Source organism: Protopterus annectens, chromosome 17.part0, assembly GCF_019279795.1.
Source record: "Protopterus annectens isolate FY-2018-M chromosome 17.part0, PAN1.0, whole genome shotgun sequence".
Classification (NCBI taxonomy): domain Eukaryota; kingdom Metazoa; phylum Chordata; order Ceratodontiformes; family Protopteridae; genus Protopterus; species Protopterus annectens.
In genome coordinates, this window is record NC_056751.1 from 336,970,984 (window position 1) to 337,043,072 (window position 72,089).

The window sequence follows — 72,089 nt, forward strand, 5'->3', positions numbered from 1 at the left end:
TACTTTTGAAATTTCAGCAGGAGATATGCATTGTTTTCTTTGATTTGTGTAAACAACTCACAGTGGCTGGCATTGTAAAACAATCCTATTTGTTGCCTAAGACATACAAAACTGTATGATATACTGCAGGCAGACCCACTGTTTCAGGATGGGGGTCACTCACGGAAGCTTTATCTGTGTTTTTGGAGAAATGTTTAATGTCATTGTTGCTGTATATATCTGCATGAATAAAAGATACGACTCAGTTTCTGAAGCTAATGGATGACATTAAGATTAATAATTTGACCTTTGTTTGCACACTTGACATACAATCAATATACATAAGTATTATCTATGATATTGGTACTGAAATGGTATATTTTCTTTTTCAGTTTAGCATTTACCCTGAACCTTCCTCTGAGTTTGTCTCGCAACTTTTAAGACTGGTCTTGGAATATGTTTCGATTTTAATGGGAAATGTTACATCCAGTTAAGAAGGAAAGCAATGGAGGTATAACTTTTGCTCCGTTATACACTGATATATTTATGAGGTATTTTCCAAATACAATAGATTTATAATCAAAGTGGATTTTTTTTCCTATATGGTATTACAGAAGCATTTTTAAATGACCATTTTGTCTTGTAGAAAGAGGACTTGCCATTGCTTAAATCATTCACAGTTTATTTAAAAAACAAAGCCATTTGGTATTAATTTTACTTAAATTTATGATTTATTTATATGTTTGTATGTATTTTTTAATGTCATTATAACTAAACTGATTGATTGTTCTGTTTCTAGAATATATAGCAAACTTCTTTACAGAAATTATTTGCTTTATGCTAAAAAGTTGCCATTCTCCATATTTTTGAACATTCCCAATGCACAATCTTTGAGAATGAGACTTGTTTGCAGTGATAATCTGAATTCTGAAAATGAAGCCTCATTTCTTACTCAGTAATTTATAGCTGGGGGTTAACATGGTAATTTTTCATCAACAAACATTAGGAGGTTGTGCTATTCCTACTTTGGGATCTGAGATTAAAAAGAAGACTCTTTACCATATATATCAATAATATTGTTTCGGGTTTTTGTGGATCAGCTGAATTGTCATACGATTTTTGAATTGATAGAAATGTTTGCTTTATAGTTCTATTTATTACACATTGATAAAGCTTGTTCAGAGCAAAACTGTGGTCTGATTGACTTTGGAATAAACAGTGTGTAGTACTCTTTTGGTGTGCTGCTTGTCTACACAAACACACACACACACACACACACACACACACACACACACACACACACACACACACTCCAAATCCAAGATTGTACAAATTTGGAGAAGAGAAAGTGAGGAAAACATTACATTCACTTTCTTGCTCTTCTCCAGTTCTAATCACCATGACAGGATACCATCAATCATTTAGATTCAATGTTCTTGGCATCAGTCAACTAACCAGTGACAAACACTAGGACTCCCGGACAGTCCATGACAGCACAGAAGGGGTGTATTCCATGTGTGGCTGTGGACATGTTTATAACTATGGGCATTGCAATTGGGCTAAGGGAGGATTTATATGTGGTGGTATTTTGCAGTCTGCTGAGCACAACCTTCCAAAACAGATGGAAACAGAAGTCAAGCCAAGCATACTAAATCTTACTTCTTAGACAAATGTGAAGCTATCTCTTGGAGTCAGAAGACCAGCTGCATATCTCAAAAACAAAAAGACTAAAATGTTTATTTTTTTCTTATAAGGCCTTTGTATAATAAATGTGTAATATTCAGATCTTAAGGCCAAGGAATGTAGTAATAAGTAATGTGGTTATAGAGAATATCCACTTTAAATAGTGTTCCTTCTCTTATGCTCCACAACTGTTCTTTCTCACAATATGTACTACTGAGAACGAGTTTTAGCTGGTCTGATTACCTGTGCAGCTGGTAAAAGTTAGTTGTCCACCTTAAGTCTAAATAGAACTGTACACATGCTGCTGCTGTTTGGAATTAACAATCTTAACTTTTGTTTATTCTTGTAGTATCTCCAGACTCTGTGATTTACTACTTAGAAGGATATCATGCTATGCACATCTGGTTAACCAGTAATAAGAAAAGGTAGTGTCAGCAATGTCAGAATACACTAGCATTTTAGTCAAACAATTGACCTTTTATTATGTATAAAATGGCACCTTTGTAGAAATAATGTCAGCACGTCAGTCATTTCTAATACACTGACATTAGGTTCAAAATACTGTAAACTGTGGGAAACATACATTCTTAACATGGCAAAGCAGTGCAATCATTTCAAAGTTACAATGACTATATTACTTATTCACAGAATTTACAAACTCTACCAGCTATACTGTACTTATCACAGCGGATGTCACATTTATTGAAGTGAGAAGCTGTAACTTAAAAGGTGGAAAAATGTAGCATCAGAATAAAGCTAGCAGAGGGTGAACAGTGGAACTCCTTGGCCCCTTGAAAAAAAAGAAAAAAAAATGAGAATACAGTTTAGTTTGAATGTGAAAAAAATGTTCTGTCCCATTAAAAGAAAAAAGTGCTGACAGGCATAATAAATCAGAGCAACCTTTTAGGAAAGGCCAAACATACTGTTCAAGGGAACAAAAAAAACATTGTCAGAAGCAAAGACATTTGTTTTATTTTTGCTGAAGTGTGTTTGGCATTATCACATAAATATATTTCAGTTCTGATACAGAAATACACAAAGAAGCAGATGATCATGAGCATAGACTACTGTATGTCTCTATCAGCTCAGAGCAGTAGACAACACAAATTATGTTCTTATATGATTGGATAAGTAGCAGGCATTATACAACACAAATTATGTTCTTATATGCTTAGATAAGTAGTAAGCTTAAGGGAACTATACTGCCCAATCAGTGTCTGACATCTTGTACAGCACAAAGTGAGGAGGGGGTGGTTGTGATCTGTTCCCACCTCAATATATTCTGAGGAAATGTGCCTAACTGGTGAAAATGCATTTATTAAGATGATATCCTAATAATTTGTGTTGATCAGGCCTGGAGTTAAAATGTTTTGCATTACTATTACAGATAACACCTGCTACAAAGTCTGCTTTGAAATGAACTGAGCGACTGTGAAGTCCTGCTGCTAAAACCAAAGTAGGCCTTATTTCACTGGCAGGACTTTATATGAGCTCAAAATGTCTTTCTGTGTTGTATCACTGCACATTTCTTCCACACATTTTATTATTTCTAAAGATCCCTTTTCCCTTATTTTACATGTAAGCAATGACAGATTATAGTTCAGTTGTTAGTTCACCTTTAAGATGAGAAATGATAATAGTGTTCTATCTGAACCTTGAAATTGTCACACCAGTAGCCAAAAGGATTTTACAAATGTACTTTCCTCTGTAGTTGAGAACATTTCCCATGAATGAATTACAAGACTCACAGGATTCCACTTAGTCATTTTCATAGTGCTTCTGCCTTTGTGTCCTTATCATATCCGCATGCAAGCTTGGGAGGGAGGTGCCCTGTTTAAACATGCCTCACTTAGCAATATGCCCTGCCCTTGCTGAGAAAACAGTTGCAGTTGTCAATATGGGTCAGCAGCGATCAATCAGGTGGCTATCCCTAGGTTTATATTTAACATCAGGCGAATGCAGTCAGTGTATATTTATTGACTACATTTGCCTGTCCCTAATGAAGTCCCACTCAGTGCAAACAAAGAGATGGGTGAGGATTTGGCAGTTGCAGCTGTTTCATAGTTTTACTTTTATTAACCTTTTTATACTAATGTTAGGTACAGCTAGTTCTGGAAAACAGTTCCCAAGAATGTCATCATTATAAGAATTCAGAATATATCCTTACACTTTTGTGAGACACATATTCATAAATACATTTTGGAATTAAGTAGAGGGTTAATAGAACTCATCTTTGAATGGTGTGTAGAAAATACATTTCAAATGCCATACCTTCCCTTTCTCCCTTCTCTCACTGTGGCACACAACATGTGAGTGATATACAGCAGCAATGCCAAACAGAAAGTCTACATTGACATTTTTCATTTAATTCTCATAAGCTGCTCAGACTGTCTGCCAGAGCACCTTTATACCACATCCAGAACTGCCTTTTATTTTGTAATTTCGCATTAATCTGAGAGGGAAATGCTGGTGTTTTCTGTTCCGCTACAGAGTGGATGTTACAGCATTTATTGAAAATGAAAATGTTACCCTTTCTTTCCCTTTAATGGGTGTCAAACCCAAGGTTTCATCCACTATATTGTGCACTCATTATCTTATGGGCTGCCCTTAATCATGGGACGGGGTCCCTCTCCTCCTATCCCATTGCTTAACAGCCACTCATGTGATAAAAGTTGTACATGCTTTTAAAGTAGAGCAGGGCATGTGATTAAAGTTGTATGTGCTTCTGTAATAGAGCAGGCAAAATATAAAGCTTTCTATATCACTGTAGTTACCAAGGATAAAGGAATGTGACTATCCATCACTGATATATACCCTATGATATTCCACACAGAAGAACGTATTTATCCCCTGTGCCACCTGTATCATTACAGAGTAGTATCCAAACCTCCATCCTTGGAAAATAAACCATACTAACTGGTAATATATAACATTGATTGGTGACTAAAGTTATTCCTGCTGTCTGTCACCACTGAGAGGACTTTTTTTTTCTTTTTTTGCTTCAGATCAATAAAGAAGCACATTCCTTACATACTCTAGAAATGAAGAAAGAGACCTATCCATAAAGCTAGTTTTACTGTATGTAGACAAGGACTATTTGGCAGAACACCATCCGGACAGAATATTAGCACATACTAATGATGGCTCACTTTTATGATCCTTTTATGCCTGGAATCTACCTGACAGTCCACAAAATCTGGAGGAAAAGCTTATTTAATTTATTATGTTTAATAGACAAGTGAAGTCCCACATGGTCCAGGTGGACATGTCAAGGTACATGGGAATAATGCTGTGATATCATTGCATATCTATTTAGTTGAGGGGAGGAGAAGGTTAGACTGCTAAAGTGGATTGTGCCTGTCTACCGGTACACACCACACCAAGGGCCCAGACTTTGTCTCTGTCTTTCACACCATGCTAAGGGCCCAGACATTGTCTCTGTCTTTCTTTACCAATGCCATCCTGATGACCAGCCAGTCAGCTGTCACAAAGACGGGCAGCGGCCATTGCCTCATGATATAAGCTTCAACATATCATATCAGAAGGGTTAATGAGTGAGCAGAAGTGGTAATTAAATCAAGTAGCAAGTCTTAAAGTGAGACAGAAAGCAAAAAACTGCAATAAGGAAGCATATGCTGTAGAACAGTATACACCTGAAGAAAAACAAAATAACTTTAAGTTGCAGGATAACACAGAAGTAAATGTGTTGTGTTGTGTTGCAAAGCTAATGAACAGGGTTTGAATTTCCATCAGCCCTCACTAGGAAGCTTTGTGACGTATTCATGTGATGCCCGTGCCCTGGCCCAGCAGTCAAGGAGCCTCAATCCTCATCACTAACTCCAGTGAGGGACATCTCATATAGGAGTAAAGGATAGCACATACACACAGTAAAGTGCAATTTGCCTTAAGAGCACACAGAGATCACAGTCAGTCTGGGGCTGGTCACTCCCATGCTCTCCAGGTCCCCAATAAGACTCCCCACTGGCACAGCTAAGGGGCCAGATCTCAGCCTAATGGGCAAGCTAAAACCTCCAGCACCCTCTCTGTCCAACCAGTGCTTCGTGTCCCTGCCCAAGTAGCTGACATACACACACACACACACACACACACACACACACACACACACACACACACACACACACACACACACACACACACACTTTGAGAAGAGTTTATACAACCACACAGACACTCCTGGGGAAGGCTGGCACAGGTTCTCCAGCTGTGCGCCTTTTCCCCAGACTATATGGTAGTACCAGCTGCCACCACCCACTAATATTTATCAGCTACTCAAAGGCCCTTAAAAGGGTGTCCAATTATTACTGTGCAATATTATTATCCAATTGGTAGTACAGCCCAGAGCTAAAGCTATTGAAGTGGCTTTGTACAATTTTACCAAAGACATGCAAGTAGTCTAAAGAGCTTAAATTATCTCTACAAAAACAGCCACAGTTGGAAGGGTTTAAAATATTTAATAACAAATAGTCAAAACACAAGACAATACTTTTTACTACACAGTACTAGTCAAGAGTTCAGAGATCACAGAGAAATACTTAAAATAATTCAGTAGTACAGTTCTAACATCACAGAAAACAAAGTCTAATCTTTCTAGTTTCTAGCTATTTCTAAGAGAAAACACAAGTCTAAGATAAACGTACATATAGAGCAAGACAGTGCTGGTGAGTTGGACGGTCAAGACAAAAATGTTTCATGCTCTCTGATTCTCTCTGTTTTTAAAATCACATTCCTGGTACACAATACATCATTCTTCACACTTCCCTGGGTTACCAGGCTAACAGAAACTACATTTACATTCTTCACCTCTTGGCAGAAACCAGAGCAATAAAGGACATTTATGCATGCAAATTCTGGCCATTAACTCTGGCCTTAAAACAATAAGCAGGATGCCTTACTCTAGACTTGCTCACTCTGAGTTTTAACATCAGAGGGTCATACATGCTTTACTTGGTAAGTAGAGTGCACTGTTGTTACATTTTTTCAGTTCCACATGTAAGACAATTTTTACCATTTAAGACAACAAGCCTGTGGTTTACATTAATATTTACAGATGAGAGAATTATCTCCAAAATTCTAAATGGCTAGGTTGGCAGCCTTCACTTATCTTCACCCAATCTTCACATATCTCCCCCCGGAGAACACAAGCTAGTTTTTCAAGTGACCCTTGAGAAATGCTGCTTGAGGGAGTTAGGTATATCTGAGTGTAGGCTGGCAGCCTTCACCTATCTTCATCCAATCTTCACAATTCACATAACTTTATTTATGCTTCTGGTTTAGTACTGAAAAAGGCCTGCTGGTGTCAATGAGTTTATCTTAATGAAAAATAAATAATTTAATTTCTTCTTCATTCCATTTTAACCTCACTGTGAAACAGCAGTAGACATTTCTGAATACTATCAATTATTAATACTGGCAGAGTTCTTCCTGTTTTTTTTTTTCCCGTCAGGTTGAGAGTACAGCTTTACATTGATGCATTTCATTCAAAGTTTAATTGGTTCAGTTGTAGTTGGTTACACCTTTTAATTTCACTATTTAATGGCATGTTTAATATTCTTGAATTCAGTTCTGATAAAGTGTCTGCAATTTAAGGGACAAAAGCACTTAACTGTGAATAAAGGATTTGAGCTTTAAAGTTTGGCTTAATTGTTGAAGCTGTGATATTGCTATCAGAATTGGAATTGATACTCCTCACAGGATCTCATGTTTTTTTTTATTGATGCATTTCTCACTCACTCCAATTCTTTGACATAAAGCCTTTGGATCTCGTCTCGTCAAACATATGTTTGCTTATCAGTTGAAAATCTCTGAAGTATGGAGGAAAGGAAGTGTCTGCTCATCCCAAGGTTCAGCTATGTCATAGTTGGTATCTATAGATGTGAGGGAGTGGCAGTGTAGACCTCCATGTGGGAGGGTACATAGAGGTTTTCCCTGGCCCTTTGTTTTATTTTTCCTTTCATTTCTTTTTTTTTTTTGTAATGTGTAGTTACGGGTAAACAAATTTTGTATCAAATTAATCCAATCCTCTTCATATCTTTCACTACCTTTCTGGATTTATGTCAGCTGTGCATACCATCCATAATTACCCAAAAATCAGGCACCAGGAATTTGCTTTTGGTTGCTCCATGTGACTGTTTCCATTATCCTGCAGTTGTCAATTTCTTTTACTCAACATAGGTTCATAGGATGATGCTAGGCTATTGGCCTGGAGGCCCTTATAAGCCTAGCCCAGAATTTTACCCATGTTCCCTCAAAATCAGCACTTGTTTCCCCTGTCCAGCAGGGACACAGGTGGGATCCCAGGGGTATATTTTCAGTTTCCCATCCAGTCGTCCTGGTTCCTCTTAAAGAGGGCTAGAGAGGTACTCTGCTTGACATGGAGAGGGAGTCTATTCCACAGATGGGGGAGTCTTTGGGACACAAATCTATCCTGCCAACAAGTTCTATTAATGTCACAGGCCAGGATAAGGCCTTTCATGTGGGTTGCGTGGGTGGAGTTTGTCTTACATTGCACGAGCGGAGTTTGTTTCACTGTTTATACTATTCAGCATTTTTTCTCTGCAAATTTAATAACATTGACACCAGCAAATGTCAGGTGCATCATTCTGTACTTTGCTGATCATTTCAGTGGTAAAAACTGAACCTAAATTCTTATCAAACCCACTAAGGAAACTTTTCAGCTACTGACAGATAAAGTATATAACTGCAAAGATGAATTCAATGATTTTGTTTCCATTGAGATAACTATGTGTAACACAACTTTCTGCATACCCAGTACTCAGACACACTCCATCAGATCCCAAACACATGCACCACATGCAACCATATATGACCCACCCCATACACATCAACATACCATAGGCTAGCACACTCACAGCTGCACATAAATACTATTTTTGCCTCTGTATCCTCAGGGATGAGTTATGTCTCCATTCCTTCCATAATATATACAAGGGAATTCTGACCTCTCCAATGTTATGGAAGAAAAGGCATGGCAATTAGCAGGACTTACAGCATATAGCACATATCAAATCAACCATATCACTTATTACACTGTCACGTATACATTTATTCATATCAACAATATACACAGACTCACACTACCCATGTCACCATTTAACACACACTATGGACAACATATTTGCACTTTTGCGCCATCTACACAAATGTTATATGCCTGTGTGCACACATATACAGACTCACTAACATACATAAACAAATCACTCATCTCAAACAGCTTGGATTCAAACTCTTTGCATTCAGCAAGTAACATTTCATCCCACTTGTCCAAAGAAAATCATGCCAACAATGTAAAAGGGCCACATTCCTACCCTGAGCCATGTCCAGGAACTTCTTAGCCCACAACCTATTTTCTGCACTACGAAATAAATAACTGATGCATCAACATAATGCACTCCCTAACTGTCTGTCTAGTTATCTATCTATCTATCTATCTATCTATCTATCTATCTATCTATCTATCTATCTATCTATCAAGCTACCTTTTGTTGAGCTGGCTAGTCCCACTAGGCTAGTAGCCTATTTTCAGGGGAGACCCAAGGTTGTATTTATGCTACTAGTTAAAATTTGGGCAGGACACTGAGGAATTTCCCTACCCTTTTTAAAAGTGCCATGGGATCTTTTATATTCACCTGAGGTACCACCAAATCAAGCTAGCAAAGCTAAACTGAACTACTTCCATTATCTCTCATGTTCTCACTGTGTGTTGACGTTCTGCAAAATGTTATGTTATTTCCTTATTCTTTCACTAATGTTCATTTGACTGAATATACTACATTGTACCTCCTATGTTCCTGGTATAGTAAATGGAATACTGTTGTCTGCACCACTTCATCACTGGAGACATAACACAATTGTGCCGGGCACCTGGCTTCATATGTTCCATAGCTGCACTAAGCTTATGATTGGAATGAATAATATCATACAGCATTATTTATGAAATTAAATGAAATTCATATCTCTTTTTGAACTGTTTTTACGTGGGATGATTAAATCATGATGTTCTTAAGTCATAAGACCCTTGTTTGTAAGTCCCTTATCATAATATGGAAATGCATCACTATCAAGTGATAATCTACCAGGCCTCCACATTCCGATAGTTCAGAAGTAGAGACTATGGGAGTGCATTACTGGCAAGTGGTATTATACAAATCCTCCACATTGGGGTACACTGAGAACAGAGGCTACAATATTTAGATCTGTTTTAGGGAGCACATATTTCTACCAAGAAGGTAAGGGGAGTGCATGCTACTATTTATGATATCCCCTATAAGCGGACAGAAAATAAAAAAGGGTCATAGTCCCTGACAGTTACCAGGTGACTACAAGAATTCCTGGAGTTTATAAGCAGTTTTAAATTAGATATAAGCCAACCTGCTGATATTTCTTTACCAAGATGCATGTAGGATAAGTCAGTCGCCAAGAAAGTGTTTAAATGGCCACCACTATTAAACCATAAACAACATTTGTTGCAATGTTTGGTTCCCACTTTTGCCTTATGTGTTATCTGAGTTTTTCACTAACACTGCACATACTACCCTAAAACCATAAAGGCTACTGTGAGGTGTACACCTCACAGTAATCGTTTGGTATTTAAAAACAGACCTACCGCCATGCTTATGCATAAAGACATGCAGCGCAGCAGTGGGCTGTTTCAGCGGTCATGCTACATGCTAATGAAGCAGTCCAGGGGAGAGACATATGCTAATTAGCCACATGCATTCTCCCAGAACTGTATGTGGTAAGGCACTTATGCAGTGGAGTATTGCTTGGCTGCATAGATTAGCAATTTCCTGGACCCTCAAGTTAGTGAACACGGCCAAAAGACTATGTTTATCCATTACTGGAGAGTTAAGTGCTGGGGAGTTAAGTTGAAAGGTAATGTTGGGTGTGTGTGTGTGTGTGTGTGTGTGTGTGTGTGTGTGTGTGTGTGTGTGTGTGTGTGTGTGTGTGTGTGTGTGTGTGTGTGTGCAAGAGGCTATTGTATTAAGCATGAATGCTATAGTTTTATGTTGATTGATAGAAAATGCTGCCTTCACACCCACATATATGCATTTTTTAAATTTGTTCCTCACTTATTATTTGCTCAGATCTCTATTAAATGTTAGTTATATTTATATTTACTTGAGATATATATATATATATATATATATATATATATATATATATATATATATACACATATTATGTGTATATGTCAGACACTTTACATGGACGTTTTTTAGCTTTGTGACTTTCAAAACTTTTTCTTCTCTTGATTGTTTATTGAACTTCTTACAGTTTTTAATTGGATTACTTTTGTATATTGGAGAAAAATAGGGGAATTGTTTGTGAAGGGCTGATGTCACTGCTTTTACATTATTTAAACCTGCATTTTCTTTGTGGTAACTAAATTCTGAGAAGTTCCTATGTGAACAAAAGTGCTTAACCTAATTCATTTATTTAATGAAGTGTACGTTATACTGCCTGCTTAGAATTTACTTGGTTGCAAATAGAGTTTTCTATCGATTTCCCTTTTACGCTGTTTAGGAAGGTTTATTTTTTGATTCAATACTTTTATGTGCTTGCCTTTAAATTGCAAAATAATTAATCAATAACAGGCAAATATATAAAAGTTTAGAAGCTTTGTCTAAACAGAGTAGGAGTTATTCATTAGAACAAGTAAAAAAATAAATAAACCTGCTAAAACATTTAAAACATCAAAATATCACATGATATAGCACACTATCAGAGCATTAAAACAACAGCAAAACAATCTTTTAAAATTAAATTTGCTTTTGTTAAGGCATACATTTTCAAAAAGCATTTAATACTTATAGACTCACTTAATCTTGGATTCTTATCTGCTTGAAAAAGAATCTGCTTTCTACTCTCTTTTATCTCTAACCTGTTGGTAAAATCACTTTCTCTTAAATCTATGGGCTCATTGTAAATTGACAAAAAGAGAACTTTTAAAAAACACCACAGCTGTCACTATATTTAAATAGAGAATTATTAACATATTTCATTTTAACAGCATATACATGTTTATAAATTCACAGGGTGGCCACGGTGGTGCAGCGGTTAGCGTTGTCGCCTCACAGCAAGAGGTTCTCTGGTTCGACCCTCGGCTGTGATGCCTTCTGTGCGGAGTCTGCATGTCCTCCCTGTGGTCGCGTGGGTTTCCTCCGAGTGCTCCGGTTTCCTCCCACATCCCAAAGACATGCCGTAGGTGGATTGGGCACTCTAAATTGGTCCTAGGTGTGAGTGCGCATGTGTGCCTTCTGTGGAAGGTTGGGCACCGGGCTGGCAACTCGTCATCGTAAAACTGCACTGCCAATCATAAGTGGACATGTGATCCGCTGTGGCGACCCCTAACCGGGAAAAGCCGAAGAAGAAGAAAAAGATACATGTTTATAAATTCACAGCCATAGTTTATTTGTGGTCATTCAGATATAGAAACTTTCACAGCCAGATTACAAGACACTATAAACTATACTCTGGGAATTACCATAATAAGATATTTTACTTCGGATGTACCTATTCATATGTTATAGGTCTAAATATGGATTTAAGGCTATATACTGATATAGATTATAATACCCATATTTACATAAACCATTTTCTTTGTTAGTTAATGGATAACATATCAAGGTTTGTGTTGGTTTGTGCTTTAGTACTGGCTACCAAGAATTACCTTCTAATTATTTTTAAGAATAGCTTTAATGACATAACTATGGATCATATCCAACATTAACATTGTTGTGGCATATTCTCATGTACATAGTGTTTGGAATGCAGTCTTTCAAAACTATTGAAAAATGACTAAACCTTTTAGCCAGAACTTACTCAGCAGAGGTGTTCAATAATTAGAGTCATAGCCCTCATGAATAAATAGGTTTATCAAGGCTAACTCATTCAGGTGGCCATGGTGGTGCAGCGGTTAGCATTCCTGCCTCACAGCAAGAGGTTCTCCAGTTCAATCCTCGGCTGGGGTGCCTTCTGTGTGGAGTCTACATGTCCTCCCTGTGGTCACGTGTTTTTTCTCCGGGTGCTCCGGTTTCCTCCCACATCCCAAAGACATGCTGTAAGTGGATTGGACACTCTAAATTGGCCCTAGGTGTGAGTGTGTGTGCCTTCTGTGGAAGGCTGGGTGCCAGGCTGGTAACTCGACACCATAAAACTCCATTGCCAATCATGAGCAGACAGGTGGCAATCCCTAACTGGGGAAAAGCTGAAAGAAGAAGAAGAAGATCAAGGCTAACTCATTCTCAAACATTTTATCCATAGTTGTTAGTCCACCAGCTCCTCATTTTGCTCCTCAGAAAAGTTTTCATCATGATCTTTTGATGATTACTGCAAAAGTGTATCTAGTTACTTATAAAAGAGGAGTTTCCTATAGAACTTGCATTCAAATAAACTATTTGGCACATTCTTATCAATATGAGTATCCAAAACATGAAAGAAATCACCCAGTTTATAAATTTTATATTTCATAAATTTGGTACTATTGGTGTTAAATCAATAAACTGATTGAATTCTGCCAAATTACATTTCTAAGTAAAAATAAAATAAATTGTCCATATATATTTTCATAATAAACAACCTTAAGATATTACAGTAATATAGGTAGGGACATGGTGTTCTACCAACCCATAATTAAATTGATATAATCCTAAGGTGCCATGGCACACATGGCTACATTTATAATCTAGTGATAATACTTAAGTTAAAAACAAAAACAATGTTCTGTACCAATATTTGTATTAACAGACATATTCAACACAATATTTGTCAAGTCAAAAAACTGTGTCAAAAGGCCTGGCAAACTCTATGTACTTAGGTACGTTTATTGAAAAGAGAATTGATATCCACAGTGATCCTAAAGTTCTCTTCACTATCAGCATAATATATCTATAATTACTGTAAAACTTCAATGAGTCCTTGCTATATGACACTAGTTTTTGCACAGCTGGACTTAAAATACTATCAATGTAAACATAGATGCCCTCAGTAACGTTACCTTGTGCAGAGACTAAGGGTCAAAAATGTGAGTTAATGCTGTCCATATGTACTTCAGGTATACAAAATAAAATCAGTATTTTCAGAGATGCAATATTTAAGTAATTAAATAAATCCATATCAATATAATTGTGAAGTAATAAATCAGTTAACAGATTTTCAGTCTTCCATTAACTTCTGAGTATGTCAAATAAATCCACTTGTTTAAATTGTTTGTTGGATAACTTAGTGTCTAATTCATTGCAACATGCATACTAATTAGTTATAACTAACCAATTTTTCTTATCTGCATTCATGAATTGAACATCTGCCAGACCTTATCTCTACCTGACATGTATTGGCTTGTGCTTGTATGCATAGCTGTTTGGTTGGAGAGACTGTATTTTCTTTTTTAATTCTAAATTTTACTGTTTACTGGAAAAAAAGAAAGATTGCAGGCAGACATACTCTAGCCCTCTCAAGTCATCCAGCTATTTATAAAGTAAGCCACTACTGTGAGAAGCCATTAGCACAAGGTATAATTCATGGACAACATCAGGACACATCTAGCTTCTTAGTGTATCACATAAAACTGATGTAGTGGGTTGCAAAAAATACTTTATGAGCTATTTCTCTTTGTAGAGATTATCTCAGTTGCAAATATTGGTTTGTATATTATCTATATAATTTCTTCATACAATTTAACTTAATTCATTAGTTGTTCTATTGCTGTGAATTCCATAATGATTTAGATATTTTTGTTTCTTTTAAACCACTTACTTTGTTTGTCACTGACAGTGGCTTCATTAAATGAATAGGTCATTAATAATTTGCTGAACCGTTGATATCTTCTGCAAGGTACTAGCTGTTGTGTATATGTATAAAGCTAACACATGATGACATTGGAGATGTATGTTCTTCATGCCAAAGCTGGATGATTTTCTATTACTGATTATAACTCAAGACTTGCTGAGGAGGACTCTGCTTGTACAACTGGCACAGCCTGGAAAACTGTTATTCCATAATTAATGACTGGGTTGATAAATGTTATTCAGCAAACTGCAAATAGAACACATTCAGAAAAGGAAATGCCCTCTGGTAGTCAAAATCACTAAACCCCTATTAAAATGGTACTATACCTGATATGTTTGATTTTCATAATGCAAGTATGCAGCAATCTGATATTTCAAAACATGGAGGAGAAAATAAAAAAAGAAATAAAGAAAGGGACAAAATACTTGTTTGACATGTAATATCCAGATTAGAGGAGATGATAATATTGTTCCAACACAAAACAGTCTAGAAAAAGTGATATCAATATCCCAACACAGAGGACAGAAAAAAGAGCCAAGGGCAGATTAAAAGAATCAAATTTAAATTGATCTTGGAATGATTAGATATCATTACTGTAAAGAAAAATGATGATTGAAATCATGGCTCATGTCATGGAAATCCATGCTTGCAAATGATGTAAGTGATAAAATCAATGAGGTGAATATGACTAATGGTGCAGAAAATTACTTTTTGTAACCACTAAAAGAGTAGACGTTACTTAATTAGAGGTGGGAGATTCTTTAGATGAGGTCAGAAATTATATATTAGTAGTTGGAGATTAAATTCTTAAAGGAACTGATACTCACATTTACAGAGAGGATAGTGAACATCAAATAGCAATATGCAGGCCTGGAGCAAAAATGCAAGATGTGAGTAGGGACTTAGGATGCCTAAATGTAAGGAAGTATGGAGCTGTCTTTATTCATGGTGGAGCAAATTATCTCTTCTTTAAGGACTTACAGATTGTTATTAGGGAACTTACAGTCCTGTTAGATAAATAGATTTGATAAGTGTTTGGACTTATTTTTCAGAAATCATATGAAGAAAAAGATTCAGGTCCATGTGATTTTTTTCTGGGGGAGGGGAGTAAATACCTACAAAAATGTGGCTCATTTTAAAAAAGGTGAAAGGAGGGAATATCCAAGTCTAAGTTAGGGCACACAATTATTTGGACAGGATGGTAGTCTACTTCTCAAGGAAAGGGAAGATAATTTTTGTAGTAGGTATATTACAATAATTGACTAACACAAGACAGGATTATACCAGATCAGAAATTTAACAATTCACAGATAGCAATATTTGATTTACCTTGTTGCATATTAATGCAAGGAGCATGCATTAGTAATATTGATATTAATTGCTAGCATCAGTAATACTTGTTTTAACTGGAACATTTGATCTGGTCACATAACAATGTTATTTTTCTGAAACGTGGTTAAAGAAAAATGAGTGAGAACCATTTCTTTATTTGAATAGATGTATTTATTGTAATGGACATTCTAATAAAAATCAGGTGAAAGTGTTATGCTATGGATTAAAGGTTATTTTGAGACCTGTGATTCTTATATGTCTCATGATAACAGCAATATTGTAGATTTTGTAACCATGACAATAAAGAACATCCCTGGAAAAGATTACAATTGTTGGGCTGTATTCACTGACAAGGTCTAGTGTGGATCTCCTAGAAGAATGTATAATTTTTTTGCATGAAACACAGAAAGGAGAACAATAATAGCTGGGGACTTAAATTTACCAAAGACCAAAGAGAATCATACTAATTCTACAGTGTTATTAAAAAATGATTTACAATGTATATACATGAACAAGAGTTGTTGCAGATTGTATTCAAATGTAATATAAAGCAGCACATACTGGATATTGTCTGTGTTCCTAAAGAGATGATTGCTTCTTCATTTCAGGTTTCATCATCTTTGATATGCAATAATCATGGAGTTGTTAATTTTAAATTTAGATAATGCAGCCAAACAAAAATCATAATCACAGCAGAGAAGATTAATAACAGACTATATGGAAACATAGCAGTAACTGTGTAAAATTAATTAGAGTGACGCATTCAGCACAAAGATGGCAAAACGAATGTGGTAAACTTTGGAAGGGAAATTATCTGACTGAAAAAAAAAAAAAACAAGTTTAACATTATGATCTAGGCACACATGATCAGGAGAATATATTTCCATAGAAATAAGATACTTAATTAAGATGAGTGATCAAAAAACAAAAAAAAATGGAAGCAAGGACAAACTATAACTTTGAAAACTGAAATAAGTAAAATGAACAGACAAATTAAACATGGAGTGAGACAGTACCAGAAAAATATAAGGAAGATTTATTTAACTCATGACATCTGAGTGATGCCTCCAGATGCATCTGCAGTTAACTCCTACTGATACCTCAAGGCATCAAATATTGCTTGTTCATGTTTGCATCAATAAATCCAAAAACATGCTATGTGTAAGGTTTTGACAGATTTAATCTTAAAGTATACTCAATGGCTAACTCAACTGCATTAACATTTTATATCTGTCTACTGCAGGTAAAGAGATATTAACTGTTGTTTTATTACATTAATTTATATAGATATAATTTTCACATTTTTCTAAATATCCAAACAACCAAGTAACACAGATATAACTCATTAGTCTCATATGAAAGCTCTCAGCTAGAGGAATAAAATGCTGCTGACAGTATGTGTATAACTTGAATGGTTGCTGAGATATTGTAAGTTGTTTACAAAATATTACAAACTTAATAGTTCCTATGTTTACTGTAACATATAAAATCCAGTTTAAGACCTAGAACCTAAAGAATACTACTACTGAAGGGATTGCCATTCATACTTCTTTCATAAATCCCATGGTCCCAGAGATATGAACATTTGTTTGAAATGTGAAGACATAATTTGATTCTGTCAAAAGGCTTAGGCTCCGCCCATTGGAAGTTACAGTGCAAACTTCCTGAGCTCCATTGGAGTGAATGAGTTAAGGTTATTAAACACAACAGGAAAATATTTTATATCTATATAAGATACAGTGGGACTATTGTATAAATGAGAATATCATTGTACAATATTTTGGACAATATACACATTTTTTTTCTTTCTTAGTGGTGTGGTTTGGTCAAAATTTTGTTTGTATTTTAAGATGCATATTTGATAGTTTATATATTATTTTGCAACATGTCTAGCTTGTTCTCAGTGCCCTGTATCAAAAGTCTGCAATAACCAGGGCCTCAAGCAGATAAGTCAAAACATCATATGAAAACTATGCCCTGTTTTAATTTCTGATTTATTAGTCTGGGCAGCTAGTTAGGTTCAGTCTCGTAGGCAAAATGTGCACGAGTTTGAATTTGAAATTCCAAGATGCATTCTATCAGTTGGATTGTAGCTTTGTTACAAGGAGAGAACATACAGTATCTCAGGAACATGTTTAGTTCCAAAGCATATAGATTAAAATAATTTTATTTGGGCATGTCATAGTTATGCTCATAAAACATGAAATGACACCACAACAAACAGTATTATGTTGCTTTACTACTGAAACAGAACATTTCATTAAGAGCAAAGTGAAAAAATAGTGCAACATTTTGAAAATTGTACTGCTGCTAACAATATTACAGGAAATGTTAGACTGAAAAATTATAATTTTACATCTAGCAAGTTATACAGAAAATAATGTGTATGACAGCAGAGCAAGTGAATAAAATGAAATGACAGAACAAACAGTTGTTTTGCACAAAAATACTGATGCATTTAAAACAGTTGATCAGATGTACACAGAAACTCTTCAGAAGATATAGCAAATAATGGCAATTGTATAAACAATGACAATTAAGTAAATCTAGTTAATGTGAAACAGCTTATCAACTACTTTCAGAAGAAAGGCATTAAGAGATATGATATTATTTGAGATGCATTGTTAGAGCATGGCAGGAAATTAGAAAAGCAACACAGAAAAAAATAGACTGCCTCTCTGTATAGGGATTATGGAGGCATATACTCACAAGTTTAAATGCATTGTCTAAGAGAAAGCAATACCTATTATTGGAAGTATAACCATTTTTCCATATTGTGCAGAAGCACTCAAAACATGCAAAATCTACATGCCTTCACAACCTCACAATGGATAGTTTGAAGGCTCCAGATCCCATTACATATGTATGCTTTAACAGGCTTTAAGTCTATGTCTGACTTGTTTTCTGAATACCTTGTACCCAAGCAACACTTCCTCTTTTATGACCAAATGTCACACATCTACAGCTCAGGTATTGATGCACAATCAGTGGTGGCAGCCCTATTGTCCCAAGTTCTAGGAGCTTTTGTAGTCAAGGTAAGGGAAGTACTTTAGCAGGGCATATAAAATATTGCATGATAACTATAGGAATCAGTCAGAGGAGGTTAGAAAATATTGGGAAGAGAGACTGGAAAAGAAATTCACAAGGAAACAACAGGAAGATATATGTATGACTACCAAATATTCAAGTCTAGAAGGTTTAGGATTTTTGCTTGAAAGTGTTTGCATAGGTATTTTTATACTTCAAGCAGTTTCCAAAGAATTTTTCCTCAGCTAAATGGCGAATGTTGGGGGCGTGATGGGGACGAAAGAAGTAACTGTTCCCATAGTACTAACACTGCACTTCTAACCTATATAGATACTGTCAATAAAGCTAGAGATAACAGCAAACTAATCTAGTCCTTATTTCTAGACTTGTTTAAAGCCTTTGACACAGTTTGTAATAGCAAACTTCTACTTCAAATGTCCTCACTATTCCTCTCTCAGCCTATCCTTATATGGTTCAAAAGCTACCTTTCCAATAGGTATCAGTCAGTAAAATAGCACTCTATACTCTCCCTATACTTCTCAGTTACCACCATTGTGATGAGACCAAGGCTCATCTTTAACATTTTCACCAACTCCCTCCACACATCCACACAACAGGCCTACCTAATATGGTATACAGATGATTCCCCACTCATATGCACATCTGATAACATGGCAAACTTCCAAACAATTACTCAGGAAGCTTTAACAGCCACTGAAATATTTCTCTGTAACAAAATTTAAAGTCTCCCCTCTCTCTTGATAATAAAACCATTGAAGTCATTCTCATACAAAATATTAGGGATGATGGTGGTTGATTACCTTAAATTTGACCTACATATACAAAATTACATAAAAAAACACATCAAAAACTAGAGATGCTTTATAGAGCTAAAAACTTTCTCACCAACACAACTAAAACTACACATGTCAGTGCTTATCTCCTCCCATCACTTCTTTATGGTGCTCCCATCCTTACTTTCAGGCATCACAAAAATCAAAACTTGTACAATGTTATAACAAAGTTGCATGAAATAACCCTTTCTGAATCCACCACTGTATTGCACTAAAAGCCTAAATGGTTAGAAGGATCCCATCATCTAACATATACACAGCTTCATACCACCTATAAAATTATCCATCATACATCTGCTTGTCCAGCACTAAATAACATTCTCCACAGCTATGGCCCCAGTCAGTTATTATGATCCAATGACCAAAAACTCCTGTCAGTCCACAAACCTATCAAATCTGCTGGACATTGTCTACACTTGTACCATGTTGCTATGTCTGGAGCTCCTTTCCTGTATCCATCAGGGCAATAGCCTCTCTCCCTTCCTTTAAAACCATTTTGAAAGACTTCCTAGCAAAACGCTGTCTCTCTTCTTGCTCAACACCAGGATAAACAATATCCATAAATATAAATAAATAAATTCCTGTTCATACCTTAGACCTTCTTACTTTCCCTTCTTCACTCACTTCCTTATTTCTATCAATTTCTCTTCCCTATCTTTCTTTCTTGTTCTTCTTTCGGCTTTTCCCGGTTAGGGGTTGCCACAGTGGAACTCTGGTCCGCTAATGATTGGCAGTAGATTTTTATGGGGCCGAGGTGCCAGCCTGATGCCCAACCTTCAACGAAGGTACACCCATTCACGCATATGTTTTGAACACCACTCGACCATGGGGAAGACATGCAGACTCCACACAGAAGGCACTCCAGCTGAGAATCGAACGGGAGAACCTCTTGCTGTGAGGTGACAATGCTACTGCTGCACCACCGCGGCTTCCCCTATCTTTCTTTCTAAATATACAGTAAGCCTGCTTTTCTCTCACTTCATATTGCAATTCCTATTTGTACATTACTAAATTACCTTTAATTTCTCTATAAACTGGCTAAAATTTCTGTAAATATTAAATCACTGCCATATAACTTGTATGTATTCTTAACCAATGTTTTCATATTAAGTCTAATTTGCCATAATTATTTAAACTATAGAGATATTTTGTATTACTTTTAAAGGCCGTAAAATTATTGTTCTTAAAATGTTTTGCAATACTTTGCAGCTTTTCTTCCCAGGTCTCTGCTGAGAATGGGGTCCTACCCAGTCGAACTTCCCTGGTAATCAAATGCCAATAAATAAATAAATTGGGAACATATATTTTGGGAGTGCAATGAGATGGCAGACTTTAACAATTCCCTACAGAGTACTCTGTCAAAAATATTGGGTGAGCAAATGGCTTTAACTTAAGAGAGGATTTTTTTTTTCAGCTGGGATGCATTATCTGAATTGCTTATAGGTGTGTCCTAGGCTAATGGCCCTGGAGCCTTTACAAGCCTAGCCCATAGGATTACCTTGGCATCGTGCCACTTGACCTTAGTTCCTAGGGCCTCTGTCGAGTAGAGCCACTGGAGTGATCCCCAGGGTGAATTTTCTACTTCCCATCCACTCATCAAGATTTCTCTTGAAGAGGGCCAGTGAGGTGCTCTGCTTGACATGTATGGAAAGTCTATTCCATAGCATGGGCAGTCTCTGGGTTATGAACCTGTCCCTCCAGCATGTTCTGTTGATTGTGGTAATGAGGGTGAGGTCTCTGGAGCATGTGGTGTGGAGGGATTGGGATTTCTTTAGATGTAGCATTTCTAACAGAGCTGGGTCAGACATGGCTTTGTAAGTCAAGCAGAGATCGCCTCTAAGTAGGTGATATGAGACAGAGAATAGTTAGAGTTTTTTGAGTCTGTCCATATAGGACAAGTGTTTAAGGCCTAGGATCTCTTTGTGAGGTACTTTTGCGGCCACTCCCATTGTTGTAGGTGTCTAGTGAGGTACATGCCAAATGGGGCATTTTACTCAATGATTGGCCTAACGAGGGAAGAGTAGAGGGAGACAATGACCTCTTTCTTCCTGGATGCAAAACCCTTAGTAATGAGATGTGCCACATAGAAGGACTTTCTGACCACAGTGGCAACGTAAGAGAAGTTGCTGTCAACCTGTGTTCCCAGATCTCTTATAACGTCTTCTGTGTTAAGTGGACTACCATCAGTGTGGTAATTCAAGGGAACCGGGTTTTTCCCAAGGGGATGATGACACATTTTTTGGCATTGAGCTTAAGGTCATGGTTCTGACACCAGTCGTTGGTGTCATTAAGGCCTTTCTGTAGGATGTCAACATCACTTGGGGAGTTAATAATAGCTTCCAACTTGCATTCGTCTGCGAACTTTGTCAGCCAGAGTCCCTTCGTGTTGGCCTGGACTTCAGAGGAGTAGATAACAAACAGGAGAGGACCCAGGACTGAACCCTGTGGGACTCCACTCATGACTGGTCGGCAGTCTGACTTGGAGTCAGCTACTTTCACACTGTAGGTTTTATCTGTGAGCCAGTTTGCAACCCACCAAATGATATAGGGGTTGATGCCTAGCTTAGTAAGTTTTTCTATGATTCCTGAGTGGGGAATGGTATCAAAGGCCTTGGCCAGATAAAGGTAGGCTGTATGAACCACCTTGCCTTCACCCACATCTTTGGTGACTGACTCAAAGAAGTTGAGCAGGCATGATCTACCCTTCACAAAACCAAACTGTGTAGGATCCAGAGTTTGGAGATGCCCTATATCCTTGTTTATTAGGTCCATGATGATGTGTTCCATAGCTTTACATATCAGACTCATCAGGCTAATTGGGCGATAATTCCCGGGGTCTGTAGTCGCTCCTTTGTGGAGAGGGATAACTGTAGCAGTGCACCATTTGGTAGGGACAAAGCGTGAGGTGAGGCTGTGATTGAACAGGACTCACAGGTGAGGTGCCAGTTCACTCTGTAGTTCATGTAGAACACAGCCAGGGATATTGTCAGGTCCCATAGAAGCTGTATTCTTGGCCTTGGACAGTGCTGTTTTTAACCTGTGCAGCAGTAAGACTGGGTGCCTGGCAATCTACTGGTATTGTGATTGGTCCTTTGGGGGGGTAAAGTTAGCACTGAATCTGTCAACCAGTATATTGGCAATATCTGTTGGCTCGGTATAGGAGGTACCATTGTGCAGTAGCTCAGAGCAAATCTGGGTATTGCCATGGAGATTCTTTACATAACTATAGAATGCCTTGTGGTTGTCTTTACTATCTGCTGCAATTCTATTTTCATAGCTAGCTTTAGAGGATTTGATGAGGGATCTCAAACTTTTGTTGAGGCTGATAAGGGAGTTTTTCCAGTCTTGGGACTTCACCTTATTCTGCATCAGTTTCCTCCTTCTGTTGTAGAGCTTGTTTATGGCAGGGGACCACCAGATTGGCTTCTTTTTTTTTTTGAGGAGAGCGTCTTAGTTCTATTGGGTATGGCGAGATCCATGCATTTGTGTACGTGTTCGTACAATGCACTGGTGTATGAGTTGGCGGTCATGCAACTATTCTCCATTTGCATGGGTGCCATGAAGTAAGCCAACTCTGTTTTTAGGAACCAAAAGTTAGATTTTGAGAAGTTTTCCATGGTGGTTACCTTTGTGGGGGCGGGAGGGATGAGGATTTCGAAGGTGATTAGTTTGTGGTCGGATCGAATCAGGGAGGAGTTTACTACTGGTGTAGAGCAACGTTCCCCCATGTTAGTAATGACCAGGTCAAGGATGTTGCTACCTCTAGTGGGGGTAAGAATGAGCTGGTACAGAGCACTGGAATTAATGAATTCCAGAAAGCGTTGGGCAAGTGTATTGGTACATGATTACTTTTCCCGGTTAATGGAGGGGTAGTTGAAGTCACCCAGTATGAGAGTGTTAGGTTGGACCCTAATATTCTCCAGGGTACTTAGGAACATGGAGTAAGAGTCTTGGGACATGGTTGGGGACCTATAGCAGGCTACGACCAGAATCACTGCCTTACCCAATGTTAGCTGCACCTGAAGCATCTCAGATGTGTTATGCTGGGCTACCAGTCTGGAGGTGTGCGCATCCTTTATGAATATGGAAACACCACTGCCTTTGGAGCTTCGGTCCACGTTCTGGGGCTGAAAGGTGTGGAATGAGTTATAGCCTGGTAGTGCAGGGGTGCTTTCTGCTGCCTTAAAGCAGGTCTCTGTTACAGCACAAATGTCGATGTTCTCCATTTTAAGGAGTGCTTCAAGTGAGTGCATTTTGAGATTCAGACTTCTAGCACTGAGCAGCATGACTCTTAGATTGCATTTGTTTGTAGTTGTTACAGTGGTAATTTGGTCTTTGGAATACCACCTAAAAAGGCACTATAAGGATGGCAAGAGCCTTGGCCAGTATCCGGAAGTCCAGGGGTGACAGATGCAGGCCATCTCTGGCAAAGCATCAAGGTCTGTCAATCATGTCATCCCAGGCAGACAGATACTGGATCCCCTTAGAATGACACCAGAAGCTTAGCCAATTGTTGAAATCGATAATAATGTGCTTGTACTGTGGTATCATTCTGGGTGATGGTAGGATGCTGCTCAGGGCTAGGGTCATACCCACCTGGGCTACATAATCCAAGAGCTCCTCCATGTCTCTTTTCGTGTAGTCCAGGGAGGTACGTCTCAGGTCATTCACACCCACATGTACAATGACAGAGTCATATTTGTACCTGTTGTTGAGGGACTTGAGTGCATGCATTATGTGGTGGATCTTGGCACCTGACAGGCAGCTGACTGTTACTTTCTCCTTATTCAACCTAGTGAGTGGGACATCAGTGTGCCTCACTATCAAGTCACCTATGACTAGTGTGTTGGGCATGCTGTTTTGCCTTAGGGGCTTTGGTTGAGTAGAACACTGTTTAGGAGAGTTATGTGTCTTGTCATTAGTGTTGTGTTGTGGTGGTCGGGTGAGTTTCTGCCTTGGAGGTCTCTGCTGTTTGTGTAGATTTTTATTGAGAGCCTCTGCAAAGGTGGGTGTGTGGTTTGTGTTTTTATGTGAAGACAGTGCTGATGTGTGTTCTGGAGGGCTATGTGTTCTATGTGGTGTGGTGCAAGTGTTGACCTTCTCCTCTTGACCAGCTATTCTGGTCTTGGCTGGAGAGTGCGTGGCTTCCAATTTGGTTATATAAGTGCATCTCTCACACATCTGAGTGATGGGAGGTAAGAGGATAGGGCTGTCAGTGTACATGACGCAGTTGCTACATTGCCTCACGATGCTCAAGTTCACCAGATTAATAGGAGAAAGCAGAGGGAACTGATCTTTAGACATGCCTGGAGGGGTGGCCATTAATAAGTAGTACTGGAGCTGTTTCCTTGTAGAACATTTTGTGCTGGTAGCACTTGTGTGTGCTACAATAATTGCTACAAGAAGTCTTGTAAAGTGCTAGACTAAATAAGCTAGTAAAAGTGCAGGAGAGAAGAGAACTGCATATCTAAGGGAACATTGAAGAGCAGACTTTGGCACCAATCAGGAGCTTACAAACAGTCCAGGATACAGCAAATCTGTATCTGGACTAGACTAGTTACAGGAAAGGTGGGAAACAAGTGCAGATGTGGACTTTTAATCCAGAAAGTTGAAAGAGATGGAAAAAACTGACATAGTAAGATCTTGTTAAGTTTAATTCTAGCGGCTGCCAAAAAAAGATTCACTAGAAAACAGAAATCAAAGTATAAACCAACTGTATTTAAAGTAGAGAATATTGTAAAAGCGATAAAATAACTGGAAGTGGAATCTTTAGAAAGGAGTAAGAGTAAAAATGGAAATTGTGAGAAAACTACATGCATAGTAATGTTCTGGAGGAGGAGGAGTGAGGTTTAAGGGAAGGCAAGAATTGATCAATTTATGTAATGTTGGATTAATGATAATTGTATAAAAGAATATATGTGATATATAGTATTTATAACTGTGAACACAACATGGTTTGTTTTCTTTTATATAAATGTATGTTTGCATATGTCTTAAATCATAATTCAGTAAAGGTGTTAAAAAAGGATAAGGCAGGTGCTAAAGGCCAGCTAGGACTTGTAGATTATTCCTGGTCCTAATAAATGAGTTATATAATCCAGCACGTGAGCTTGTTCAGACCATGAGTGATGGAGAAATGAGGAATGTCACTGCAGAAAATGTCACAAAGATCTTGGAACTTTCAATAAACTTAACAGTCTCTCCCCTCTGGAGGCTTTTCACCTGGAGATGTCATCACCAGCTTTTCATCACCCAGATTAGGTAAATTGGACCAACCCCGCTTTTAAACCATAATGTTGGAGGTGTTGTCAAGTTGGATTCAAGCTACGTGGAGACATATAATTTGAAATGCACTGAGATTAGGAAATTCAGGAATTAGTTTTTGCAAAGAGTGGGAACATTGTACCCCTTAGAGCAGGAAAACAGAGAGACTTTTGCTGTGTATGGGTGACACATGGGAAGTCAGTACCCCCACTGTTCTCTATATTCTACATCTAGCATAAAAAAAGGCAATCATACACCAATGGAAGGATACATCCCTGCCTGTAATAAGTGAATGTTTGCAAATTTTACTAGGAATATACCTGGCTGAACTCTAGGCTGCTAGGAAGCAAGTCAGTGAGATCTATGTGGAGGAAACATGGAAGGAAAGTGTGACCCTCCTGCACCTAAATACCTCACAAATGTGAGATATCTAATAGTTTAATAAGACCTGTGGCTTACTTAGCAGTTTTAGCAGCCCATCCTTCCAGGTGAGCCAACATCTCAGCTTTGCACTACATATTAGGCACTGCAAAATTCAGGAGTGTGAGTGCAAGTATTAAATCCTATAGAATGTGTTATAGTTGTTCTATACCTTTATAACACAGCTGGATGCATTAGCTAGAGTTTTGTTTAAAAAGTAAGTTGACCTATAAGTGAGAGAAAAGAAAGTTTAACTGCCAGTTTAAAATATTAATTAATATTACTTGGTACTTACAATCAAAGTTACAATACTTACACAATCAAACACTGTGATGACTAAATACACCTTAAAACTGATAAGAATATAAGGATACTCAGTTAGTAATATGAAGAGCTATTAGCTGAAAAACTTGGCAACTATATAGACCAGTGGCATATGCAAGCAGAGCACTTGCAGACAGAGCTCTCAACTGCCCAGATTTTCTCAAAATGTCCAGAATTTTGCCTCATATTTTGGGTCTATTCCTCATAAAATGTGTGGTTTTCTGGCAAATTATTGAGGATTGAAATAACTAAATAATGAGACACATTTGAGTTTCAGACTTTATATGTTTCAGAAATGCATGCTAACACAAAACCTGTTATAACAACTAAGTTATTAGATTAATATTTAAAATCTGTCCTTATTTTTGGGCCTTAGCCCCCACCCCACCTCATTATTTTTGGATTTGTCCAGATTTTTTTGTGCTAGGAAATAGCTTGCAGAGGTGAGGAAAATGTAACTTTGCAAACAGTGAAGATAGCTTTGTCTATTTTCTGAGGTTGTAAGGAATTTAATTTGTATATTTATGGTAAACGTTTTGCACTAGTCACTGATCACAAGCCTTCAGAAATCAACAGGTTTAGTGCTAAAACTAAGCTTCCAATCACACCTGAAACCTGGGATCTCACGTTACAGCTATACCCTTTCAAAACTTTTTGCAAGGAAGGGAAGGAAAACCCAACTTACTTTATGTCAAGAAAACATATATTATCATATATTATAACAGTAATCAAGAACAGAACAAAAAAAATCAAAGTTAACAGAAGATAATGCACATTTAATGCACAATATGCTATATTTAAATAATTATTACTGAAGAAATCAAGTTGCACATGTAAGAAAGATACTGTTTTGCTAGAAAGCAGAAAGACCTTTACCAAAACAACACACTGCGCAAAGTCATAAATGGCACACCACAAAATTCAGTTTTAAGAAAGCATACCTTTTATTATTATGATTTTGATGTGTAACCTGATGGCAAATTTGTACTGAAGACCACAAGAATAGTTTGACCTTTATCTTTATAGATGAGAACTTTGGAAATGCCACAAGAAAGTCATCAAAGAGATTGTCAGAGCAAAAGGTATTCTCAGACAATATTTCTTAAACCTAAGCTAACCACACTCACATCTCCAATTACCCAATCACTCCGCAAAACCCAATTAACTTCATGAACCATCTCTACTTTTAGATCACTCCCTTAACATAAACTCTAACTACCAATAAACTACTTAATCAATCAACCACTGCCATAACTATTTTGCTAATAAACAAATAATAGTTCATGACATATACTAAATAATCCCCATATACCTTAAGCTAAGCATAGTTTTTCCAATCACCAAAAATAGCCCTCCTACCGTTACAGTCACACCTAGTCATCCACTCCATAATTAATCCCTAATCAAACCATTGCTGTGTATCAAATACAATTATGTTACCTTTTAGCTTTACACTGCTCATCGTACTCCCAATTACATCCCAGTTAACTTCATGCCATAATCATCTAATCCCCCCAATCCCTACTCACACAACCCCAAGTTCCCCCTCCACATCCACACCAACCAACTCTATCCTTATAATATCATCTCTATACAACAGTAGCTACATTGTCCAAGCCCCATATACCATTTTCACACAACACTCTCGCCCACATTTCCATAAAATATAATAAATATATAACTAATTTTTTACACCTAATCACATAGGATCCCCACTTATACTTAGCGGTGATATCCACCCCAACCCCAACCCCGACCCCAGTCCAAACTTCACCCATCCCACTCTCCTACCCAGCACCAAGACCCATGACCTATTTTGCCTTCCCAGGAAAGGCTCTGACCCACTACTGATAAATATAAACTGTAGAAGTATCCTTAACAAACTGCATGACCTTCATGCCACAATTTCCCACTACACTCCAGACACTGTCCTATTAACTGAAACATGGCTTAAACCCAACAATAGCAATAATGAAATTATTTCCCAGGTTACAATATATTAAGTCTGGATAGAAAAGTCAAGAGAGGTGGTGGGATAGCCTTTCTATTTAAAAACAACCTCACTCTAGAAACCACAAAACTGGACACTCCTGACTTTAATAACACAAAGATATTAATTACAAAACTCACAATAAACTCCAAGAAGCCAACTAAACATTATTGGTACATACATCCCTCCTGGTAACAACCTCCCCACCATTGAATACATTTTACAATGGGCATCTCAAACCTTCACACAAGAAACTATCATCATGAGCAATCTGAACCTTGATTGCTATTCTGTGATTCCCCATACCCAACAAATCTCATAAACCTTAATGGCTTTACCTATTTAATTCATTCTCCTACTAGAATAGACCCCAAATCTAACAGACAGTCCATCTTGGACTGGATCTTAACCAACAAATCAACCCCTCCTTGCAGTCCGGTTGTGTGCCACACACCCTCAGTGACAACCTCCCCACCTTCCTTCTTAAACTCCATGCAAATCCTATGAGACGCAATATCTACCATCAAATTCGCAACAAAAGAAACTTTTCTGCTAAATAATTCATTTTCACTCTCAAACAATGTAAATGGTGACCTCTTAAAATATCTCCCTCTACAGGAAGCCATTGTATAATTTATCTCCACTTTCCTAAACATCTTAGACAAGCTAGCCCCTTCTTGAACAACAATAATTTGGACAATTTCAAATCTAGCTATGCTCCATGGCTATCCAAGGAGACTAGATCACTTCTGGACATTGTGAGAAAATCTGGGCAGTTGAGAGCTCTGTCTGCAAGTGCTCTGTTTGCATATGCCACTGGTCTATATAGTTGCCAAGTTTTTCAGCTAATAGCTCTTATCCATGCAGTACTTCATAATACTAACTGAGTATCCTTATATTCTTATCCATTTTAAGGTGTATTTAGTCATCACAGTGTTTGATTGTGTAACTCAATTCATGCCCATTACTACTAATGTTTTAGATTCCTGAAATGTTCCATGACTATGGAAGAATCAGGTATGAATCTTGGGCACCAGCTGGCCCTCCCTGACAGTCTCTCTGTTGAAGTACTGGCTTGTATTTTGCAGCAATATTCAGTACGCCTAACTTTATTTTTAATCAATTGATTTGTTGAAACAAATTCTGCCTTTAATTGTTTTGAGTGGTCTGATACTGCAGTCATGAAAACTTATTGTACTAGTAATAGAGACTCAATGTTATACTGAAATATTATTACTGCAGCTCCTGCTGTGCAAAAATATTAATTTTCCTTTGTTTGATTTCTACATGTATTTAGTTTTTTGAAAACTGTGATAGGAATTGAAGGGCATAATTACAATTCTTAAATTCAGTTTTGTTTCAGCCTTTGATGTTTACCAAAAGTGACCTTCTCAGCATCTTTGGTGTATCCAGAACTGCCCTTTATTGGCCGCATCTTTAAATGTGCTTGAAAAATTTTTTTATTAGCTCAGTTGCTCCTGCTATAACTGGAACCATCTTTGTGCCCTTATTCCATATTACTCTAGTGTTTTGCTTGCATGTTATGACTTTTTATAACTTTACGTCTTTCACTTCATAAGGCACAACAGTCACTGGGTGTAGTAATTTTGATAATCAATGCTACATTTGCCTGTTTATCTTGATCTACATTATCCAATTTCCTTGCTTCTACTTTCTTAGTTGTTGGTTTAAGATACCGCCATGTGATCATTACTTCTTCATTTTCAGTAATCCTTTATGGTTCATCTTTTTCAGTGCCTCTCGGTTCGCTGTACACTGTGATGTTTGCACAGTGACCAGTGTAACAACCTTATCAAATTGTTATGTCCTTACAAACTTTCAGGTACAACCTACAACAAGATCTGTAATTGTTTCTAGTTCTGAACTTTAAAATCTAGATTTGTCTGTATCTCCTTACCTTTTCTATGGATTTTTTGAACCACTGAGTATGTCACCCACTAGCCTGAGCTGTCAATATTAACCTTTCATCTTTTGGTTTAAGGTCACCACACCTCAGCTACTTATGCATCAACTCTGCATCAATGCACAGTTGTTCTTGTTGTTTTCTATACTTTCCATTGTAAGTGTGGGTTTTTACTCTTTTCCATTTTTCTGACTGTGTTCTTTGAATTCTTTCTTTTGCTTTTTTGCACTTTCTGTCTCTACCTGATTTTGTTTACTTCTGTTTGATTTCCATGCCTGCTCCTTTCCTATAGGTTCTGCTAGTTTTCTTAATGGTTTAGGTGTCCAACCTTTTGGCTTGCTGGGGCCGCATTGAGTGAACAGAAATGGTCTTGGGGCCGCATATAAAAATATATCATATAGTTAACTCTTTTGTTGCTCCGGAAGACCACAGTCGATCTCCTGGCTGTACTGTAAGTGCATTTGAACAATGAATAAATGTAATAAATGCCTAATATTTGCCTTAAAATTCTAATTCTCATTCTAATTTTAATTCTCTAATCTAACAGTTAACTCTAACATCTTAGTTAATATATATATATATATATATATATATATATATATATATATATATATTTTTTTTTTACAAATAAACAGATATTCACTACAGCACTAGCATTTCTCACTGGGAAAACCATTCCAGCAGTCCAACTATGTAAAATGTCAACATCAGCAGTCCTACAATACTATAATCCACAAAAATAACCCAACAAACTTGCAATAAAGTAAAGAATTCACATTACTGACTTAATAAAATAAATCTGAATAAGCTACAAGTGTGTCTCACCCAAACAAATAACTGGTGCCAGAAATATGGCCTCAAGCTAAATGCCAAAAAATGCATCATCATCCCCTTTGAGGAGAGTGATGTCCGCACAAATTATCACATTAATAACAATGTTGTAAGCACGCAATAAGTCATATGGTACTTGGGCACCTAGGTTGATAGAAACCTGACTTTTGACCACCACATTGTCTCCGTTGTAAGAAAAGCTTTTTATATGGCCCATTTCATTAGTAAGGGTATCTCATCCAGGGACAAGGAGGTCATAACATCTCTGTATTCTTCCTTTACAAGAGCCATTATTGAGTGCAATGCCCCTTTTGGCATGTGCCTCAGCAAAACACCCTGCCAAAAGAAAGACTACAACCATTTCTGACAAAAAAGGTCAAAGGACTAAGTTCACTTAGTTATCCAAACAGACTAAAAAGCTTCTTGCTTTCCTCTGTCTCTCACTGGCCCCTATAAATGTCATCATTGGCTTGCTTTCAAGGCTAAGAAAGATCCTTCCTTGTATGAGTACTACATCCATAATTTGCTGTCTCTCTCTCATGTATTGTATTATATTGTTTTATGTTATTTTTGGAGCTTTTCTCCCCGGGCCTCCGCTGAAAATGGACCTGTGTCCAGTCGGACTTTCCCGGTAAACAAATGTAAAATAAAATAAAATAAATAAAAATAAACTTCCCTCCAATCTAAAGCCATTTGACATTCAGACATTTTAATTTGTGCAGACGTTACTCACAGATTGACAGTTTACTGAGCTGTAATGCTGACCTTCGCTTTTGAAAAAAAAATATTCCCAGACTTTGTCAATAGCTCAAAGTGTAGAGAGGATTATTTATTTATTATATATTTATTTATTTTTGGAAAACATCTTTAAAACTGTTAAACTGATTACACACCCAGAAACACAGCAAAGTTATTGTGATTATGTACACCACAGACTGCTGCAAGAAATCAAAGTCACATTAGCACTCTATGCTTATGTCCGAACAGATGAATCATACCTGTCAATTCCAAAAGTAGTAAAGTAGCTTAATAAGAAGGTTATTTGCAAGGTTACATGGCAGTTTATATTGGAAATAAGCAGAGATATTAACAAGGCTCTGTTTTTCATAATTACGCCGAAAAGTCTTCCAAGGTAAATACAATTTCTGATTTAGTATGGAACCATACGTCTCAACCTTAGAGCAAGAAATCTGGACAAAGCGAAAAATAAAAGTGGGACACAGGCCCAAAAATCGTTAGGCATCACAGACACCATTGAAACAACTGTAGCTGCAAACATTATACATCACTTATAATCTTTCTATCCCATTATTGTCAGTTAAACATTATATGGCTCATTCAGTCCTGCCTTCTTTTGCATCAAAGAAAACCATGCTTTGAAATGACAAATGCATTAAAAATAATAAATAAAACACATTGCACCAACATCCTGCAACTTCCTACCTGCAAGCAACCACAGAGCTTTCACTGAAACTAGGGCTGCTTGTTTCCCCAGAATGACAGCTCTCCCTAATTAAGTCTAATGGTATACAATCTACCAGTATCTGGACTACCTGAAATAAATTAAATTATGGCCTGTAAATTGAAAGTACACTTTGTTTAATTAAACTATATTTCTAAGCCCACTTACTATATTTTTTCAATAACATCCCAATATCCATTTCCAGATCACTTTACAAGACATTGGCAGTGGTAGACTTGGCATCCTTCAGAACCCCACAAGCCCACGCTAATACATTGTCCATTAAATGCAAAATTCCATCCACTGTAAATGGCAAGAAGCTATGTCTTAAAAAATCTACTTCTGGCATGCGTACCCAAGTATTAGGTTTTGAAACAAAGAAACATATTCTCCACAGTCCATAAGTCTCTGTCTTTAATAATCATCTACTGTTGCAGCACTCCCAACACATAAGCACACACATACACACTAAAATCCCCAACATTTAAAAAATGGCATTGTGCCCACTTGATTTACCAGTATTGATGATCCGCCAAAGCTATGCTTACTGTTGTCCAGTCTACCACTGCTTAGAACCCACCAGTGAAAAAACAGTACTAGGTGCTTTTTTGTTTGTCTGAAAAAACAATACAACTTTATATGCTACAGTCCTACATAGTCAGTCCACTACTGACCCATTAACTCTAGGCTGCTGTCTCATTCTTATTCCCTGGAACTGCATTACCTTGGATGACTACTTTCATTTCCTAAGCAAAAGACACAAATTGGAAGATGAGGCAAAAATCCAGACATTCTTTGAAAATCCATACAGTTAAGAGATATGAGTTCATGTTCAATACAATACTCTCCCTGTCAAGAAAGCTGCAATTTAATGAAAGTGTACTCTTAATGTATGATATATTTGTGAGCTAACTTGTTTGTGTTCAGTAGGTAGACTGATCATTGTTAGCCTCTTTGTGCATGCGTCTCTCTCAGTCATGCACACATATACACACATACACACACACACACACACACACACACACACACACACACACACACACACACACACACACACACACACTTCTTCTACTTTCATGCACACAATTCTGCTTTCATGCATGTACTCACTCACTCCATACTTACCTATTAACACAGGTAATTGCTGTCCCTTTCAAAGGCAACAGCGGCAAATCCATACATGAGTCCCTCTTCAGCGGAAACACACACACTCTGATTGCTCAGCACAAAATAATGGCGTAAACACACTGACCCTTTTTTGGCTCAAAAACAAAACTTGAAGGGTGCTTTGGCACATGCGCACACCGACACTAGCATTACAGGTCATGGGAGTGAAAAACACAAAACAAAAAAAGTGTTTTGGGGCATGCGTACATCAATGTTGCAGTTAGAGGTTGAGGACCACATGGAAGAGCTCTGAGGGCTGCATGCGGCCTGCGGGCCACAGGTTGGACACGGATAGACTTTCACAATGTTTGGATCAGATGATGTCAGTAAATATGTATGTAATCCCACAATCGCCATCCTATACATGTTGTCAATTTCAAGGTGATCATTCTTTCTGATTATGTGTACTGATGCCCCTCAATCAGTCTGTCCGAAAACGGGCATATTCTGAATCCTTAAAGTGATTTCTCACTGTGTACTGCCATGCCTTAGCTATACCGCTCAGCACTGTATGCTCATACACACACACGCACAGATATGCAATTATTAGATGTGTCACCAGTAGATTTTATATTTGCTTAGTAAAGATGTATTTTATATACTTTTGAAGATTATTTTGTCTGTCTTTTAATCATTTTTTATTCATTTTCAATCCTGATGATTTAATACATCTTACATTTGTATATACTTACAAAACAACTGCAAACAAACAGGCATTCTTAGAATTAAGGAATAAGGCAAAAAGGCATATCAGACAAGACAAAATTAACTATTACAGTCTTATTTAAACTAAAATACCAGAATCAACCACAAAAATTATGGACAGCTATCGATAAAATCCTGCAGCCAGGGCAAACCAGCACATGCTCCCCTTCAATTCCCAAAACAAATTATAACACAGCAACCCAATTTAATAACTGTTTTATAGACTTCATCATAGTGCTAACAAATCATTGCTCAACCCCTTACAATCCCACTCCTTACCTACCGATGACAGTAACAACTTCTCCTTCCAACCCATCCCTACAGACGCCATAAAAGGATACCTAAAAAGCTTAAACATACAACCGTTGCTGCAGACCTCTTGCCCGCTGAGTATCTTAAAATCTCTGCTGATGCCACTTCATATCCAGTATCCATTCTTATCAATCAGTCCATCTTAGAGCACTGTGTCCCACCAATATGGAAAATATCCCACATCATTCCACTTCACAAAGGTGGAACCTCAACTGAGCTGTCCGACTATCACCCTACAGCGATACTATCACCATTATCTAAAATCTTAGAGCGCTACATCCACGCTCAACTACTAAATTATCTACTAACAACCTCCTATCTGACACCCAGCATGGATTCTGCCCTAAACACAGCACTACCACTGCTCTTTTGTCTTTCACTAACTTCATCAAACAACATAGAAACAATGGTCACCTAGTATCAGCTATCTTATTAGATCTTTCTAAAGCTTTCAACACCATCTCCCACAACAAACTCCTGAGCTCTCTCTCTCAGCTCAACCTCAGCATTTCTGCACTTGCTTGGTTCAAAGATTACTTAACAGTCTGCCAGCAAGCTGTAAAATGGCAGCAAAACAATCTCTCCCCTCCTACCAGTCCCACTTGGAGTTCCCCAAGGCTCTATCCTTGGTCCGCTCCTCTGTACAATATTCACTAATAACCTTCACACCTCCACCCTACATGCATCCCTTGTCCAATACACTGACGATTCTACTGTACTCTGTACTGTACCAACATTACAGCAACTTCAGCACCTAATACAGCAATCCTTCTTAGCAGTTGAATCCTTGTTAACCAATGTCCAGCTTATACTTAATCTCAATAAAACTAAGCTTATGATCTTTCAACCAACTAGAACTACTAACCTTTCCACCACCCCCTCTTTCAGTCTTTCAACATCTTCTCCTCTGGCAATAAAATTATCTCTCCAGTCCCCCACAAAAAACCTCTTGGTGTAATCATTGATAATAATCTGAGATTTGATAGATACATAGCTCAAACTGTACTGAAAGTGCATTAAAACCTGGAACACTTTACCGAAAGAAACAGTACCTAACTAGCAATACAAAAGCCACTATTGCCAGAACTCATCTCATCTCCACCCTCCTCTATGCTTCCCCACTTCTAATTAACCTAAAACAATCTGGCTTACACAAACTTGAGTCCTGCTACAACAAGGTTGCCAAGTCTGCCACAAATTCAACTTTCAGATCTAATCATTGTATAGCCCTAAGACAGCTCCACTGGTTAGAGCTTCCCAATCTCTTAGCATATAATTAGCTGACCATGGCCCATAAAATCCTCAAATACCCAGAAACAAAAACCTTCCCTTCAAAACCTCTTGCTACCCTACAGAACACATTGTGAATTGTGCTCCATCAACAAAGCACTACTGAAGGTATCCAAAGCCCATAACACAGCTGGGGAATCTCCATAGCCAAAACTTGGAATTCCTAACCTTTAGAAATCAAAACCATCAGCTGTTCATTAAGTTTCCAAAAGTCCCTTGAGACTTATCTAACTCATGGACATGCCCTTGCTCCAACCCCAATTCATGACAATCATCCTGTCTTTCTATGCTCTATCATATTACACTAAAATTCCTTTCTCACCTTTTCACTGGTCTGGAATATCCTCACTATATTTTAAATGTACATTTGATCTTCATATTGTAAATGTATAAATGATGTTGAACTGATGTTGCTTACTCTATGTTACACTGTTATTACTATTAGATCCCTGTACTTTTAGTTTAAGCTAGTAGCGCACATGATGTATTATAGCAATAACTGATGATGCCGGTGTGGTATATTGAAGATTTACCCATGGTTGGTATGGTTTAATCATGAGGGCAAAGCCCAAGTGATTAAATAAAGCCAACCATGGGTACATTTTCAATATACCACACCACGGAGTCAGTTATTGCTTTTATATAATGACATTATTTAAGAAAAAAAAATACTTATATTCTTAAATAATGTCTTTGTATAATGCATCCATCATGCCTTTCCACATTTTCTCCGGTATCCTGGGGCTTTTTTGATGTACTGCACATGTATATGAGACTTGCATTCCTACCCTTACCTTCAGTGCTGTGCAAAGGAAGCAACAGAAAAAGGAAGATCTCCATTGCCTTTTTTTATTTATTTATGAAGAAAACAGAACAGTAAACGTTTAACGTTTGGGAGAGATGGGGCAGAGAAAATAAAAGGATAATCGGGTGCGTTTCTTTAGTTTTGTAGAACGTACCTGATTATCCTCTTATTTTTCTCTGTGCCATCTCCCTCATTCATTTGAGGTCTTCAGTTTTGTAAATTTATTTAAAAGAAAAGAAAAGTCAAAATTTTATGAGATATACTAATGGGAAAACGTCCGGGCAACTGGACCTTTTTCCATTGGTATACTGTCAGATTTACAATGGGCACGCTGGTTGGGCTGACCAATCTGCCTGGTCCTTTTTGAATATTACTGACCAGTCATTGTTTAATTTGTAATATTACACTGTCCCTTTATGACTTCCGCAGTGGTGCAGCAGTACCATTGTTGCCTCACAGCAAGAGGTTCTCCTGTTCGATTCTCGGCTTGGGTTGGGAGTTCCTTCTGTGTGGAGTCTGTATGTCCTCCCCACGGTTGAGTGGGCATTTGAAAGACATGCGTTGAATGGGCATGCCTTCGTTGAAGGTTGGGCGTCTGGCTGGCAACTCGATACCATAAAAAACAACTGCCAATCATTAGCGGACCGGAGTTCTGCTGTGGCGACCCCTAACCGGGAAAAGCCAAAAGACAAACAACAACAACACTGTCCTTTTATAATTATGTTGTTCAATCTGCTGTATATTTTCTCAGTCTCACATGTTTTTGTTTATACTGTCTCTCTCTGTCATTTGTGGAGCTTTTCTCCCCAGACCTCCGCTGAAAAAGGACAATTATTGTCCAGTTGGACTTTTCCAGTAAACAAATGTAAAATAATAATATATATGTATCTAAAGGTGCTGGAATTATGTTGAATAGGTGTGTAACATGTCAGTCCAATGTACCCCATCAAAATTCTGTGCTAGAAAGTAAGCAAACTCTAGAAAACAACCATGGTTTTGCTGTAGATGTCTAGTCTATGACTTCCATAATGACAGTCTTGCTGTACAAGATTGTCTGGTGCCATCACCTGCCACTTCTTTGGACACGAGGAGTACCCATTTTTATAAGGAGTCAGCAGCACTGTAGCTATCGCTTGATGGCAGCCAGTATCCTCCAAGCTGTCGCTACATTTCCAGTGGCCGAGATGGATCAAGAGGAAGCTTCAGGTAAGTTTAAAAATTAAAGAAATAAGAAATTAGATTTTAAGAAATATTTAACTGAAAGCATATAGTTTTACTTCATCTAGTTATCACTGCTACTTGCTTTACCTCATTACCAGCACATTGACTGACTTTCAACCACCCCCCCAACTGGGTCACTGTAACTTACGTTATCCATTTCTATCACTGCATACAGGGTCAATTCATTCTCTGCCACTTTGCTTGTTTTCCTGGTAAACAAATGGCAGTTGGGCAAGCACTCGCTGACCGAAGTTTGTGGGACTACATGAATTTTACACCATGCTTGTTCCTCATCATTGGTCCAAGTTAAAAGGCTCCATTCAGCCAATGAAGTCTTATCCCCACTGCATATATATATATATATATATATATATATATATATATATATGTGTGTGTGTGTGTGTGTGTGTGTGTGTGTGTGTATATATTATATAATATTATATATATAAATGTATATATGGGTGCACTAGACAATCTTGAAATACTGAAATGTCGAATTTCAATATTTCGAGACTTAAGAGTGGAAATTGCAGTTACGCAAAACTGCACAATGTCGAATGCAGAAATGTCGAATCCGCTATCGTGGTGTTGCGTTCGTGATGTGCAGTGTGGTTTGTGGATTTATTTGGGGTTTCAGGTAAGTGGTGTTTATGTAAGGGTACTGGGTAGGGATTTTAGTGTGTGTGAGTGTGTGTAGTGGTGTTTTTTATGTGTTTGTGTGTTTAGTGCAACCTCGGAGTTAGTATATATAAGTAGGTGGGTGTGGGGGGGTGCAAAGGGGCTTGCCCCTTTGCTTAAAGGCAGGGTAGTTGCGTTTGTGTGTTATATTATGTTTGTGTGTGTTGTTTTGTTTGTTTCAGTGTAGTTAGGTGTGTGTGTGTGTATGTGTGTGTGCTGGTGTGTGTGTGTGTATGGTCGCTATTGTGCTTTTCGCAGTTTTGGGTTTTCGAGTATGTGAGTTTTCTACTATTCAGTCTCAAAATACTGCAATTAGACATTTCAGTATTTCGAGATTGTCTAGTGAACATATATATATATATATATATATATATATATATATATACACACACACACACACACACACACATATATATATATATATATATATATATATATATATATATATATATATAAAGTTAAAAAAGAAAACCTGTTTAATTGTTCAGCCTCCTGCACAATTATTTCAGCTCTTGGGTTGGGAGCACTGTTGAAGGTTTAGCAAGGGTCATACCTCCCTCTCACTCAGAGTACAGCCATCAGGTTGTATTGTTCAACATAACACAGACTACACAGGACCTACCCTTCACAGTGCCATTCACAATATTACCCATCAGTAAAGTCAGCTAGGTTATTATGTTAGTCACTCAAACATGGTCAATTAAGGTCCATATTTAGTTCAAATTTCATCTATCTCATTTAGTTTGCACAACAACACTGAGCTATCATGCCTTAAAAGTCAGCTTGTTCAGGTCCCAGAAACATCAGACTCCTGACATTATTAATGTAAACACTGCAGGCAATGTATTTGAACTCTGTTTTGTTCTCATTTAGCTGAATAAAATATTGTTAATGTAAAGTTATAAATTAAAAGAAAAAAAAATTATATATATATATATATATATATATATATTTTTTTTTTTTTTTTTTTTTTTTTTTCTTCAGTAGGCATACTGGTCCATCTGGGGTTGTCACCTGTTGTGCTATTTCTGTTATGCTACTTCTACACTTCAGTCTCAGTTGAGTCAGTTTAGTAACTTAGCAGCATGTTCATTCATCAGCTTCTTCAGTTTTACTTGGAGTTTTGGTTGTATGTCTTTGGAGGAGTGAGCAGAAGGTCATCTACTATCTTTTTTTTTTGTTATCAACAGACCATATTTAAGTTCACTTCAGCCACTCACAACATTTTAGTTAATTAGAATATAATTATTCATTAATTACTTCTGTTTTATGTATAACAAAAAGAAAAAAAGATTTATTATCATGAAGACAAACACTGGTGATCATCAATGATGTTTGGAATGTTATTGTTGCCTGATTTGTATTATTTGCTTCTCAGGTTCCCATAGTACTATGGCACTGTTCCAAAACCTGAAGCAGTGATGGGGTCAGATAGTAGAGGATGCACACTTGTTCCTTGAGGAGGTAGCTGGGTAATATATTGTTCAATCTGGAGGTCCATCATCAACAAATCAGAAGAGGCCCTCAAATCAGTTGGCAGAATTGGATCCAGCCAGTGAAGGGCCAGCACCTAAAAGACAAAAAGCGTAATTCTAGGAAAGAACTGATGGTACAGAAGCCAGTGGAGGTGCTTGCACCTGCATCATCAGGTACAGCTATGTTAACTGAGGAGCAGGGACAAGGGGAAGTTTAAACCAGTCAGGTTGATGAATATTTCAATTCATTGCTAGATGTTATGAATAATGAAGGGAGATGGAGGCTATTACATTTAATGGGGGAGAAAAATCGGTCACCTTGAGAGGAGGTTGCTTTATGCCTAAACCCTGATAGCATTAAATCAGACAGTGTAGACGTGGGACTTTCTGTCTACTGCCTATCAGGGAGGTGGCAGTAAGACAAGTTTTTTTCTTCCTCTCTTTTTTTTTTTAATCCAACTAAACAATGTCAGTAAGGAAGCTGATGTGAGGGTTCAAATGTCAGGTGCTACCAGCTAAGCATCACAGCTCATATTACCCAGTCAGTCAAAGAAAAAAGTCAGAAAGTTCCCTATACTGATTTAGTCAACCTCATAGATTTAGAGGGTTCCTGTCAGGAGAACGAAGACGTATTATGTCGAATGTGTCTTCGTCGAACTATAAATGTTGAAAACGCAAAATGACGAAGCGTCTTTTAAGCAAATTCTTTCCCTGGGAAAGAAGACGCATGGCCACTTCCGTTACTTTGCCATTTTCAGCACTGTAGTGCGATCTCAGAGTTGGTATATTTAAGTAGGGGGTGGGGGGGCACAGCCCCCCATATGGGGGGGTTGCGTCAAAGCCCCCCACTTAAAGTGTTTAGTGTGGGGTTTTTTTTTGTTTGTTTGTTTTTTTTGTGAACAGCAAATTTTTTCCCTCGGAAAAAAGTCGCTGTTCTGGCTGTTCGCTCTTTTTTGTTTTCATTCTTTTGTGGTTGATATAACAGCGTTCGATCTTTTGATCGTTCACTGTTAAACCATAGACCCGATTTAGATAGAGTGCAGAGCATAATGGATGTTGAGATGTGGGGTTTCAATGACCTATTAGAAGCACTTGCAGGCTTGGGTAGACAGCAACCTAAAAACATAAATATGAAATCCTGGGACAATTGAATTCTGGGTTTTGTGTATTACATGGCCAATACTGGAAAGAAGGAACATTAACAAACCGATTTTCTTCTGAGCTACTACCTTATTATAAGGGATGCTCACGTCACTAAAAGAGGTATCTCCTGGTTCTGGTATGAAAATAGATTTAGAAAGTTCAATGCATCTGACAAACAGCTGAGAAGGGAAGTCAGCTATACAGATACATGGCAAAGTGTAATGCTCAACAAATCTAGAACCAGTTTAGTGCAATCCAAAGACATAGGGTTGCCCAAATCTAAATTAGTACGCAATGCAGGCAGCTGTGGATGGACAGTGTATAGATCCCTACATTTTTGCTATATTTATGGAGGCAGGAGCCCAGCAGTCAAATGTAGGTTCAAGGATAGCAAGTGCATCATTCTTCTTGTTGTCATCCCCTTTTGAGACACAGACAGGGAAAGAAACTCCTTTTGTGGCTTCAACAAACCTTACACCTTTTGCAGATTTAAATAAGCCATCTTGGACTCACTGTCATGTTAACATCAAGGCTCTGGAGTTACTGCTTAGGCACTACCCAAACAGATCAGTTGGTTCTGATCTGACAAATGGCTTCAACTGATTTTTCAATCAAATCCACTACAAATCTCAAGTCATCTCATTGCAAGAATTTAAATTCAAAGGCAAAGACAAGTATTGACATCCTTACTTCTGAATGAGTTCCAAAAGTCAGGATAATTAGCCTGTTCCAATCTCATCCTCAGTCTTGCCATCAAGAGAAAAGAAGGGGAGATTCACCTAGTATACTACTTTTTCTATCCTGACGGTCTCTCAGTCAGTGATGGCATTGGAAAGGCAGTTGTTAAAGTCAGTTGTTCTTCCTTAGATGATGCAATTCAAGTCATCAAAAAATTCAAAAACCCACAGCTGGCCAAAGTGGAAAAAGATCGGCCTTTTGCTCTTTGCCTGTCTGCCCTTAGTACTGGCATCTGTTAGGCATGAGGTTTGAGGACTGCTACTTCCTTGACACTGTTATGCCTTTGGGGTACTCTGTGGCTTACTACACTTTCAAGTAATTATTTGGGTGCTGGAAACAGTGGTCCCCTGTTCAGTCAGGTGCATATTATTTAGATAACGTTTTAATTGTTAGTGAGAGAGACAGGCAGACACCAAAGAGATCCTCCTTTCATTTATGGATTAATGTAAAGTTTTTTTTGTATCCCTTTAGCACAGGACAAAATTAAAGGGCCTGAAAAGTCTTTAACATTTTTAGGGCTGAGAATCAATACAGGTGGCAATTGCTTCTGCCTGCCTGTCAGTAAGCTGGATAAGATATCTGCTTGTATTAAAAAAAAAGTCTTTCCTCCAAGAAGGTTTCAATAGGGAAAATAGTGGAGTTGGTAGGCCTTTTGAATTTTTCTTGCAGGGCCATTATTCCAAGCAGGACTTAAATTTGTTCCCTTTCAGATCTCTTATGGGGGGGGGGGGGTTGTTAAAAACAATACAAAGTAAGAGTCAGTTGATTTTCATCTATAGTTCAATTTTCTGAGGGATTTTAATGGTTGCTCCTTTTGGCAGGTGCAGTGGGTTTCTAATAAAAGAGATGGCTGCAGTGGTGCAGCGGTTAGCATTGTCACCTCACAGCAAGAGGCTCTCTGGTTCAATCTTCGGCTGGGTTGTCTTCTGTGCGGAGTCTGCATGCCTTTTCTGCATTCGTGTGGGTTTCCTCCGTGTGCACTGGTTTCCTCCCACATCCCCAAAGACATGCTGCAAGTGGATTGGACATGCTACAATTGGCCCTAGTCATAAGTGCCTGCGTGTGTGTGCCTTTTGTGGAAGGTTGGGCGCCGGACTGGCATCTCGTTACCGTAAAACTCCACTGCCAAGCATGAGCGGACAAGGTGATCTGCTGTAGCGACCCCTAACCGGGAAAGACCAAAAGAGAGACAGAGAGAGAGAGAGAGAGAGAGAGGGGGTTTCTAATAAAGATCTACAGTTATTCATGGATGCTGCTGCTGGTTTTGGCACTGGGGGCTTATTTTGATAATCTGTGGTTCTCAGCTGCATAACCACAATCTTGGTCAGATAGTAAAAAAAAGGTTCTTAGAAATTGTTCCCATTTAGATTTCAGTTTTCATATGGCAGGGGCAGCTCAAGAATAACAGAATAATCTTCAGGTCAGAAGATGAGGTAGTAGTGAAAGTTTTAATCAAGAAATCCTCCAGATCTTTTTGGGTGAACTTTGTTTTAAGGCTGATAATGTTACTCAATTTGAGAAAATACCTTTCTTTTACTGCAGAGCATATTACTGATAAACAAAATGTTTTGTCTGATTTCTGTGTCATTTACAGGTAGATAGATTCAGACAATTGACTCCCAGTGCAGCCAAGGAAGCCACTCCCATACCCAAGGAACTCTGGTTAACTGGATAAGAGTGTCTATCTCATGATTTTGGATCTCTTGGTTATATAGCATAAGGAAGGTTTATAATTCAGCTTTAACTTACTTCAAGCAATTTCATAATGTGTCATAATACGAAGATAAGGTTTGGTCTTTCCACCTTACATTGCACTATCTAGCCTATTATTATGTGGTGCATTTAGTTCCATCCTCTGTTTGTGTCAACTTAGCCATAATAAGTTTTTTTTCCAATGTTATGTTTTCTGCATGACGGACATTATTATGCATTGAGTCCTGGAGAAAGCTCTTAAAGACTGGATTAAATCAATAGATTTATGATCGCCCCAGGAAAAGTCTTAAGAACAACCAATGAAAGAGAATCCCATGGAAACAATGCATATGTGTGCTTATGATAGAATACAAATGCATATGTCATTCTACTAATGGGCAGTCATCAGCACAACATTGCTAAAGATACTTGTCTAGAACAAGGAGAGAGAGGAAGCATGACATGAAAAGAAAAGCCTTTATGAAAGTCTAGGGGCATATTGAAAGACCTTCTGTGAACAATGGTTCTAGATTAATGCCAATGTGACACCCTCACCACGTGCAAAAATAAGAAAAATGGGTTGTGAAGGATGGATGGATTCTAGGCAACACAGTCTATAAACAGGTACAATATACAAAGAATTTAATTTAAGTAGTCATATACAATGATACAATAAAAAGCACAGTGATCACTTTGGAATGGTTTGTTTTATCCAGTTGAAGTTAAGTGATTTTTTTCTCAATAAAAGGTAGATCAAACTTTAATAAAATATTTGGAAATTAATTTTATTTGTACCTCTGATAGCCAGGCAAACAAGATGCCCTTTTCCTTCAGAATGTGGGCACACTTCAAATCTAAATGTTCTACATATTCACAGTAGGCATCTTTTAAATAAAGCTAGGACCTTTTTTGAAAAATACAATAGAAAATTGATGGCAGATTAAAAGTAGACAAAGATTAAAGAGACTGTCATAAATGCTAAAATACTTAATACTTCATTTATAATTAAAGAATGTGACATAAATGCTGAAATACTTAGTACTTCATTTATAATTTATCTGTGAATTCTAAGTTTCAAATTAGATTGAGACAGAAAAGAACTACCAGTAATACGCAAACTGGCATACATGCAGACACAGATTCCCTTCACAAGCTCAAAGTTTCAAAACTTCGAACTGCAAATGGTCGAGACCATAAGATCAAAGTTTTGAAATGTGAACGTTTTGAATGGAGATCGCTATACAGCGCAGAACAGGAAATTTACCGTTTTCCTCACTGTAGTGCAATCTTGAAGTTGGTATATTTATTTAGCATGGGGGGTGTGGATGCAGGGGGGGGGGGTTCTCCCCTGCAAAAATGCAACATTTTTTTTTTGGTTTTTATTTATTTTTTTATTACAATTTTGAAGTTTCAAAACTTAGATCTTATGGTCTTGACCATTTGCAGTTTGAGTTTTGAAACTTCAAGCTTGTAAAGTAGATCCACAGATACACATGGGCACATAACCTCTCTTTGAACCCATTAAATATCAATCAACAAATGATCAACAACTAATGGTTGACCAAAAAAGCCACTGATCCATAAAGGATAAAAAAAAAAAAAACTTTAAAAAATAGTGTCTTGCAGGAGGGACAAGTGACCTGCACCTCCTACCCCCTGCTAAAAATATATACCAACTCTGAGATTATATAACAGTGAAGAATGGGAAATCACCCTGAACACTCTTCTGTGATTACACATTGAAAATGTTGGTAATTTCAGATCAGCTTTTCACTTGTTGATTAACAAACGTGTCAAAGAGCTGCAATGCTGATCTGTTCACACACGTTCACACACACACACACACACACACATACATATATATATATATATATATATATATATATATATATATATATATATATATATATCTATGCCACCAAAAACTTCTGAAAGCAGTACTAGAGCAAAAAAATAAGAAAACTAAAACTATGAATAAAATGAATTCAAACCCTCTAATGTGTTGTTAAGCTTTCGTTCCTTTAATGTGCTGGAACTTCTTCAGAATAAGTACAAAATTCAAAATACTGTAAAATTAACAGCCCAAAAACATCATAACTGTAACCATGGTAACAATGTCCAATAAGACCTCCTTTGGAAATAATAATAAGTTTTTTTTAAAGACGTTTTTGGAGACTCAGACAACCTTTTACAAATGCTTGAACTGAAATGGCAATTGCGCCTTAATGCTGAGTTTTACCCTGGGCTAAGTGGGTCTTTAAACCTTAAATGTGCACTGAGATGGTTACAGTAGTAATGGTAAACATGCCCATTTGGTAAGTATCATATTGTTACCCTCCCACTTTTACTGTAACCTGTCCATCTTACGTGTCATTATTTCCAGCTTTACAGATTCCATTATGTGGAATGTGTATGAACAGAATGTTTGGAAATTGAAAGTTATATTTTTATGCAGAGCACTTCCCCTGACATTCCCACACAGACTTTGTGCAGGGAGCGTCACCCTCTGTACCATCCTCTGTACCACCTCTTGTATCCCCTTTACTAGTATAATCAACTTTGAGGTTGCTACAGCTCAGTGAAAGATGAATTCACAAAAAATGGAATGCATTTTTGTACATAGTTATTTTCAAAATATTGTTCATTACAAAGACCAACTACCACTATACGTTATACAAATAAATAAAAATTGTGTCAAGGATGTGCAGTGTGATAACCACATAATATATGGAGAAGTATTTAAATGCATGATTATAGTCTTTTAAAGGGAAACATTCTGTTTGGTGTGCTTGGTGCCAGAGTATTAAGAGTTTTTTTAAACAGTTTGCATTATAATGTGGTATGGCAGTTGAAGCTATATTGAAAACACAGTGCATGCATATACATTTCAGTAATAAAGATGGACAGTTATTTGGGGCATTTGTCAGTGCCTGACCCTATGTAGTGTCCTTGCAACCACAAAGATAGATATTCACAGTACTTTTATTAGAAGTAAACATACTGTTATGAATTATATTTGGTTCTTTTTTGTGCCTTTTGGATTTGAGTTCTTCATCTCATCCTACTTAGATTAGCTATCCCTATAAATTTGCGTTTATATTGAAGTCTGGATAGCTTATTAAAGCTGCAATATATTTTTAATGTGTTGGGACTTTATACTCTATGGAGAACATTTTCAATTTTAGTGGTAACAAGAGAAATTCAGTTTTGGGAAGATTATTATTATTTTGATAAAGAACTGCATTTGTGGGATGAAAACCTACAGTTTAATGATGAGCTTCTCAGTGTCTACTATTATAACAGGCCAAATGAAAACACATACATACACGCGTGCGGGCCTGCTCGCACACACACACACACACACACACACACACACACACACACACACACACACACACACACACACACACACACACACACACATGCAACTAGTAGTTCTATTACAGATCATTTTAATGCTAATTCTTCTGAAGTGCATGGTGTGCTATATATTTATGCTTCAAAACTGGTGAAAATACAGAATTGCTAAGCACCATTATGAAACCAAAAAGATGCTTAACAAGCTTTTAAACACCCTTCACCTCTGTTAAGACCTAGTCTTAAACTAGAACATTAGCAGCAGTTAGTGGGTAGTACAGCAGAGCAACAATTAGCACAAAGTATCTTTAAAAGCTGATAAACTATAAACACTTCATTCAGGATTTTTTTCTTGTTTTTAAAGGATGAATGAACCACTTGCTCTTCTGCGGAGACTGTTCTCTGTGTGTCAGTGGTAAGCGTGTTATAACTTTCAAACAAGCAACACACACAGCACTCCTACACTTATCTTCCTCTCTCTCTGTTGTAGTGAATGGGAGTTGAAAAAGAGCTACATGCACAACAAAGAATTAAGGTCATGTCTTTGCAGTCACAACCCTTCTACGTGTGTATTCCTTACATGGGTGCCAAGATTCACCTCTCAGTTTTCGCCCTGTATGTGAGTTTTTTGACATCCATGTCTTGAACACATAATTAGCTGGTTATGATTAGGGGCACAATCCTAATCATCTGTAAGATACTATAGAGAAATATTAGTTTCATACTAGAAATCTTAGTGAATATGCATGTGAAGATGCACCTTAGTTGAGTCAAATGCTATAATTACAGAGAAAAATTACAGCAGATTCTGAGAGACAGAACTGTATGTGGAATAAATAATGAACACATTCAAAGGAGTTAATTATCAAAAAGTAACCTATCATACAAAATGCAAGCAGTGATTTGTCAGCAGAAGCTGAAATAAAAATCTGCATTTAAAAATTAAAGAGTCCTTGGCTTAGTAGCTGAAAAAGCTTTCTTCTGTATTAAATGTACAAAAATCGCAGAGCTAGCTAGAATGAAGTGTAAAAGACAAAACCCTCTTCATTGAAAAATAACTAACCCTATTTCACAACAGAATGTTTTAAAGTGTTGGAAATTGCCAGCTGTACTTTTTTAGTGTATCAAGCAATGTTATCCCTTTAACAGAGAAGCTACTACTTAGCAGGACTGAGTTGACTGTGTTGAAAGGTTATTCATATACTAAAGAGTCAATAACTTCACAGATAATAAGTGTCATTTTTATTGAATATGATGGGTGCAAAGACCTATGGACTGCTATGTAGCATAATGATACCAACGAAACTATATCAAAAACCATTTTTAAAAGATTGCAACCAGCCTGGAAAATTATATGAATTCAAAATCCTTAATAGCAACGGAAAGTCAGATTTCATGAAAGGGATTAAAGAAGAAATGAAAAGCATTTCAGAACACACAGCTGATCTACGTAAACTGGGAAAAAACTCTTAGTCTGGTATGAATGCATGTATATGTAAGTATGTGCACAGGTATTTAGTTAAAGTATTTGAATTCTAAGCATTTTATAAGAAACAAAATAAGACAGAGTTAAATAAGAATATGACTAGTCAGAAAAGACAAAAACTGCAACATATGCTGTACCGATGGAAAGACTTTTCTAACTAAAGCTAAAAATCTAAATGTGAATGCGGTGCCCCACCTCAGCTCTAACTAAACTAGCTGAACAGATGACACTTTAATGAATTCCTAAAAAGGTTACTCAGTAAAATGCATCTGAATCAGGAAAACATTTGGCTCCATGGGACCAGGACAAAGCATACAAAATACAACCTAAGATCACTAATATGGTCCATGGAAATACCATCAGTCCCTCACCTGATGACCTGGGATGTTTAGCCAGGGCACATGATATGAACAACTCTTTAAGGTAAACAGGACCCAGGTTGTGAAGAACAAGGCAGGTGAGGGTCAAGGTCTTAAAAACACAGGTAAATGTAACTGATAGCCAGTTTAGATCCCAAAAGATGGGAGTAATATGATTGATTCTTGACATACAAGTCAAAAGCCTTGCAGCAGAATGCTGCATTTGCTATAGATGAGTTAGGTCCCTATCTCTAAGCTCATACTAGACTGTTGCAATAATCCAGTCAAGAAATAAACAAGGTCTCATTCACCTCTGATCATGACTATGGCCAATTTGTTCCTGCTTGGGAATCCCCCACAATCTCAGCCATTCACTGTAAGAGTGAGGTGGAAGGGAGCAGGCTTTTCTTTTACAAGTGCCAGTATAGCTGTCCTCAGACAGGAAGTATGTCTTCATAACCTGAATTTCTCCTTGGGTCACAGTGTGATTGCACATGACAGCACAGGCTCAGTAGATTCGAATTCCAGAGTAAATACCTAGAGATCCCAGTAGATGTCACCCATGTAGAGAGCCAGAACCCACCCCCGGATGGGCTATCCTGCAGCAGCTGCTCTATCCCATCCACCTCTGCCAGCTCCTAAAAGTATCTGCATCACTATTCAGTCTCAGGTCACCTGCAATGTACTCAGTTTTTTTATATGTGTACTTCATGGGGTAGCTGGAAACAGGAATCTTTGTGCTAGGTAAGACTTGGTCTTTGAGTGCCAGTTTGCTGTCATTTAATATACCTACACCACACACACAAGAGATAAATTCCAGATGGTTTCTCCCATAAGCTATTAAGTTGGACAAAAATGAAGTTGCAAACTACATACAGTGGTATGAATTAATATGGTTTTGAAGGGTTGCACTGTAGACATTTCTGTAATATCCAGTGTAGAATGGTAACCATTTGAAAGGTTAGGACCACTAGAACGAGTCCCAGAACACAAAATGGAATGGCATAAAAAAACAGACTTACAAGTATCAAGTCCAAGATGGCCATTTCCCAGAATATTCCATTTTGCTTGGATATGGTGAACTTGTGGCTGCTATATATAAGTTCAGGGGATGGGGGGTTGCCCTCTGCATCAGGGGTTGCAGGGGTATTACCCCCCAGAAAAAAAGAAGTTCAAAGGAAAAGAGTGATCTTTGAGATTCACTCTTCTCCATTAGTTTTAGCCTTTTCTGTTTTGGTTTCTAAACCCTCAGCATTTCCACTGCAGATATTTCATTAAGCAGACGTGTAGAATATTGACCAAATAGTCTGGAGAAAAGGAAAATGAAAGCTAGATGTCGGCAGAATGCAAGTGGTCGTATATTTATCCCCCCCTCCATGACCTCCTTTAGTGGCAACATTTAAGCCATAAATAATAATGGGTCCAGAATGGAACCATGAGGCATCCTACTTGCTAGAGTAAAGGAGCCAAAGGAATTTACCCCATACACCACTCTCTGCACAATGTCCAGCAATTAAAAGTATAAGCCACTCAAGAAAAGTATAAGCAAATCACAATAATATTTCAGGAGGTTCAGATGGATCCCATGATCCAAGTATGATGGAATGGAATCCATCTTCTTTCACTGTGTGTCTAGATGTAAAACATGACTATAAAGGGTATAAACAGACAAGCTATGTAAAACAGAGGCATATTTATTTGTAGCCTATGTTTTTAATTACCACCACAATAAAAGGGAGACACAAAAAACATGGCAATAATTTTCTAAATGTTTAGAACAGGCATCAAGTTATACAGGACTTGGATAATCAAGAGCTCGTTTAACAAAGACCAAAATACTCCATCCCTCATTGATGATCTGACCATCCTGGTAATGCTAGGTCTCAGGAACTCAAGGGAAAAATATCATCCTTGAAGGGCCAAGGTCCAACCTGCAATGAGTAGGTTGTTTAGATTAAACAGTCTTTATGACCTCATTCCAGTCAACATAATTAAACTTAGCCCAGCAATAAATTTAGTATGCCATCAAAACAATCAGTGCAATGCTCAATGCGTAAATCTTTGAAGGATTATTCTCATCTTGGCAAGCTTATCCACAAAGTATTGTGTGACTTCTGCAAAGAACTGAGTGACTTCCACAAATACTTGTGTGACTTCTACAAAGAAAGTGAGTGACTTCCACAAAGAATTGTGTGACTTCCTCACATTAGTCTGAAGAAAAAAAAAACTCTGTGAATGGCAAGGTTGGTTGTGGTGCTCAGGTGACCCACCACTTGAAAGAGTGATGCTAGAGAGGTTGATGTAGTAGAAATCTCACTAAATGCAAAATATGCCTTCTTGTGTTAGATTTCGGTCTAGTATATGGCACATTACAAGTCTGGATACCATCAACCTTGTCTTTGCAATGACTTCAACTCAGTTGTACTGTGATTCTCATGGAGTAGAAGACCAGGGATGAACATAAACTGGGAACTGTGAATCCAGCGCACTAGAGGCTGCCATATTATAAAAGACCACAAAGTAAAACTCCTTATAATCTGCACTGATCTCCTGTAAGAAGTTGTACAGCAAAGAGCACTGATTCTTTTGACTTATAGACCTTAAATTATAACAGCAAAGCAATTCCATATCAGCTAGAAAAAAATGGATGAGGCCCAGACTGAAGTGTACCAAGTAATGGTCAGTCCTGGATGCTAGTTCCACAAAAGTTCCCTTCTTAAAGAACAAGCTGGAAGATGAAGTCCAATAAGTAACCAAATATGTGGACAGCACTGATAACCAAGTGAGTGAACCCGTGGTTCTCTAAAACAGATAGAAGTTCCATGGCATGTTTGTCAGTTTATCATTACCCTTGCATTAAGGTCACTCAAGTTCAATGACATGGAAGGCTCATGCAATGAATCGAGCACAGCAGGATGTGATGGGTAGACAGTGATCACAAAACACTTTCAGGAATGCTTCTAGGTAACCTGGTAGATAGTAAACGAGAATGGACCTGCAGTTCTTTCCAGTATGGTGTTTCTTTTATTTCTTCAGAAGCTACTGCAAGTTTTATGGACTGTGAACAGGATGAAAATGCCTATCCACCCCTACCCCCAGCTCAACAACCTGGTTATTTAAAAGGTAATTTTTGTAATGAAATCCGAAATGAGGGACCTACATGAAAATGCAGCCGACCAGATGCTAGTAGAGAGAGGCAACAGCAACAATATGAAAAACGGAAGAAATGGTACTGACTTTGATTTCTCATTCTTAAATGATGACTGTTTGAATGTTGGTGAAAGTGGATTAGTATTTACATCATCTGGTGCAGTTTTGAAAGACACAGAAATATCGGTGCTTAATTGTGGACCTAACTACATCCCTACTGTGTTACATGGGTTGTATGTATTAAAAATGGAAGCATTTCATTTAGTCAGAAAGTTGCTTTTATTATTTGTCTTTTCTTCTAAAAACAATGGTATATTGGATGAAAGGTTTGAATGTAATGAGTCTCTGGAAAGTTTTGAGTTTTCTAGTGATGAAATATTTTATTTTTGTGACTCTTTTTTGAAGATGTTGAAAACATAAATGCATATTGTCTTTTATATAGTGAAAACATTATCTATAAGAATAGATTTATGCCCCCCTTTACCCACGAGGCAGTTCAGAAATTTTCTGCAATAGTAAAATTTTGCAATACTGTCTGCCTTTGAAGAGTTTATTAAAGTTAAAAATAAAGTTAGTCACAATCTTACAAAGGCAGAATGGCTTGCACTAAGGGATATGAATAATAGGAAGGACTTGGTATTTAAACCGTTTGATAAAGGAAATAAAATAATAGCAATGCATTTTTCCCAATATCTCAAAATGTGCTATGACAATTTGAACAACACTGATGTTTATAACGTGGCTACACTGTTGGAATATGACAAGGCTTTAAATGATTTTCAGGAATTAATGAAAAAAGGATATAGACTGGGTTATTTATCTAAGGTGAACTTTGAGAAAAAATTTACAAGTGAAAGGTGGACTATTGCAACTTTTTATTGTCTGCCCAAGGTGCATAAAAGTTTAAGGGGATCCACCAGGATGTCCCAAAATATCAGCTAGTAATTACTTTTTGCACAATGTGGGCATAATGTTACATAGATTTTTATTAACTTCAGTAGAGAAATTGTCTTCTTATGTAAAAGACACCTTTTGTTTTTTGGATAAAATTAAATTGTTTAAGTGGACAAATGCTAATTATTGGGGGACGATAGATGTGAAAAGTCTATATACTAATATCCACCACCAGTATTGAGGCATTAAAATATTTTTTGGGGAGATAACGCCTTAATAAATTATATTATTGACTTGGTTTATTTTTGTCTAACAATTTTTTTAATTTAATGGGAAGATTTATCATCAGGTAAAAGGAATTGCTATGGAGGCACCTTTTGCCCCAATGTGTGCTAATCTTTTCATGGGTTTGTTTGAAACAGAACATTTATTTAAGTTGAAATTATTAAAGTATATTAAAGATTTATAGATGATTTGATTTTTCTGTGTGACGGCGGCCAAACTCTAGTTGATTCTTTTATTATAGAATTACAGCAGAATAGATTTGGTTTAGAATTTGATAGCATGCAATTTGGTAATATAGTAACATTCTTGGATGTGGTGTTGGTTGGTCATATAAATGTTGTGATACATACTAAAGTACATGCAAAATTTGAGAATATCAGCCATTTTTTGGGTGGTAGGAGTTGACACCCACTCCATTTAGTTAAATCTTTGCCCTGTAGTGAGCTTCTGCATATAAGCAGAGTATGTAATGATAGAGAGGTTTTGTATAATGAATTGTTAAAAACATGTATTATGTTTAGACAAAGGGGCTATAATAAAGTCCTAGTCCGGGAAGCTATGGAGAAAGTATTTTTTGGACAACAATGTACTGAAGCAGCCCGATATAAGGAAATGACCAGATTTTGCCCAAATGTTAATGTTGCTACTTCCCAACATAATATTTATTTTGTGACAACATATAATATATTTACTGATAAGGTGGTTGATATTATTATGTACTACTGGAATTTTCTTTTGAAAAACAAAGATTTTATTAAACTTTTGCTTACTAAACCTTTTTTGTCCTTTAAAAGAGGTTGTAATGTGAAGGACATGATTGTTCACCATCATTTTTCTTTATCTGAAATATCTTTCGTTAAATGACCTCAAAATATGGGGTTAATACTGTATGGCCACTGTTCAATTTGTAGTTACACTGTGCAAACATTTACTCATATTAATAAGATTACTTTTAGGCCAAATGATCTATTTTGTTACAATACTGAGGATATTATTTATATATTGAAATGTGATTGTAATTTGTTCTATGTGGGGAAGACTAAAAGGGCTTTTAAGGTAAGGTTGCAGGAACATTTAAGAGATATCAAGAATAAGAAAATGAAAAGCCCTTTGGCTGTTCATTTTTATTTATATCATGGTGGGGATGGTAGTTGTTTAAAAGGCACTATTTTAGAAAAGGTTAAAGTATTTTATGGTATGGATTTAAAAAATAAATAGCTTTATAAGGAAGCAGTGTTTATTTTAAAATATGTCACGTTGACCCCTACTGGTCTGAATGTTGATTGCAATTGGAAATTATTATTGTACTTAAATGTGTGATTTTATTGGCTGTTATTTAATCATATTAATTAATGTTTTATAGTTGTTAGTATTTAAGTGGACGTTGTAGAATGTTGAGATAACTAGTGGACTTTGTAGAATGTTGAGATAACTCTTGAAAGGCCAGTGGCTGAACCACTAGAGTCACCAAAATGTTTTTGTTTTAAAAAAAATTGGATTTGCTGACTTTGTGGTTATTTATTAATCTGCACTGGTCCCCTGTAAGAATTGTACAGCAAAGGCCACAGAGTCTTTTGACTGAGGGACCTTAAATTATAATAGCAAAGCATCTCCATATCAGCTAGAAAAAATGGATGAGGCCCAGATTGAAGTGTACCAAGTAATGGTCAGTCCTAGATGATGGTTCCACAAAAGTTCCCTTCTTAAAGAACAAGCTGGAAGATCAAGTCTAACAAGTAACCAAATGTGTGGACAGCATTGACAACTGGGTGAGTGAACCCATGGTTGCCTGAAACAGATAGAAGCTCCATGGCAAGTTTTTCAGTTTATCATTACCCTTGCATTAAGGTCACTCAAGTTCAATGACATGGAAGGCTCATGCAATGAACAGAGCACAGCAGGATGTGATGGGTAGACAGTGATCACAAAAAACTTTCAGAAATGCTTCTAGGCAACCTGGTAAATAGTAAACCAGGATGAACACAAAGTTCTTTACAGCCACTATGGCATACTGAAAAGAGATGGATTTTTCTAACTTCTTCCTGGATCATCTCCAATATTCCAGAAAAAGATGACCCCCCAACCCCATACACATACAACCTAAGGTCTTGAATTACCCAGAAATTTGGAAGGTACATGCTTCTAATTGTTAGCCAAAAGTTTTATCTAACCATGTCTCTGTAATAAAGCCAAAAGTTTTAACTAACCAGGTCTCTGTAATAAACTCCAGGTCAACCTTACAGAGCAAGTAAGAAACAAGACCAGACTTATTCCACACTGACCTGGCATTAAAATGTACAAACCTATAAAGCCCCCCCCCCCCCAGTGAGATAGCTCCTGTTGACTAGTGATTTATTACTATTCAGTTCCAGAGTCACAGCCACTAGGTAGGCCGAACCCCTTTCCCAGTGGTACTTCTCACTTTGCTGTCAACAAGAAAGCCTAACCCCAACACAGCACTATAGTTCAACATGAGTAAAAACAAAAGACCCTCACTGCATGCACCCAGTGACTATTCATGATTTCCTGTCTCTAACAGATTAGGAACATGAGAAATTTAACAGACCAACAATTGCAGGGTCAATAAGGTGCTTAACTATATGCACCTTTAAGTAGAACTACTTAACATTTCTTGCCACCCTTTCTCAACACTTAAGAGAGCTCCAAATAATCCAAAAGCTGAAAGATAAACCAGGGCCAGGTAAATAGGATGTCCTGTGCTACAAGAATCCCATCTGGTGACTACAGATGGTATACTAATAATAATGTTAATAGCTGTACAGAGACAGCTGTACCCACTAGGCAGTACAGAATTAACTCAAAAAACAAGCCACCCTGGTGGAATCAGAAAATCAATCAGATTTATAACAGGAGGAAGAAAATCATGGCAAAAATTAGGAGGTGCAGCACTCTAAACTAAACAAACAACTTAGAGGACAAATAAAGTCTACCAAAGCCAAATTTGAGGTAAGTATGACCTCCCAGGCCAAGAACAACCACGAAGCATTCTTTAGCTATGTCCGCAACCTTGAAGTCAATACACAATTGTGTGCAGAGCTCATTGTAAATGGAGCCACCTATACTGAGCCAGAATACATAGCAAACCTCCTGGCTGATAAATTCAGCTCCAAAATCACTCCTCTCTCCACCCCTCAACCTTCCCTCAGGAAATATCATCAAATATAATTCCCCCTACTATCACTAGATAGCAGGTCCTAAATGCTCTCTCTTAGACCAAAAACACTGCATCAATGGGCTCAGACAACATCCCCAGATGCCTTTCAAATAGCATGAAACATGACTTATCAGGGCCTCTGGAATTACTATTTAACTGTAGCCTCCAAACAGGCTTCATGCCTCATGAATGGAGAAAGGCAACAATTATCCCTCTGCACAAAAGTGGGCCATTTAAGACCTTGAAAACTACAAACCCATAAGTCTCACTAGTCTTATATGTAAAGCCATGGAAAGAATTATCATGGAGATGATCAATAGAGAAATAGTAAGCCTCCAAACACTGGACCCAACCCAGTTTGGTTTCTTAAAGGGCAGATTATGCCTACTCAACCTGATGGACTTCTTTGAGAAGGTCACCAAAGCAATGGATGAGGGAAAAAATCATTCACACTGCCTGGCTTGACCTGGCCAAAGCATTTGACAGAATACCCCACTCTGGCATTGTTCGCAAACTCAAGAGGTTAGGTACAAACCCATATGTCACCCACATATGTGGATAACCAACTGGCTCACAGGCAGGACCCTGGAATTTAGAATTGGGGAGTCCACCTATACAAAGAGGCCAGTCACAAGTGGAGTCCCTCAGGGATAAGTCCTTGGACCGCTCCTTTTTGGTATTTACTTCTCAGAAGTGAAGGCCAATGTCAGTGGTCTCTGGATGACTAAACCTGCAGATGATTGCAAATTAGGAGTTGTCACTGAATCTCACACTGACACAAATGTTCTCCAGGAGGGGCTGACACAGACAAACAGCTGGTGTCAGAGTCATGGGCTAAAGCTAAATGCCAAGAAATGCACAATAGTATCCTTTGGGAAGTCATCAATCTCTAGTAACAATCATATTGACAACACACTCCTTAGAGTTGAGCCAGTTGTCAGGGAGTTAGGGACACACATAAATAGTAATCTAGCCTTTGATCATGATATGTTTACAGTAGTGAGGACATCATTCTATGTTGCACAGCTTACAAACAAAGGTATGGCATCTAAGTCCAAGGAAGTCATTATTCTACTGTATTCGGCATTCATCAGACCTATCACTGAGTACAATGCCCCCTTTGGTATGTACCTAACCAGGCATATCCAACAAGTGGAACATCCACAGAGGTTCCTCACTAAAAGAATACAGGGCATAAGTAATATGTTCTCTGCAGACCACTTCAAGGCCCTATCCCTGTATTCTGTCTCCTACAGGCTTTTGAGGGGAGATCTATGCCTGGCATACAGGACATTGTCAGGCCCCGCTCTGATGGACCTCGTGCATATCCACAAAATAAACAGTACCAAAATTACCCATTCTAAAGACTTAAACCTTGCCTGTGATATAAATAGGACCTGCTGGAGAGATAGGCATGTATCCCAGAGACTACACTATCTATGGAACAGGCTCCCCTTTCATGTGAAACAGAGTTCCTCCCTAATCCAATTCAAGTGCAACTTGGACAACTGGATGGGAAACCAGAAATTCATCCCTGGTTTAGCACCTATGTCTCTGATGCAAACAGGTAACCTGTAAATGGTTCATCTCCCAGGCCCATGCTTACACTTATCAAGGGTATCAGAACTTGTCAGAGATTTTGGATGCATGGCTAGGCTTAAAAAGGCCCTTGTGGTCGTTAGCCTAGTAAACACCTATGAGCCTAAGAAATGCTGCAAAAAAGAAGAAAATAAATTAGCTGTGGATTTTGGAAATAAGTGAAACAGAGCCAAAAAAGAGAGCCACTGTGATAACAGAAAACAAGTAAAAAAGCAGTCAAGTGGCACATGTAATCAGTAACAACTATGCCAATATACAAATATGAAATCTCCAAAAAGCACCCTTGCTAAATTACTACTAATTGAATAATGATAGATTTCCAGCATATAATGTAGGTTTTACCAACAAAAATGGCAGTAAGGTCACAAATAAGATTACAAGCTTACAACAATTAGTCCAATTAAGAACTTTATAAATAACACTCTAGTCATGGACTTTAAAGCTGTACACAAAAGGAACGTTGCACATAGCTCAGTATATCATTTAGATAGCAGGGAAGAGTTTCAGTAGAACAAAACATGAATCTCTATGAAGCTGGAACTTAGATATTGCCTGGAAATAACACAGATAAGGTTGAACACAAATCAGCTCTCAAAATCACTGCTCAAAAACCCACAACAGTAGTTGGAATTCACATTCCACTCTACAGGGGTTCTATATTTTCAGGTATTAGCTCAAGGTGCTCAACCACTGTCGGCCACTCCAAGTCTTACTTAGTTTGTGCGCAAATATCGATAACAGTAAGGAAAGACAGTATAAACAGCAGTGCCTGGATAAAAATAATCAGGAATAAAAAGTTCATATTCTGGTAAACTGCACAAAGAAGCTGTCTCGCCATCAGCAGAAAAGACAGGACCATCAGCTTACAAAGACAAATCAAGCAGTTGGACTACCAGCAGTATTCATACCCACAAGCTGAATTAAAAGACAGATTTGTAGATGTCTGAAATCTTCCACACTACAGTTTCTTAGAATAATACCCCCCCCCCCCCCCCGCCCACCATTCCTCTGGTGAAGCTCACCGAGTACATTAAAGAAGGACTTGAAAGTGAACCAAAAAGAGCTGCCAAAAATAGTTTCTTCTTCCCAGGCAACATTAAACACAGATTGCCCCAATGCTTCACTAAAGCTCCTAGGCAGGACAGGTAAAGGGCCAACCAAGATGGAGATGTACTCATTCATTACAGAACGTTATTAAAGAAAGTCGGGAAAAAAGTAAACATTCAGAGGATTATCAAATGCAGAGAGTAACAATGAGTGGATAAGAAAAGCAGATTATGACCATTGATTATTTCTGCAACCAGAAGCAAAATGTTTGTCATTGTTGAAATGCTAAATGCTAAAACTCCACACTATAAACCCACAGGCTGTCAATTCAATCAGTATGGGCATACGCACTCCAGGATTTTCCAGCATGCCAAAACACTCCACAGACCACCAGCATTTTATAATCTTTCATGGTAGCAACACAACATTCAGACCAGAAGAATCAAGAAAATTAGGCAAGGTAGCCAGCAGCATGAGGAGATACTGCTATTAAGATGCCAACCACCCAGGCTGCAAGCCTGCATACTTGTTTAGTCAATTAGTGCAGATATCAGAAACACCAACCACGTTGAGCTGTCCAGAGTTAATATTCTAGACTGTGATAGCCAGCCACCTCCACATTCATGCAGCAGAAAAGGTGCATTAGGTGGAATAGGCCTATGTGTGAAACGTACCATGATGCTCTGCAAAAATACTTTAAATAATATTAAAATATGATATGAAGACAACAGGTTTAATGAAACAGCTGCAAGAGATGCTTGTAGGTTGCAAAAAGATGCAAATGAAAACCCCTTTTTTGCCTCCCAAGAAAATACCTTTCAGAAGTGCATAAACATCTGATAGATCGTAAAGTCATTGGCTAAAACAAAAAGATTGTAGAAGATCCAAAACAAATGGCCAAACTGCCAGAAGCTATCACCAAAGAAGCAGTAAAACAAATCATATGATAAAGCCAAGGGACAAACGGACAGGTATCAAAGGAAACTTTGCATAAAACGGTGCACCATTGAATGTATTTTTTCTGATGTGTTTACAAATATACTGCATAATTGACAATTGGCTAAAATATTATTTTGGTTACCTCAGAAGTGTCTGAGGTATAAGCAAATACGTATTAATGCATTAAGGAACTAGGACTGCATTATCAGTTACTTTGTAGAAGATCAGAAGGAAAATATATTTGAACATTTATTTTATGTTTTATTTCATTTTACTTAAATTTGTTAACCAGAGTAGAATATTGATCCTTGGAGGTCATTTTCAGGTTCAGATTGTAGGTATATAATATGATAAATTCAGCCAATTATACTAAGAGCAATGCAAACAATGTGCAAACATAGTAAATGTATACACATGATGATTGCATATTTGTGTTTGGCATAAAATTAATGCAGTTTTGTATGCCTAACTGTAGTCACAATATTTACATTAGAGGGTGATGGAGGATACGGTAGGTGTACAGCAGGAGAGGGGAGGCTATAGAGGTGAATGTACAGGCAGCGAGTATAAGGGTGTGGAGAAGGATTAGATCAGGTAAGATGTGACTATGGTAGATAGAGATGGCCTACACATGAGTTAGAGGGTGTGTTGTTTTAGGTGTAACATGTCTAAGAGAAGAGCTGAGCTATCAAAGCAAATTCATAATAGAGGAGAATGAAAACAATAATTAAGGTACCCATGACATATAATATCAATATCAGAGGTTCACCATTGTTTAGAAGACAGTGGATTAGAAAGGTTGAACAATTTTTTGTACATTATAAAAAATGAACATGACAGGAAAAGAGAGAAAAATACACCATGGCTGAAAACCTGGCAAAGCTTTTAGCAGGTTCTGAACCAGCATTTGTAACAAAAATGGATTCAATAGCAAGCAATAAAGCAAAAAGTAAGTCAGAATATAATGTCACCCCCCCCCCCCACAATTCTATAAACTTGGAAAGTTTTGCTAGAGCTTCTCTATACAAGGCAGAAATATGTGTCATTGACCTCAATACTAAATATCAAAAGCCTGAAAAATGCTATGTCTATACAAGTACCTCAAAACTGATATGTGGGAGGTGTTCCACCAAACCCAGTTGCTAAATTATTCTTACTCTGAGGTTATGCATCCTTGGAGATTACAGCAATACTCAGATTTGTCTGAAGATTTTTTACTGAGCACACCCATAGTTATTTTCAGCCATCCTGGACATAACTATGATTCACTGCACATTCTATAGCTTTTCATTTGTTTTTTCTTGGCCTACATCAAATATAAAATTAATGTAATTACTCTACCTTCACAGAAGAGCAAAAGCTAAACTGATTTTTTTTAGTTATTCCCAGCTTCAGAGGTTGAACCCATTCCATTTAGTCTTGCTACACACAGGCTCACTCTGCTCCCTTACCCTATCCCCAGTTCCCACCACTCCCTTCTCTATTTTCATCTCCATACAGACTCCTCCCCTACATTCCACACAGCCAGTCCCATCTAAAAACTAATCACCCTGTTAGCCTTGCAGTCAGTCTCAGCTAGAAACTAATTATCCTATCATTTCAGCTCATTACCTTTCTCTAAATCTGCAATCTCCAGAATTTAATAATCTCATCCGCAAATTGTATTTATTTATTTTTATTTGCAGTTTGTTTTCTAGGATAGTCCATTGGGCCACAAGGAGGCTGTTTTTAATGGAGTCCTGGGGAGAAAAGCTCCAGAAAAATATAAATACATAGTACACATTGCACATATACATTACAGATTATCTCATAGAATACAAAGTAAATATGATAAGAAAAGGTTAACATTGATAGAATACATAAAAAACACTTTTTTTTTTATTTTTTTACAAAAGTAGCAGCATAGGGTAACTGTTAAGTAGTTGGTCAAATAGTTCAGTAGAGCTGTGGAACTATAGGAGGCAGTGATGGCATATTTAGTTCTAGGAGAGTAGGAAGTGGTATTAGAAGGATTAGGTAGGATGGGAACAGGAGCACATTCATTGTGAAGTTAGGTGTGAGTGCAGCCAGGTTTTAAATGAGGAGAGACTGCTGGTGATGTGGATAGGAGATGGTAGAGACTTCCAGAGGCATGCAAGAGAGAAGGACATTAGGTGATTACCAGCTGGACATGTGGGTTTGTGCAATTTCATTAGTTTTTGGGAATTAGATCTTAGAAGTCATTCTGGTTCATGCATCTCAAAGGTAATGGGTAGGGAAGGACAAAGAGAGGGGTTGTAAATGAGTTTGTGTGCTTGCATGAGTTGAGTATAAGTGAGGAGGTTAGGTAGCTTAAGCCAGTTTAGTTGGTGAAGAGAATTACAATGGTGAGAAATGGCTCTGTGACCTGCCGCAAATTTTGATATCTTGTTATAGCAAGAGGAGAGTTTTGTTTTGAGGGAGGATTGCAGATTGGTGAGGATAGATGCACCATATAGGAGGGATGGGATGAGATAAGTATTAGCTAGTATGAGCCTGGTGGAAGGAGAGATATAACGATTATGGCGGTATAGCATACCAAGTTTTTTGTGGGTTTTTAAATACTTGCTCACCTCTTAAACACACTTCATATCAATATTACTGAATCTATTTTCCTTCTGTGAACCTGCCTTAATATCCCCTCAGCAATAAGCCTAATAGTACTATTGCTTCCTCAAACCTTCCTATCACTGACATCACTACTCACAGTTATTACAACATATCACCTCTGTAGTCTATAGGAGCTAGCAAGTTAGGCTGGTGCACGGCAAGAGCACTTGTTAGATCCAAAATCAGAAAAAAAAGGGCCAGCACCAAGAAAGGTTCAAAAGTAGTTTAATAAAACTGAAACTAGACCGGTTTCAGCAGCAAGGCTTTCCTCAGTAGTATAGACTATACTACTGAGGAAAGCCTTGCTGCTGAAACCGGTCTAGTTTCAGTTTTATTAAACTACTTTTGAACCTTCCTTGGTGCTGGCCTTTTTTTCTTTTTTTTTTCTTTTTTCTGATTTTGGATCTAACATATCACCTCTACCATCTCTCTCACACCCTCATTATACAACATCTGCCATTTTCAGCTTTGGGCCTAACTGTCTCACATGACTATTTAACTACCACCACTAACATAGGCCTTCTCAAGTTAAAGTGAACAGCATTAGAATTTCTATAATATTACACCTCACATCTGGAGTCTCCGAAGGATCCATACTGGGACTATCCTTTTCTCTTTTCTAGTCAACAACCCCCTGAGGATCTACAGAAAATCAGTGCATTAGTTTACATAAATGACTTCCTCAAAAGGGCCTATCCTTTTTTCTTTTCTTGTCAACAACCCCCCCTGAAGATCTATATAAAATGAGTGTGCGACATTACACAAACGACTTCCTCAAACTTAGTGAAGCCAGCAACAAAGACTCTGTACAAATCTCTTTGCACAGTAGCTTTAATGATTTCTGTCAATGGTTTCCCAAAAATCTACTAAAATTTATGTCATCAGAAATGAAATCTATGATATCTCATTCAAGCCTACAGCACCTTTTTCTGTATAATTCCAGTTACCACCCATAGCTCTCTATGGCATTCAGACATTTTATTGGTCTTGCTTCTTTAGCTAAGTGATTTACCAACTAATAATAGGCAGTATTAGAAAGGGTAAAGTGCTGTTAACAAAATGACACCAAGTCTATTAATCTAGGATGCCCTACAGAAGATAAATTAATCACTGTTTGACATATATTATTCATACTTTCATATTTATGTTCACATTTTCATAAGTGAGAGACCTATATCTCATTGAAGGGTATGGTGTAAAATGCTATAGTAAGAGACAGTAAAATTCATTGCCAAAGTCCGTATTTATCACAATATACTGCAGGTACTGCTAGTTGTCTGTAATTATGAAAATAAGCAATATTTCCGTATGTACTTAATAATTCAAAAATGTGACTTGCAAACTTTTGCATGACATCAGTTGAAACCTTAGATGTTGCTGAAGAAAACTGTATTTGATGCTTGCATTATAAGTTGAACATCTTGAGATGTGTTCAGTGTTATTTATTGTTAACTATATAATTAAGCATATGTGTTCATTTTTCTATAAATATCTCGATAAACATGCACTCAGAGAGGAATTTCTTGTGGTCATCTGAAAGGCTATGTCTGGTTAACGAAAGTGTTCTAACAATATATATCTAGGTTGTACAGTTTCCAAAATATGACAATTTGTTTGAGAAATTTTATCCAAAACTATAATTGTTTGTGTGCTTTATAATATGGTATTTGTGGAAAGTCTGTGAATACATTGGCTATTATCAATGTAAAGAATATATCTTACTGATAACATTGCTGATTATACTGTTTTAATAGCTTTTATTGTTCACAAAATATTTGCATTTCTTTACCGTATGCCTTTAAAGTTGATTTTTCAGAAGATGCTTTGGAATGTAAGGATATATGTAGTTCTGCTAGAGGTGTGACACTCCACTCCACACTGGTGTTAATGAGTTATCTGGTACAACCCAAAACATTATTTATTATCCAACACTCTTGATCATTGACCCCAAAAATAACTCTCTCGAATAAGTAGCTGCATATAAATATCTAGGAGCTGTTCTTAATCCTACTTTTCTTTCAGTAACATTACTGAAACCATTGTGTCCAATGTACTGAAACAACTCAAACTATCACTTACAATAACACATTTGCTCATTGCAGATACACGGCACTGTCAAACATATTCTTTTAAGCTTGCACTAGTGGCTTAGACTGATAAAGGTTCTTAGGTTCATAGATGTGTGGTAGGCGTATATTCTTTTTAAGCCCAGCCCTGTGTCACAAATACAACAGACAATTTTTGCTGTCCATGGATATTTTAAGGAATATATGTAGACTTGGGCTGGGGTGGTCTTTCATTTACAGGCTGCCACTGTCTATTAGAAAATAGGTTCCAAACCAGTGGCAAATGTTCAGTTCCCCATCCAGTGTTCTAAGTTATGTTTGAATTAGGTAAGTGGCAAACACTACTTCAGATGGATGATGTTCCAGAGAAGGGGTAGTCTCTGAGACATATAACCTGTCCCTCCAACATGTCCTATTAATGTTGCAGATAAGATTTAGGTGCCCAAATCAGGAAATGTTGGTGTTATTTGTTTAGCAAATGTGTAGCAGGTCCAGCAGAGCAGGGTGAGAGGATGTCTTGTGTGCCAAGGACAGATCACCACTGAGCAGTCTGTAGGTGTCAGAGTACAGGGGTAGGGCTTTGAGGTAGTCTATGGAGGACATGTTGTTTATGCCCTGTATTCTTTTTATGAGGAACCTATGTGGACATTCCAGTTGTTGTATATGCCTAGTCAGGTACATAAAAACAGGTGCACTGTATTTAATTATTGGTCTGATGAGGGTTGAATACAGTGAAACAATGGCATCCTTGGTCCTAAATGGCATACCTTTGCTTATGAGTTGTGCAATATAGAATAAGCTCATTTATAACCACAGAGATGTAATAGGTTCATAGGTTCATAGGTAGGTACTAGGCTATCTGCCCGAGGGCATTTATAAGTCTAGCCAGAGTGTGTCAGCTTTCGCTGCCCCATTGATTAATTAACTGAACCTCTGTCAAGAAGAGCTAATGAAGTGATCCCAGGGGTGTATTTTCTGTTACCCATCCACTCGTCAAGGTTTCTCTTGAAGAGTGTTAGTGAGGGTCTCTGCCTAATGTAGTTAGGAATTTTGTTCCAAAGCATGGGGAGTCTCTGTGACAGGAATCTACCCCTCCAGCATGTTCTATTTATTGTTGTGGCAAGGTTTAGTTCACTAGAGCGAGTGGCTCGCAGTGACTTGGATTTCTTTAGGTGGAGCAGGTCCATCAATTCTGAGTTGGACATGGCTTTGTAAGTCAGGCAGAGATCACCTCTGAGTAAGCGATATGTCACTGAGTACAGCTGGATTTTTTTCCAGTCGGGCTGCATAGGACATATGTTTGAGGCCAGTAATCCTCTTGGTAAGGTACGTTTGTGGTCTTTCCAGCTGTTGGAAGTGACTTGTGAGGTACATCCCAAATGGGGCATTGTATTATATGATGGGTCTGATGAGTGACGAGTAGAGGGGCACTATAACCTCTTTATTTCTAGATGCAAACCCTTTAGTAATTAGATGGGCTACATAGAAGGATTTCCTAACTACTTTGGCAATATGATTGTCAAAGGAGAGATTACTATCTACCTGGGTCCCCAGATCTCTTATTACCTCTTCTGTATTAAGGGGGCTGCCACCTATGTGGTAATTCATGGGTGTTTTGTTTTTCCCAAATGGGATGACTATGCATTTTTTGGCATTTAGCTTGAGACCATGACTTTCACACCGGTGTCTGTCTCAGTAAGGCCCTTTTGGAGAATGTCTGTGTCAGCCGGAGAGTCAATTATGGCTCCCAATTTGCAGTCATCGGCGAACTTGGTTAGCCATAGTCCTCCTGTGTTTGCCTGTACTTCTGAAAAGTATATGCCAAACAGTAGGGGTACCAGGACCGAGCCTTGTGGGACAACACTCGTGAGTGGTATAGAGTTGGACCTGGAGCCCGCTATTCTTACCGTGTGAGTTCTGTCTGTAAGCCAGTTGGCAACCCATCTCGTGACGTAGGGGTTTATGTTCAGGCTGGTGAGTTTTTCTATAATTCCCGAGTGGGGAATGGTGCCAAAAGCCTTGGAGAGGTCAGGGTAGGCTGTGTGAACTACCTTCCCCTCATCTATGGCCTTGGTGACTGTCTTGAAGAAGTCAACCAGGTTTAGTAGGCATGATCTGCCCTTAACAAAGTCGAACTGGGTTGGATCAAGTGTTTGGATGTTCCCAATGTCTTTGTTAATGAGTTCCATGATGATGCGCTCAATAGTCTTGCAGACCAGGCTAGTCAGGCTTATGGGACGATAGTTACCAGGGTCAGTTGTGGCCCCTCCTTTGTGGGACGGAATAACCATTGCTGTGTGCTATTCTATGGGCACGTAGCCTGTGGAGAGGCTGAGGTTGAACAGTGTGTTTAGCTGGGGGGTTAGTTTGTTTTGTAGTTCATGCAAGATGCAGCCTGGGACACCATATGGCCCCACTGATGCTGTGCTTTTGGCTTTTGAAAGGGATATTTTCCCCTGTGCATCTGTGATTTCTGGGACACTACACTTTTCCGGTATTGTTGTGGGCCCTTTTGGGGGTGAGAGAGGGGTGAAGTTTGCACTGCATCTATCTGCCAGGATGTTGGCAATATCAGTGGGTTCAGTATATTTTGTGCTATTTTGCACTAGCTCAGAGCATATCTGTGAGTTGCCACTTAGATTCTTGACATAGCTAAAGAAGGCTTTGTGGTTATCTTTTGAATCCTTGGCTGTTTTTCTTTCGAAGTTAGCCTTGGAGGATTTTATGAGGGACCTTAGTTTCTTACTGATACTGATCAGGGATGTCTTTCCTTCTTGGGATTTGCTTTTTTTCTGAACTAGTTTCCTCCTTCTATTGTATAGCCTGTTTATGGCATGGGCTCCACCAGACTGGTTTCCTTCTCTTAGGGGAGTGAGTCTGGGTTTTTCTAGGGATGGCACGATCCATGCATCCTTGTAGGTGCTCACAGAGTGCATTTGTAAAGGTTCCTGCATCTTGGACACTGTTATTCTTTAGCGTGGTGGCTGTGAAACTTACCACCTCTGTCTTAAGTAAGGTGAAGTTTGCTATAGAAAAGTTTTTCACTGTGGTTTCCTTGGTTGGAGGTGGTGGTGTGGTGTGGACATCCAGAGTGATTAGTTTATGGTCTGATCTAACCAGTGATGGGTTGACCTCCGGTGTGGAACACTTGCCACCCATGTTGGTGATGACCAGGCCCAATATGTTTTCACCTCTGGCAGGGGAGTTTACCAGCTGATCCAGGGCATTTGAGTTGATAAATTCCAAGAAGCACTGGACATGGGAGTTTGTACTTGAGTAGTTTTCCCAGTTAATGGTAAGGTAATTGAAATTGCCCAATATCATGGTGTTTGGTAGGACCTTCATGTTTTCCAGTGTCTCCAGAAAGGCAGAGTGGTGGTCCTGGGTCATGGAAGGTGATCTGTAACAGGCCACAATTTGCATTGCAGATTTGCCTGATGTTAGTTGCACATGGATGATCTCGGAGGTATCATGCTGCGCCACTAACCTGGAGGTGTAGGTATCCTTGATGAATATGGATACAACCCCTCCTTTTGTGTTTTGGTCCATGTTATGTGGCCAAAATCTGTGGTATGAGTTGTAGCCCAGTATTGCTGTGGTGCTCTTTGGCCTTGAACCAGATTTCAGTTACTGCACAGATGTCGACATTCTCCATACTGAGGAGTGCTTCAAGTGCATCATTTTGAGATATAAACTCCTGGCGTTGAGTAGCATAACCCTCATTTTTTTTATTTGTGCTGTTTACGGAGGTGGGTTTGACTTTTGAGCCTTGCCTAAAAAAGGCACTATGGGGGCAGCAAGAGCCTTGGCCAGTATTCGAAAGCCTAGGGGTGACAGATGCAAGCTGTCTCTTATGAAGCAATGAGGCTTGTTAAGCATGTCGTTCCAGGCTGACAGACACTGGATCCCCTTTGAATGACACCAGAAGCTTAGACAATTGTTGAAATTGATATTTTTTTCTTTATACTGCAGTATCATTCTTGGTGAGGGTAGGATTCTACATACGGTCAGGGTCATACCCACCTGGGCTACATGATCAGAGAGCTCTTCCATGTCACTTTTCATGTAGTCCAGGGAAGTACATCTCAGGTCATTCACACCAACATGAACAATGACAGAGTCATATTTGTACTTGTTCTGGAGTGACCTGAGTGCTTGTGTTATGTGGCGGATTCTGGCTCCCAACAGGCAGCTAACAGTAACCTTCTCCATGTCCAGCCTAGTGAGTGGGACGTCAGTGTGCCTGACTATAGAGTCGCCTATTACTAGTGTGTTAGGTATGTTATTTCACCTTAAGGGCTGTGATAGTGCGGCACACTGATTTTGTGCTTTATGTGTTGTCTGGTTTGTGACTGGAGGTGCAGGTTTTTTGGGTGTCTGCTTTGGAGGTCTGTGATGCTTTTGCAGGTTTTTATTTAGAGCCTCCGAGTATGATTTCATGTATTTATGTGTATTTTTTGCCAGTGCTGGTTTATTATGTCTATGTGAGGCTGGAGGTGTGGTGCAAGTGTTAACCTTCTCCTCATGACTGCCTGTTACAGTCTTGGGTGGAGAGAGCTTAGCCTCCAATTTAGTTATATAATTGCTTCTCTCGCATATGTTAATGTTTTGTGGTAGGAGGAGAGGGTTGTCTGTGTACATGACGCAGTTGTAACATTGCCTCAGGATACCCAGGTTCACCAGCTGGACTGGAGAGTATACCTGAAATTACCCTTTGGTCATGCCTGAATAGTAGGGTGAGCTGCTTAGTCACTTGGTTGGTGAGGGGTGAATAATGAGCCTTGCCCTGCTGGGCAATCAAGTGTCGGGGTATATTAGTGCTTGCTATTAGGTCTGAGCAAGTGCTGGACTGTAGGATGCTTTTTAAGTGCTTAGGTTGAGAGTTAGACTACTTTCAAAGGAAAAACTGAAGAGGAGACTTGGTGGAGCCGGCATAAATTTAGCTCTAGCTAACTGGCGCTGCCCAGATGTGCCAAACCGTGCAAATGCGGTATTTACAGCAGGGAAATGAAAGAGATAGAAATTAGCCCAAAATGGCCTATAAACTACTAACTTCTGGGCTGGAACCACTCTGCCAGGGACAGATGGCTGCTCAAAGCTCCCTCTCTCACAGGTGAACAGAGAAACCTCTCTCTATCCAATGGTTGAAGGCCAGGTTACTGTCCACTTGTCTTCTCAAGTCCCTGACTACTGGGTTTTCTCTAATGAGTGTATTATCAATGTGGTAGTTTCAAAAGGTAGCCTTTTACCCAAATGATATTATTATGCATTGTTTGGTAGTGACCTGTAGCTCATAGCTCTACCATCAGTTATTAATCTGTGTCAGGACTTTTTTGAGGGTATTTGTATCTTTGGGGGAATCCTATGACTGCACCTAATTTTCAGTTATCTGCAAACTTGGTCAGCCAGAGGCCTTTGATATTGCCCTTAATTTCTGAGTAGATTCCAATTGACAAAACCAAACTGGGTCATATCCAGTGTCTGAAGCTTTCCTATGTCATTGTTTATAATTTCCATGATAAATCTTTTCACAGTCTTGCATATTTGACTAGACAGACTTATGTATCAGTAGTTACTGGGATTGGTACATGACCTGCCCTTGTACAGAGGGATAACTGCAGCCCTCCATTCATTTGGCATGGATCCTGTTGAAGGCTATGGTTAAAAGGTGATTCTACTGGCCCAAACCACAAACCACCAGGTGACCTGAGTTTGACTAGCGGCTCAGATGTCTGATGCCACAGGTGAGGAGGATGGAGCACATTCATTCATTCATTCTGGAGGTAGGAGTGGTGGTTCCTTCCTAGCTCACACTCCTGCTCCAATGATAAGGCCTTGTCTGGAGAGTGGAAAATTATTATGATGTGAGGAATCATTGTTGTGAAGGTATAGCTGTGGTTGCATGAGCCAGTGATGGTAGCCCCTGTGCTTTGATCATACATGCATGCATGGATAAGGGGCACAGGTAGCCCTTGTGGTGGCATAAGTACCATATCAACATCAGGGCTGGGATTATACCATAAAATTAAAAAAGGGTCTCATTGCTGGTATGCCAGTGAGAGCACAAAACATCTTCATGGCTGCTGGAATGAAGGCCCTTGGGACAGTGCAGTGCCTGATTAAGGGAAAGCTTGATGGTCATCAAGCATTTGGGTAAAAGTAATACAAAAAATAATCTTTTTATCAAATCTTGAATATGGTCTCTTTCTTTTGCACTAGAAAACAAAGAAACAAAACTGCATAATTTTGCAGAAAACATTGAAGAAATATGTTGTCTTATTAATTAGGAATTTAGCACATAGTAAAACCTACCACTAAAATCTTCTTCATTTCAGTACTCTGTTAATCTGAGATACTTCCTATTATTTATGACTAACATAAAAAAATTCCTAAACTTCTGATTTCTTCTAGTCATCCTTCTGTGCATGTCAGATAATCACCAGCTCCTTTTCAACTCTGCTACAAATGCCACCACATTCCCCAAACCATTTTTTACTAAGATGCAAAGAAAGAGCCTTCCACAAGCTTGCATCTTCACTTTTGGAATTCTATTCTTCCAAGCATCAGATATTTTTTCATTATTCTTAATTTCAAATGTAACGTCAAAATATTTTCAGTTAATGCAAGGTCATTGGTTTAACAAACCACAACAGCCCCATACTTCAGTACTCCTGACTTACTATTTTCTGTTCTGAATTTACTGACACACACAAATTGAACACAATTTGTACATGTTGCAAATACTATGTTTGCTTAAAAAAGTAGATACTTTGAACATATTCTAAAATACGTAATTGTGTTCACATTCTACATGCTGTAAATGCTGTAATTGTGTGTGCACAATCTTCATATTGTAAAATTTGTAATTGTATTCACATTGTACATATTTGTAAATGCTGTAATTATATGCACATTGTATGTATTGTAAATGCTGTAATTGTATATACATTGTAAGTATTG